This window comes from Xenopus tropicalis, chromosome 4, assembly GCF_000004195.4.
Source record: "Xenopus tropicalis strain Nigerian chromosome 4, UCB_Xtro_10.0, whole genome shotgun sequence".
Taxonomy (NCBI): Eukaryota; Metazoa; Chordata; class Amphibia; order Anura; family Pipidae; genus Xenopus; species Xenopus tropicalis.
In genome coordinates, this window is record NC_030680.2 from 151,930,743 (window position 1) to 152,002,831 (window position 72,089).

A 72,089-nucleotide genomic window follows, 5' to 3' on the forward strand; every position below is an offset into this window, starting at 1 on the left:
ATGGCCCCCAGTAAGGCTTTTGGGGGGCAACTCACCCCCTTTCCAAAGCATTAAAGGGCAAGTAACGGAAAGGGCGGGGTGTCACTCGACTCTACCATGGGAAGTTGGAGGGGTCGGATATGTTGCGGTGGGACCCCTATGAATCAGAAGATCCCCCTCTTCATATCTCCCAGTTGCCCGAGCCAGAAATCACTCAATTGCCCTCTTGGCCATGTTGCCACCACCCCCCAGAATGTCCCCCCCAGTGGCACCCCACTTTGGCCGTGCCCCTGATACCCTGGGTCAGACTGAACCCATAAACTTACCAATAGGAGCCTCACCCACTGGGCTGCCCAACATTAGGGCGGGGGGGTGGGGCTGCCCAACATTAGGGCGGGGGGGTGGGGCTGCCCAACATTGGGCGGGGGGGTGGGGTTGCCCAACATTGGGCGGGGGGGTGGGGCTGCCCAACATTGGGCGGGGGGTGGGGCTGCCCAACATTGGGCTGGGAGGTGGGGCTGCCCAACATTGGGCGGGGAGGTGGGGCTGCCCAACATTGGGCGGGGGGGTGGGGCTGCCCAACATTGGGCGGGGAGGTGGGGCTGCCCAACATTGGGCGGGGAGGTGGGGCTGCCCAACATTGGGCGGGGGGGTGGGGCTGCCCAACATTGGGCGGGGGGGTGGGGCTGCCCAACATTGGGCGGGGGGATTGGGGCTGCCCCATAGGGAACAGGGTGGGTTTGTGTGCCGCAGGGGATCAGGATCTAAAGGGATCTATTCAGCATAAACCCAATTTCCTGAAAATTCTAGATTGGATTTAAGTTCATTAGTTTCACTGATCACTGTGGGGCCGATGTGGGGAGGGATCTCTGCTTGGGGGGGGCTCAGGGCTGGGGGGTAATTAATTGGCTTCCAGATAGGGGCTAATCCCACACAGCGCAGTGAGGGCACATTGTTATCTGCACAACCCCCCCCCCCATCTTTATCTGCCCCCCTACCCCCCTCCCTCTGTTTATGTGACTGTGTATTATGGTGTCATTGCCACTTCCTCCCAGATAAAGGCTTATTTATTACCCCCTAATGGGGAAAACTTGTTTATTTACCCCCCAGTCACTAGGTTACGGGTGACATTGGCCATTGGGGGGGAATAGGGGCAATATTGTCACCTGGTTATTGGTATAATTGCCCCCCTGAGAGCTCAGTCTGGAGCAGAAGATGTTTCATACAGTGGGACCCCTGGGGTATCAGTGGCCCCTGAACCCATATACTGGTATTACTGGGGCAATTGTAATTTGTACTGGAGAGAGTAGGACAATACAGAGGCATTAGGGCAATACAGAGGCATTAGGGCAATACAGAGGCATTAGGGCAATACAGAGGCATTAGGGCAATACGGAGGAATTAGGGCAATACAGAGGCATTAGGGCAATACAGAGGCATTAGGGCAATACGGAGGAATTAGGGCAATACAGAGGCAGTAGGGCAATACAGAGGCATTAGGGCAATACGGAGGCATTAGGGCAATAAAGAGGCATTAGGGCAATACGGAGGCATTAGGGCAATACAGAGGCAGTAGGGCAATACAGAGGCATTAGGGCAATACGGAGGCATTAGGGCAATACAGAGGCATTAGGGCAATACGGAGGCATTAGGGCAATACGGAGGCATTAGGGCAATAAAGAGGCATTAGGGCAATACAGAGGCATTAGGGCAATACGGAGGCATTAGGGCAATAAAGAGGCATTAGGGCAATACAGAGGCATTAGGGCAATACGGAGGCATTAGGGCAATACAGAGGCATTAGGGCAATACGGAGGCATTACGGCAATACGGAGGCATTAGGGCAATACGGAGGCATTAGGGCAATACAGAGGCATTAGGGCAATACAGAGGCATTAGGGCAATACAGAGGCATTAGGGCAATACGGAGGAATTAGGGCAATACGGAGGCATTAGGGCAATACAGAGGCAGTAGGGCAATACGGAGGCATTACGGCAATACGGAGGCATTAGGGCAATACGGAGGCATTAGGGCAATACGGAGGCATTAGGGCAATACGGAGGCATTAGGGCAATACAGAGGCATTAGGGCAATACAGAGGCATTAGGGCAATACGGAGGAATTAGGGCAATACGGAGGCATTAGGGCAATACAGAGGCAGTAGGGCAATACAGAGGCATTACGGCAATACGGAGGCATTAGGGCAATACAGAGGCATTAGGGCAATACGGAGGCATTAGGGCAATACAGGGCCAGTAGCGCAGCTCAGGGCTGTGATGGGCAGTCCTGCCCTGCTTTATGGCTGAGATTCTAGCTATCTGTATAACAGAGCATTTTGTCACAGTGGCACAGATCCTATCTGATCCCCCCATTGTAAGCAGCAGTCCTGCCCTGCTTTATGGCTGAGATTCTAGCTATCTGTATAACAGAGCATTCTGTCACAGTGGCACAGATCCTATCTGATCCCCCCATTGTAAGCAGCAGTCCTGCCCTGCTTTATGGCTGAGATTCTAGCTATCTGTATAACAGAGCATTCTGTCACAGTGGCACAGATCCTATCTGATCCCTCCCATTGTAAGCAGCAGTCCTGCCCTGCTTTATGGCTGAGATTCTAGCTATCTGTATAACAGAGCATTCTGTCACAGTGGCACAGATCCTATCTGATCCCCCCCCATTGTAAGCAGCAGTCCTGCCCTGCTTTATGGCTGACATTCTAGCTATCTGTATAACAGAGCACGGGGGAGGAATAATATTTAGGAGAAGGGGAAAGTAAATGGAATAAATACCCCTGTGGGGCAGTAGATGGGACTTTGGGTTCTGGGGCAGCTCGGCCGGAGTGAGTGACATTAGTCAAAACAATAGGAAATGTGTATCTTCCCTCAATCATTCCCCCCGTGTCGCACAAATCCCAAATAATTTGTTCTTTTTACAAAGCGCTGATGGATTTGCTTCCATTAGTGCCAGACTTCAAAACATTCCAGGAACTCCCAGATAAAATAGCACTAAAATGTTATTGCAAACGGCAAATTAATCATATCCGTCGGCGGGGAAGTACTTGCGCCCATTATGTATCCTGGCGTTGTGTGTATAATAAAGGGATAAATAATGTAATCCCCAAACGGCTCGGCTCTGTGCTGCGGGGATATTGTGGGTCCCGGGTGCGTGTGATTGTTTATCTCTGAATTCCCTGCTTCTACGGAATGTTCTGCCTCCTCTAATGCACTTACTGTATAGCCTGCCGACCCCCCCCCATAGGGATCTGACCCCCCCCAATATCCTCTGTCATAGGGATCTGCCCCCCCCCAATATCCTCTGTCATAGGGATCTGCCCCCCCAATATCCTCTGTCATAGGGATCTGCCCCCCCCAATATCCTCTGTCATAGGGATCTGCCCCCCCAATATCCTCTGTCATAGGGATCTGCCCCCCAATATCCTCTGTCATAGGGATCTGCCCCCCCCAATATCCTCTGTCATAGGGATCTGCCCCCCCCAATATCCTCTGTCATAGGGATCTGCCCCCTCCAATATCCTCTGTCATAGGGATCTGCCCCCCCCCAATATCCTCTGTCATAGGGATCTGCCCCCTCCAATATCCTCTGTCATAGGGATCTGCCCCCCCAATATCCTCTGTCATAGGGATCTGCCCCCTCCAATATCCTCTGTCATAGGGATCTGCCCCCCCAATATCCTCTGTCATACGGATCTGCCCCCCCCAATATCCTCTGTCATAGGGATCTGCCCCCCCCAATATCCTCTGTCATAGGGATCTGCCCCCCCCAATATCCTCTGTCATACGGATCTGCCCCCCCCAATATCCTCTGTCATAGGGATCTGCCCCCTCCAATATCCTCTGTCACAGGGATCTGCCCCCCCCCCAATATCCTCTGTCATAGGGATCTTCCCCCCCAATATCCTCTGTCATAGGAATCTGCCCCCCCCAATATCCTCTGTCATAGGGATCTGCCCCCCCCCCAATATCCTCTGTCATAGGGATCTGCCCCCCCAATATCCTCTGTCATAGGGATCTGCCCCCCCCCAATATCCTCTGCCATAGGGATCTGCCCTCCAATTTCCTTTGTCATACGGATCTGCCCCCCCCAATATCCTCTGTCACAGGGATCTGCCCCCCCCCAATTTCCTTTGTCATACGGATCTGCCCCCCCCCCCCCGAATATCCTCTGTCATAGGGATCTCAGTCACTGAGGGGTTCTGTGCCCCCCATATAAAGGCACAAGGCTGCAGGCTGAGTTATACAGGGAACTCTGAGTATCACTCATGTATTATAAGGGATAATGTACCCCCTACTGTAAATGATAAGGATATTAGCAGTCACTGAGGGGTTCTGTGCCCCCCATATAAAGGCACAAGGCTGCAGGCTGAGTTATACAGGGAACTCTGAGTATCACTCATGTATTATAAGGGATAATGTACCCCCTACTGTAAATGATAAGGATATTAGCAGTCACTGAGGGGTTCTGTGCCCCCCATATAAAGGCACAAGGCTGCAGGCTGAGTTATACAGGGAACTCTGAGTATCACTCATGTAGTATAAGGGATAATGTACCCCCTACTGTAAATGATAAGGATATTAGCAGTCACTGAGGGGTTCTGTGCCCCCCATATAAAGGCACAAGGCTGCAGGCTGAGTTATACAGGGAACTCTGAGTATCACTCATGTATTATAAGGGATAATGTACCCCCTACTGTAAATGATAAGGATATTAGCAGTCACTGAGGGGTTCTGTGCCCCCCATATAAAGGCACAAGGCTGCAGGCTGAGTTATACAGGAACTCTGAGTATCACTCATGTATTATAAGGGATAATGTACCCCCTACTGTAAATGATAAGGATATTAGCAGTCACTGAGGGGTTCTGTGCCCCCCATATAAAGGCACAAGGCTGCAGGCTGAGTTATACAGGGAACTCTGAGTATCACTCATGTATTATAAGGGATAATGTACCCCCTACTGTAAATGATAAGGATATTAGCAGTCACTGAGGGGTTCTGTGCCCCCCATATAAAGGCACAAGGCTGCAGGCTGAGTTATACAGGGAACTCTGAGTATTCCAATATCCTTATCATATGCAGTGGGGGGTACATAATCACGTGCTTGATACCCAGCATGCCCCTGGCCTGATTACACAGTGTGTGGGACCCCGAGAGCTGCTGGTTGGGGGGTGGAACATATGATAACAATTGGGGGGGTGACGGAAGGCAGATGTGGGTGGGGGCCCCTCGCACACTCGCTGATTCAGTGAATACACAGACAGGGGCAGCGGCTCTGCTATTTATCAACTGCTAATTAACTGTTAATTTGCTGGTCTTTAACTCAAAGTGCCCTGTCATCTATCACTGTGTCAGAACTGTGAAATCCTACGGAGAAATAGAACCCTCTGTGGGGATTTCCTTGGGTTTTAGCAGGTTTATAGTAAATATATGTGAGTGTAAATCTGAGTGAGTGTAAATCTGAGTGAGTGTGTGTGTGAGTGTAAATCTGAGTGAATGTGTGTGTGTAGGTGAGTATGTGAGCGTAGGTGAGTGAGTGTAGGTGAGTGAGTGTAGGTGAGTGTGTGTAGGTGAGTGTGTGTAGGTAAGTGTGTAGGTGAGTGTGTGTAGGTGAGTGTGTGTAGGTGAGTGTGTGTAGGTGAGTGTGTAGGTGAGTGTGTGTAGGTGAGTGAGTGTAGGTGAGTGTGTGTAGGTGAGTGAGTGTAGGTGAGTGTGTGTAGGTGAGTGTGTGTAGGTGAGTGAGTGTAGGTGAGTGTGTGTAGGTGAGTGTGTAGGTGAGTGTGTGTAGGTGAGTGTAGGTGAGTGAGTGTAGGTGAGTGTGTAGGTGAGTGAGTGTAGGTGAGTGTGTAGGTGAGTGTGTAGGTGAGTGTGTGTAGGTGAGTGTGAGTGAGTGTAGGTGAGTGTGAGTGAGTGTGTAGGTGAGTGTGTGTGTGTGTGTGTGTAGGTGAGTGTGAGTGAGTGTGTAGGTGAGTGTGAGTGAGTGTGTGTAGGTGAGTGTGTGTAGGTGAGTGTGAGTGAGTGTGTAGGTGAGTGTGTGTAGGTGAGTGTGAGTGTGTAGGTGAGTGTGAGTGCGTGTGTAGGTGAGTGTGTAGGTGAGTGTGAGTGAGTGTAGGTGAGTGTGAGTTTGTAGGTGAGTGTGAGTGCGTGTGTAGGTGAGTATGAGTGAGTGTAGGTGAGTGTGTGTAGGTGAGTGTGTGTAGGTGAGTGTGTAGGTGAGTGTGAGTGTGTAGGTGAGTGTGTAGGTGAGTGTGAGTGTGTGTAGGTGAGTGTGAGTGTGTAGGTGAGTGTGTAGGTGAGTGTGTAGGTGAGTGTGTAGGTGAGTGTGAGTGTGTGTAGGTGAGTGTGTAGGTGAGTGTGAGTGTGTAGGTGAGTGTGTAGGTGAGTGTGTAGGTGAGTGTGAGTGTGTGTAGGTGAGTGTGAGTGTGTAGGTGAGTGTGTAGGTGAGTGTGTAGGTGAGTGTGAGTGTGTGAGTGTGTAGGTGAGTGTGAGTGTGTAGGTGAGTGTGTAGGTGAGTGAGTGTGTAGGTGAGTGTGTAGGTGAGTGTGTAGGTGAGTGTGAGTGTGTGTAGGTGAGTGTGTAGGTGAGTGTGAGTGTGTAGGTGAGTGTGTAGGTGAGTGTGTAGGTGAGTGTGAGTGTGTGTAGGTGAGTGTGTAGGTGAGTGTGAGTGTGTAGGTGAGTGTGTAGGTGAGTGTGTAGGTGAGTGTGAGTGTGTAGGTGAGTGTGTAGGTGAGTGTGTAGGTGAGTGTGCAGGTGAGTGTGTAGGTGAGTGTGAGTGTGTAGGTGAGTGTGAGTGAGAGAGGGAATGGCAGATATAGGGAGACAGATAGTTACAATGGAAGAAGGAGTCGCTGCGCTGATTCTGCACCTCCCAACCTGTAGCAGATTGGGGGGGGGGGGGGGGGGGGGTAATTGCGGCCGTTCTGCCCCAGGTAATTGTCTGAAAGTTATAGGAAAGCTCAATAGTTTCAAGATGTAACTGCCCCCCCCCCCCCATCCTGCCCCCCCCCCCCATCCCCTCATTGCGGCGTCTGAACCTCCAATATGAAAGGAAAACTTTACTTCCAGTTTCTATGGGAACCGGGACCTGATTATTAATTGTGATTTAACTTTCCATTTGATCAGGTTTATTATTCTCCCTGTGTGTGTGCTATACATAGGGATTCCCTGTACTAAGCACAATTCAGCAGGAACAGCCCCCTAAGTTTGCCCATAGCCTGTACAGAGAGATACCATAAAACTATGGCACATAGGGATTCCCCTGTACTAAGCACAATTCAGCAGGAACAGCCCCCTAAGTTTGCCCATAGCCTGTACAGAGAGATACCATAAAACTATGGCACATAGGGATTCCCCTGTACTAAGCACAATTCAGCAGGAACAGCCCCCTAAGTTTGCTCATAGCCTGTACAGAGAGATACCATAAAACTATGACATAGGGATTCCCCTGTACTAAGCACAATTCAGCAGGAACAGCCCCCTATGTTTGCCCATAGCCTGTACAGAGAGATAGATTATACAGAACCAGTGCAGGGATTGGCTACAATGTATCATTAATATGTTTATTACAGTTTTTACGCCGTTAGTAGTTCTGGTTCTTCATCATAATTCGCCGCCTATAATTAGCATTTAATCCAAAACACAAATATAGATCTGTAAATAAATCCCATGGGAATAACCCCTGCACTAATGAACTCAAATATAACATTGCCACAAAGGGTTAAGGGGCGGGGGGCAGCACTTTGTATGTTTCCCAAACAGAACCAGCGACCCATTCAGCCGGTCCCGGTGCCACTCCCACGCCATTAGCCTGGAATGTACTCTTTCTGTGGCCCCTCCCACTGCTCCCAGGGGCCCCGCCCACAATACAATGATCTATTAGCACTTTAGTCTGTGTTTCTATAAACCTCACTCATCCCTAAGTGACTTTCCTTCCCCTCATAATGTGCTCCCAGCATGCTCTCTGGCAGCTGTCAGTGGGGAGGGGTCAGGGATCACTGGGGGGGGGGGGGGGTTGCACTTGGCTATAAAGCACCTGCCCCAAGAAGGATCCATTTAGGGTGAGTTATGGCTTTTTGGATGCAACGGAGACACAATGTTCATTTATTGGCTGATAAGAACCAGGTGATAAAGTGGCGCTGGTTTCCTGTCATGTGATCCTTCCCTTGTATCCAGCGCTGCCCCTCCCCCTTCTACTGGCATATCCAATCGGCCACTAACGCTCAGGGCTCAATGGGCAGATATGGGGGTACAGGTATGGGATCCCTTATCCGGAAACCCGTTATCCAGAAAGCTCCGAATTACAGAAAGGCCATCTCCCATAGACTCCATTATAATCAAATAATTCAGAATTTTAAACTGATTTCTTTTTCCTCTGTAATAATAAAACAGTACCTGTACTTGATCCCAACTAAGATATAATTACCCCTTATTGGGGGCAGAACAGCCCTATTGGGTTTATTTCATGGTTAAATGATTCCCTTTTCTCTGTAATAATAAAACAGTACCTGTACTTGATCCCAACTAAGATATAATTACCCCTTATTGGGGCAGAACAGCCCTATTGGGTTTATTTCATGGTTAAATGATTCCCTTTTCTCTGTAATAATAAAACAGTACCTGTACTTGATCCCAACTAAGATATAATTACCCCTTATTGGGGGCAGAACAGCCCTATTGGGTTTATTTAATGGTTAAATGATTCCCTTTTCTCTGTAATAATAAAACAGTACCTGTACTTGATCCCAACTAAGATATAATTACCCCTTATTGGGGCAGAACAGCCCTATTGGGTTTATTAATGGTTAAATGATTCCCTTTTCTCTGTAATAATAAAACAGTACCTGTACTTGATCCCAACTAAGATATAATTACCCCTTATTGGGGCAGAACAGCCCTATTGGGTTTATTAATGGTTAAATGATTCCCTTTTCTCTGTAATAATAAAACAGTACCTGTACTTGATCCCAACTAAGATATAATTACCCCTTATTGGGGCAGAACAGCCCTATTGGGTTTATTTCATGGTTAAATGATTCCCTTTTCTCTGTAATAATAAAACAGTATCTGTACTTGATCCCAACTAAGATATAATTACCCCTTATTGGGGCAGAACAGCCCTATTGGGTTTATTAATGGTTAAATGATTCCTTTTTCTCTGTAATAATAAAACAGTACCTGTACTTGATCCCAACTAAGATATAATTACCCCTTATTGGGGGCAGAACAGCCCTATTGGGTTTATTTAATGGTTAAATGATTCCCTTTTCTCTGTAATAATAAAACAGTACCTGTACTTGATCCCAACTAAGATATAATTACCCCTTATTGGGGCAGAACAGCCCTATTGGGTTTATTTCATGGTTAAATGATTCCCTTTTCTCTGTAATAATAAAACAGTACCTGTACTTGATCCCAACTAAGATATAATTACCCCTTATTGGGGCAGAACAGCCCTATTGGGTTTATTTAATGGTTAAATGATTCCCTTTTCTCTGTAATAATAAAACAGTACCTGTACTTGATCCCAACTAAGATATAATTATCCCTTATTGGGGCAGAACAGCCCTATTGGGTTTATTTAATGGTTAAATGATTCCCTTTTCTCTGTAATAATAAAACAGTACCTGTACTTGATCCCAACTAAGATATAATTATCCCTTATTGGGGCAGAACAGCCCTATTGGGTTTATTTAATGGTTAAATGATTCCCTTTTCTCTGTAATAATAAAACAGTACCTGTACTTGATCCCAACTAAGATATAATTATCCCTTATTGGGGCAGAACAGCCCTATTGGGTTTATTTAATGGTTAAATGATTCCCTTTTCTCTGTAATAATAAAACAGTACCTGTACTTGATCCCAACTAAGATATAATTACCCCTTATTGGGGCAGAACAGCCCTATTGGCTTTAATTAATGCTTTTTTGATTTTTTAGTAGACTTAAGGTACAGAGATCTAAATTACGGAAGGATCCCTTATGCCGATTCAGCCCTGACGGCAGATTTTGCTCAGGCTCCATCTATGGCGCCCAATCAAAATCTTTTAACCCACCCGATCGACTCGCTGGCTTTAAAGTCCGAGGAACAGTGGGTACTGAGTGCTCACACTCATACTCATACTCATACTCATCCTCGCACTCATCCTCACACTCATCCTCGCAATCATCCTCAAACTCATACTCACACTCATACTCATACTCATCCTCGCACTCATCCTCACACTCATCCTCGCAATCATCCTCAAACTCATACTCACACTCATACTCATACTCATCCTCGCACTCATCCTCACACTCATCCTCGCAATCATCCTCAAACTCATACTCACACTCATACTCATACTCATCCTCGCACTCATCCTCACACTCATCCTCAAACTCATCCTCACACTCATCCTCAAACTCATACTCGCACTCATACTCGCACTCATCCTCGCACTCATCCTCGCACTCATACTCCCACTCATACTCACACTCACCCTCACACTCATCTTCACACTCATCCTCAAACTCATACTCACACTCATCCTCACACTCATCCTCACACTCATCCTCAAACTCATCCTCACACTCATCCTCACACTCATCCTCACACTCATACTCACACTCATACTCACACTCATACTCACACTCATCCTCACACTCATCCTCGCACTCATCCTCGCACTCATACTCACACTCATACTCACACTCATCCTCATACTCACACTCATACTCACACTCATACTCACACATCCTCGCACTCATCCTCACACTCATCCTTGCACTCATCCTCGCACTCATACTCACACTTATCCTCATACTCATACTCACACTCATACTCACACATACTCGGGGGTGAGCCCGGGACCCCCATGATGTGCCGGAGGCTTTGCCTGTAACTGTATCAGTGGATTCAGGGAGTGATCGCTGCCCAACTGTAACTCCCTGCTGCCCCTTTGTTATATCAATCAGCTAAAATTGCTCCTATTTCACCTACTGAGTCAGAACTCAGACTAAATGAGCCCCGGGGGCGGGGAACGTCGGTGCATTTACTGCGGATTAGGATGATGTCACAATAATTACGCCGCAATTGATCTCAATAGGGCGCAACTCCTGCGCGGCTGCCTCACTCGCATCCTACCCAATGGGAATTGCAGTCGTCACTCGGGGGCAGTGGGAGGCAGAAATGCTGAGGGAACTGATATACCTCAAAGTGGTACCAACCCCCCCGAGACCCTCATTGGGTGGCCCCGGCCCCCCTCTTTCTCCTCTATTAGGCAGCTGGAAAATGTTATCCGAAATTAAATAGCAGCACTTAAGCCATAAAATTAGGGGGGGTTTAAAATGCTCCGTCAGCGTCCGTGTGTTACTCAGTGCTGCACTCATTAGGCCACTTGGGGGGGGGATCCACTTCTGTAATAGGCAAATACAAAGTAACGCACTGAGAATTGTTTCCATAATAAGTAATGATTTAATTCCTCCCATCTGTATATTCTGCTCCCTCTCCTTATACCCAACGAGATCAAACCTATCAAATCAGTTCCCTACCGAGAGAGGGGGAATGGGTGATACATTGGGGGTGGGGAGGAAAGGGGATCTCACCATCAGCATAGGAAGGGGTTCCTTACTGTAAGGGCAGTCAGGTTATGGGGTTCCCTACCAAGAGAGGGGGAATGAGTGATACATTGGGGGGTGGGGAGGAAAGGGGATCTCACCATCAGCATAGGAAGGGGTTCCTTACTGTAAGGGCAGTCAGGTTATGGGGTTCCCTACCCAGAGAGGGGGAATGAGTGATACATTGGGGGTTGGGGAGGAAAGGGGATCTCACCATCAGCACAGGAAGGGGTTCCTTACTGTAAGGGCAGTCAGGTTATGGGGTTCCCTACCAAGAGAAAGGGAATGAGTGATACATTGGGGGTGGGGAGGAAAGGGGATCTCACCATCAGCATAGGAAGGGGTTCCTTACTGTAAGGGCAGTCAGGTTATGGGGTTCCTACCAAGAGAGGGGGAATGAGTGATACATTGGGGGTGGGGAGGAAGGGGATCTCACCATCAGCATAGGAAGGGGTTCCTTACTGTAAGGGCAGTCAGGTTATGGGGTTCCCTACCCAGAGAGGGGGAATGAGTGATACATTGGGGGTGGGGAGGAAAGGGGATCTCACCATCAGCATAGGAAGGGGTTCCTTACTGTAAGGGCAGTCAGGTTATGGGGTTCCCTACCAAGAGAGGGGGAATGAGTGATACATTGGGGGTGGGGGGGAAAGGGGATCTCACCATCAGCATAGGAAGGGGTACCTTACTGTAAGGGCAGTCAGGTTATGGGGTTCCCTACCCAGAGAGGGGGAATGAGTGATACATTGGGGGTGGGGAAGAAAGGGGATCTCACCATCAGCATAGGAAGGGGTTCCTTACTGTAAGGGCAGTCAGGTTATGGGATTCCCTACCAAGAGAGGGGGAATGAGTGATACATTGGGGGTGGGGAGGAAAGGGGATCTCACCATCAGCATAGGAAGGGGTTCCTTACTGTAAGGGCAGTCAGGTTATGGATTCCCTACCCAGAGAGGGGGAATGAGTGATACATTGGGGGTGGGGAGGAAAGGGGATCTCACCATCAGCATAGGAAGGGGTTCCTTACTATAAGGGCAGTCAGGTTATGGGGTTCCCTACCAGAGAGGGGGAATGAGTGATACATTGGGGGTCTGGAGGAAAGGGGATCTCACCATCAGCATAGGAAGGGGTTCCTTACTATAAGGGCAGTCAGGTTATGGGGTTCCCTACCAAGAGAGGGGGAATGAGTGATACATTGGGGGTGGGGAGGAAAGGGGATCTCACCATCAGCATAGGATTGGTTCCTTACTGTAAGGGCAGTCAGGTTATGGGGTTCCCTACCCAGAGAGGGGGAATGAGTGATACATTGGGGGTGAGGAGGAAAGGGGATCTCACCATCAGCATAGGAAGGGGTTCCTTACTGTAAGGGCAGTCAGGTTATGGGGTTCCCTACCCAGAGAGGGGGAATGAGTGATTCATTGGGGGTGGGGAGGAAAGGGGATCTCACCATCAGCATAGGAAGGGGTTCCTTACTGTAAGGGCAGTCAGGTTATGGGGTTCCCTACCCAGAGAGGGGGAATGAGTGATACATTGGGGGTGGGGAGGAAAGGGGATCTCACCATCAGCATAGGAAGGGGTTCCTTACTGTAAGGGCAGTCAGGTTATGGGGTTCCCTACCCAGAGAGGGGGAATGAGTGATACATTGGGGGTGGGGAGGAAAGGGGATCTCACCATCAGCATAGGGAGGGGTTCCTTACTGTAAGGGCAGTCAGGTTATGGGGTTCCCTACCCAGAGAGGGGGAATGAGTGATACATTGCGGGTGGGGAGGAAAGGGGATCTCACCATCAGCATAGGAAGGGGTTCCTTACTATAAGGGCAGTCAGGTTATGGGGTTCCCTACCCAGAGAGGGGGAATGAGGGATTAAGTTTTTATTTCTCCCTTTAGTGAATAAGCCCAGTAAATGGCGGGTATTTACCCCCGGCAGTTACACTATTTTGCCGCTGTTTATGGGAAAACAAAATGGCAGTTGCATCGGGGGCAGAACAGTTGAACGTTATGTTGGGAATACAGATTCATGGAACAGCCCTGCCCCTTTCCCACAATGCCCGGCGCTAATGCCCCTCACTGACAGTGACGCTCCCGGGGCCCATAACTCATTTGGCTGACGGGCGCCATGATGTCAGCGAGTGGCCAACCCCGGGCAGTTGGTGACAGTCGGCAGTTGGCAGGGAGGCTGGGGGGCCCCTCCCGCTCGGTATCTGCTTCTAATCCAGTCGCTGATTGTATAACTGTCCCGCGCCTCGACTTTTCCATACGCTCAGCCCGACCCGCCGGCCTCGTAACTGGGCAGCAGGGATTGGGCAGCGTAACCACAACGACCGACAGGAACACATGGACCAATCGGAGCGGCGGGGATTTCATCTCATGTATAAAATGTAATTCATGAAATAAACCCCCGGTGCCCAGTTTCCATGATCTACGTCTGTAGCCTCCGCGGCATCTGGACTCTGTCATGGAGCCCCCGTAGCCCCCCGTAACTCCCTGTCCGACTGTACAGCTTATTGTGTGCCCAGAACATTCCTTCTCTGTATATTTGTATTTATACATATGGGTAGGGGGTGCCATAGTGTTTCCCTTAGACAGTACAGTATGGGGGTACAGCTTATTGTGTGCCCAGAACATTCCCTCTCTGTATATTTGTATTTATACATATGGGTAGGAGGTGCCATAGTGTTTCCCTTAGACAGTACAGTATGGGGGTACAGCTTATTGTGTGCCCAGAACATTCCTTCTCTGTATATTTGTATTTATACATATGGGTAGGGGGTGCCATAGTGTTTCCCTTAGACAGTACAGTATGGGGGTACAGCTTATTGTGTGCCCAGAACATTCCTTCTCTGTATATTTGTATTTATACATATGGGTAGGGGGTGCCATAGTGTTTCCCTTAGACAGTACAGTATGGGGGTACAGCTTATTGTGTGCCCAGAACATTCCTTCTCTGTATATTTGTATTTATACATATGGGTAGGGGGTGCCATAGTGTTTCCCTTAGACAGTACAGTATGGGGGTACAGCTTATTGTGTGCCCAGAACATTCCTTCTCTGTATATTTGTATTTATACATATGGGTAGGGGGTGCCATAGTGTTTCCCTTAGACAGTACAGTATGGGGGTACAGCTTATTGTGTGCCCAGAACATTCCTTCTCTGTATATTTGTATTTATACATATGGGTAGGAGGTGCCATAGTGTTTCCCTTAGACAGTACAGTATGGGGGTACAGCTTATTGTGTGCCCAGAACATTCCCTCTCTGTATATTTGTATTTATACATATGGGTAGGGGGTGCCATAGTGTTTCCCTTAGACAGTACAGTATGGGGGTACAGCTTATTGTGTGCCCAGAACATTCCTTCTCTGTATATTTGTATTTATACATATGGGAGGGAGGTGCCATAGTGTTTCCCTTAGACAGTACAGTATGGGGGTACAGCTTATTGTGTGCCCAGAACATTCCCTCTCTGTATATTTGTATTTATACATATGGGTAGGAGGTGCCATAGTGTTTCCCTTAGACAGTACAGTATGGGGGTACAGCTTATTGTGTGCCCAGAACATTCCTTCTCTGTATATTTGTATTTATACATATGGGTAGGGGGTGCCATAGTGTTTCCCTTAGACAGTACAGTATGGGGGTACAGCTTATTGTGTGCCCAGAACATTCCCTCTCTGTATATTTGTATTTATACATATGGGTAGGGGGTGCCATAGTGTTTCCCTTAGACAGTACAGTATGGGGGTACAGCTTATTGTGTGCCTAGAACATTCCCTCTCTGTATATTTGTATTTATACATATGGGTAGGAGCTGCCATAGAGTGTGAGTCAGTTATTAGGGGACAGGTTACGGCAGAAGGAAAGTGTGAGCTCACAAGCGCGAGGCCGTTGGACCGGTATCTGATTAAAATACCATCACTCGTTTCTTTCTGCATTTGGACCTGGTTCTGCGAGGGATTCGGGCCAAGCTGAACTCACACAAAATGCACTTTTTTAGAAATATCGTAGCTCCTCCCAGCTGACTCCCTCCCAGGAACACACAGTGCAGCTATGTGGCAGCTCCTCAGGGTCCAACTGGGGGTGCAGAGTTACTGGGGCTCCTGCCTCCAGGGGACCCCACCATGACCCCACCCCAGGGGCCCCTGCCATTGGCCCAACTCCCCCGAGCGTGTGCTTAATTCTTACCTTAGGCACATCGGGGGAGGCGGAGTCCCGGCAGAGATCGGTTCTGGGCTAGTGGCCCACTGGGTTTTTCCCACTGCCCCACCAGCCCAGTCCAACCCTGAAGCCATTGGGCCGAGCAACGTATTAATGAGCTGATACCGTCACTGATCCAATCAGCGCCTATCAGCCAGATATCGCTCAGGGAGGCCTGTCGGGGGGCCCCTAGGTCTCACCTAGGGAACCCCATGCTGCCCCCCTTCAGTAGAGCTTAGAACTGCAATGCTGAGGCCACTGTGCCATATATTGCTGGGGTCACTGTGCCATATATTGCTGGGGTCACTGTGCCATATATTGCTGGGGTCGCTGTGCCATATATTGCTGGGGTCGCTGTGCCATATATTGCTGGGGTCGCTGTGCCATATATTGCTGGGGTCGCTGTGCCATATATTGCTGGGGTCACTGTGCCATATATTGCTGGGTCACTGTGCCACAAATTGCTGGGGTCACTGTGCCATATATTGCTGGGGTCACTGTGCCATATATTGCTGGGGTCACTGTGCCACAAATTGCTGGGGTCACTGTGCCATATATTGCTGGGGTCACTGTGCCATATATTGCTGGGGTCGCTGTGCCATATATTGCTGGGGTCGCTGTGCCCTATATTGCTGGGGCCGCTGTGCCCTATATTGCTGGGGCCGCTGTGCCCTATATTGCTGGGGCCGCTGTGCCCTATATTGCTGGGGTCGCTGTGCCATATATTGCTGGGGCCGCTGTGCCATATATTGCTGGGGCCGCTGTGCCATATATTGCTGGGGTCGCTGTGCCATATATTGCTGGGGCCGCTGTGCCATATATTGCTGGGGCCGCTGTGCCATATATTGCTGGGGTCGCTGTGCCATATATTGCTGGGGCCGCTGTGCCATATATTGCTGGGGTCGCTGTGCCATATATTGCTGGGGCCGCTGTGCCATATATTGCTGGGGTCGCTGTGCCATATATTGCTGGGGTCGCTGTGGCCATATATTGCTGGGGCCGCTGTGCCATATTGCTGGGGTCGCTGTGCCATATATTGCTGGGGTCGCTGTGCCATATATTGCTGGGGTCGCTGTGCCATATATTGCTGGGCGTCGCTGTGCCATATATTGCTGGGGCGCGTCCAGACTGTGCCCATATATTGCTGGGGTCGCTGTGCCATATATTGCTGGGGTCGCTGTGCATATATTGCTGGGGTCGCTGTGCCATATATTGCTGGGGTCGCTGTGCCATATATTGCTGGGTCGCTGTGCCATATATTGCTGGGGTCGCTGTGCCACAAATTGCTGGGGTCGCTGTGCCATATATTGCTGGGGTCGCTGTGCCATATATTGCTGGGGTCGCTGTGCCATATATTGCTGGGGTCACTGTGCCATATATTGCTGGGGTCGCTGTGCCATATATTGCTGGGGTCGCTGTGCCATATATTGCTGGGGTCACTGTGCCATATATTGCTGGGGTCGCTGTGCCATATATTGCTGGGGTCGCTGTGCCATATATTGCTGGGGTCACTGTGCCCTATATTGCTGGGGTCACTGTGCCATATATTGGATGTAGTTTTGAAGTGGGGAGGGCAGAAATGAGTCTTCATGGCCCAACGTTGCCCCATTCTAATCCTTCTCCACAAGGTTCGTCTCTTGGACCCTTCATGGAGAAAGTCGGGTTCAGATCCCGCTACAAACCTGGCGATACGGTCCCGTATATTGCTAGGGTCCAAGTTACCTTAGCAACCAGGGAGCGGTTTGGATGAGAGACAGGTATATGAATAGGGGAGGGGCTGAATAGAGAGATAAGGAATAAAAAGTAACAATAACAATAAAACTGGAGCCTCACAGAGCAATAGGGTTTGGCTGCCGGGGTCAGTGACCCCCATTTGAAAGCTGCAAAGAAACAGAAGATGAAGGGAAATAATTCAAGAGATATAACAAATAAATAATGAAGACCAATTGGAAAGTTGCTAGGAATTGGCCATTCTATAACATACTAAGAGTTAACTAAAGGTAAACCCCCCCCCCTTTAAGGTTGGTTTGGGCAGCGCCAGCCTCTCGGGCCCCAGCAGAACCGGCGGCGCGGGGGGAGGGGCTCGGTTTCCTTTAATCAGGGCCGGAGTGACGGCGGCTCCACTCAAAGTGCTTTTCCCTTTCTCACACGCTCGGAATTCCTGCCAAATGGGTCACCTGGGGGGGGGGACTGACATAAAGCAGCCGCCTGGCAGGATACAATTGCCCCCTCGGCCGGGGGAAGTAATTACACTCAGGGTAATTAGACAAATCACTAAATACATTAAAAGAAACAATGATCTCAAAAAGGGATCAGGGGCATTATTCATATCTGCGCCCCCCATGGCTCCCCCCGTACCCCCCGTATGGCCCCCCCCGTATGGCTCCCCCCGTATAGCTCCCCCATATCCCCCCCCCGTATGGATCCCCCCATATGGCTCCCCCATATGGCTCTCCCCCCGTATGGCTCTCCCCCCATATGGCTCCCCCCGTATGGCTCTCCCCCCATATGGCTCTCCCCCCATATGGCTCCCCCGTACGGCTCCCCCCATATGGCTCCCCCGTACGGCTCCCCCCCATATGGCTCCCCCCGTATGGCTCCCCCCCATATGGCTCTCCCCCCGTATGGCTCTCCCCCCGTATGGCTCCCCCCCATATGGCTCTCCCCCCGTATGGCTCTCCCCCCGTATGGCTCCCCCGTATATGGCTCTCCCCCATATGGCTCTCCCCCCATATGGCTCTCCCCCATATGGCTCCCCCCCATATGGCTCTCCCCCCCCCCCCCGGGGCTCTTCCCCGGAGAACCTACCGGATCAGAGCTGCCGGGGAACCTACCGGTAGGAAAGGGTTAATTCTGTCGCCCCATGCTGTGGCACCGGGGGCACCTCTGGGTGCAAGGGGGACTCCCTGTCAGTGTTTCCTCCTGGGTTTGCAGTGAGTCTCTCAGCTTATCACCCCATGTAGGGGCAACAACGACTGACCTGCCCCACCGATATCTGCCCTGAAATCGCCCAGATACAGATCCGACGGGTTCAAATATTCAGTCAGATCAGCACCGCGTCGTCTCCCGAACCAACCGTACGATATTGCCCACCCGGCCTCCCTCTCCTTTCTCTAACTCTCGCCCTCCCTCTCCCACTCTCGGCCCCATCCTCCCTCTCTAACTCTGCGGCCCCTCCTCTCCTCTCTAACTCTCGGCCCCTCCTCCCCTCTCTCTAACTCTCGGCCCTCCCTCTCCCTCTCTAACTCTCGGCCCCTCCCCTCCCCTCTCTCTAACTCTCGGCCCCCTCCCTCCCCTCTCTAACTCTCGGCCCTCCCTCCCCTCTCTCTAACTCTCGGCCCCTCCCTCCCCTCTCTAACTCTCGGCCCCTCCCTCCCCTCTCTAACTCTCGGCCCCTCCTCTCTACTCTCGGCCCCTCTCCTCTCTAACTCTCGGCCCCTCCTCTCCTCTCTCTAACTCTCGGCCCTCCCTCCCCTCTCTCTAACTCTCGGCCCCTCCCTCCCCTCTCTAACTCTCGGCCCCTCCCTCCTCCTCTCTAACTCTCGGCCCCCTCCCTCCCTTCTCTCTAACTCTCGCCCCTCCCCCTCCCCCCTCTCTCTAACTCTCGGCCCTCCCTCCCCTCTCTCTAACTCTCGGCCCCTCCCTACCCTCTCTCTAACTCTCGGCCCCTCCCTCCCCTCTCTAACTCCCGGCCCTCCCTCCCTTTCTCTAACTCTCGGCCCTCCCTCCCCTTTCTCTAACTCCCGGCCCCTCCCTCCCCTTTCTCTAACTCTCGGCCCCTCCCTCCCTTTCTCTAACTCTCGGCCCCCTCCCTTCCTACCTCCCCCTCCTTCTCTAACTCCCGGCCCCTCCCTCTCCTTCTCTAACACACTCACCCCACACTCACCCCACACTCACCCCACACTCATCCCACACTCATCCCACACTCATCCCACACTCATCCCACACTCATCCCACACTCATCCCACACTCATCCCACACTCATCCACACTCATCCCACACTCACCCTACACTCACCCCACACTCATCCCACACTCATCCCACACTCATCCCACACTCATCCCACACTCATCCCACACTCATCCCACACTCATCCCACACTCACCCTACACTCACCCTACACTCACCCTACACTCACACTAAACTCATACTACACTCATCCCACGCTCACCCCACGCTCACCCCACGCTCACCCCACACTCACCGCTCTATAATAGCTGTGTCGGTGATGAAATCCAATATGTGACCACTGGGAGTCATAAACCAACCAACTGCCGCCATCTTGGATTTGAAGATCCTCCCCCCCAACACGGGGCCGCAATTGGCCCATTGGTCCCCTGGGCAGAGACCCCACTTACAGGCAGAATAGGGCCCAAGGGAACAAAACGCCACACATGACTAAATCTCTGATCCACCCAAGCCACACAGACTCCACCCATAATCCACACAACCCCGCCCCCTGCCCTTCACACTCCTATGGCTGCTGTAACCCCTTAGTGTCTGAAACTAAAAACAGTGAATTTATGTTCTGGTACCAAATGTGACTGCACAGAAATCCCCTCTGTGTTCCCACTGTGACTCCGCACGTGCGCAAATGGCGGAACCGGTTCCAGTTGGACCGACTGCGGCCCAGAGATTCCTATTGGTTCACTCAGTTTGAATTTGAGGATTTCTTGCAGGAGAAAAAGATTTCCTGCCCCCGGGGCCCAGTGATACAGTGCGACTGTCTAACACTCTCCTGTTTCATGCGCAGTCTCGCACCTGTCAAGCACTCACACTCCCAGCGAGCGGCGGCACAGTCACTGCTTTATCCCAACGCAGACCCACCGGATAGAGGGGTTACTTACCCAGCATGCAGTGCAACTGCCCCGCCGGGGGAATCAGCACCTCCTCTGCTGATGGTGAGATCCCCTTTCCTCCCCCCCCAATGTATCACTCATTCCCCCTCTCTGGGTAGGGAACCCCATAACCTGACTGCCCTTACAGTAAGGAACCCCTTCCTATGCTGATGGTGAGATCCCCTTTCCTCCCCACCCCCAATGAATCACTCATTCCCCCTCTCTGGGTAGGGAACCCCATAACCTGACTGCCCTTACAGTAAGGAACCCCTTCCTATGCGGATGGTGAGATCCCCTTTCCTCCCCACCCCCAATGTATCACTCATTCCCCCTCTCTGGGTAGGGAACCCCATAACCTGACTGCCCTTACAGTAAGGAACCCCTTCCTATGCTGATGGTGAGATCTCCTTTCCTCCCCACCCCCAATGTATCACTCATTCCCCCTCTCTTGGTAGGGAATCCCATAACCTGACTGCCCTTACAGTAAGGAACCCCTTCCTATGCTGATGGTGAGATCCCCTTTCCTCCCCACCCCCAATGTATCACTCATTCCCCCTCTCTTGGTAGGGAACCCCATAACCTGACTGCCCTTACAGTAAGGAACCCCTTCCTATGCTGATGGTGAGATCTCCTTTCCCCCCCACCCCCAATGTATCACTCATTCCCCCTCTCTTGGTAGGGAACCCCATAACCTGACTGCCCTTACAGTAAGGAACTCCTTCCTATGCTGATGGTGAGATCCCCTTTCCTCCCCACCCCCCAATGTATCACTCATTCCCCCTCTCTTGGTAGGGAATCCCATAACCTGACTGCCCTTACAGTAAGGAACCCCTTCCTATGCTGATGGTGAGATCCCCTTTCCTCCCCCTCCCCCAATGTATCACTTATTCCCCCTCTCTTGGTAGGGAACCCCATAACCTGACTGCCCTTACAGTAAGGAACCCCTTCCTCTGCTGATGGTGAGATCCCCTTTCCTCCCCACCCCAAACAGAGTCCTGGATCCACATCCCCAGTAGAAATGCACTAATGAGGCAGAACGTTGGCAATGTGCTATTTGTCCTCCGGTTATGTCCCCCCCCCCCATTATGTTGTTGCCCCCTGCCGTGAGGGATCAGAGAGGAACGCTTTGGTCGCTGGCGCAGATACCAATCAGTATTGAGTTTCACACTGACAGAAGGAAACTGCAACGAGCTCAGCGCAACTAAATCCCAAATGATTTTCCCAGTTTAACCTCCCTGATCCCTGTGCCTCGGAGGTACCTGCCCCTCCCGGGGGCACCTGTGCGCCACATGCAGCCGTTTCCTCTCTGTGACCTCTGAACCTGTTTAATGGCCCCCAGACTGCGAGACATGGGCCCCGGGGGGGGGGGGGGCAGAATCGATGGAGAGAAAATGCCAAACTGAACATCAAATATCTGAAATCATTTAACCATTAAATAAACCCAATAGGGCTGTTCTGCCCCCAATAAGGGGTAATTATATCTTAGTTGGGATCAAGTACAGGTACTGTTTTATTATTACAGAGAAAAGGGAATCATTTAACCATGAAATAAACCCAATAGGGCTGTTCTGCCCCCAATAAGGGGTAATTATATCTTAGTTGGGATCAAGTACAGGTACTGTTTTATTATTACAGAGAAAAGGGAATCATTTAACCATGAAATAAACCCAATAGGGCTGTTCTGCCCCCAATAAGGGGTAATTATATCTTAGTTGGGATCAAGTACAGGTACTGTTTTATTATTACAGAGAAAAGGGAATCATTTAACCATTAAATAAACCCAATAGGACTGTTCTGCCCCAATAAGGGGTAATTATATCTTAGTTGGGATCAAGTACAGGTACTGTTTTATTATTACAGAGAAAAGGGAATCATTTAACCATGAAATAAACCCAATAGGGCTGTTCTGCCCCCAATAAGGGGTAATTATATCTTAGTTGGGATCAAGTACAGGTACTGTTTTATTATTACAGAGAAAAGGGAATCATTTAACCATTAAATAAACCCAATAGGGCTGTTCTGCCCCAATAAGGGGTAATTATATCTTAGTTGGGATCAAGTACAGGTACTGTTTTATTATTACAGAGAAAAGGGAATCATTTAACCATTAAATAAACCCAATAGGGCTGTTCTGCCCCAATAAGGGGTAATTATATCTTAGTTGGGATCAAGTACAGGTACTGTTTTATTATTACAGAGAAAAGGGAATCATTTAACCATTAAATAAACCCAATAGGGCTGTTCTGCCCCAATAAGGGGTAATTATATCTTAGTTGGGATCAAGTACAGGTACTGTTTTATTATTACAGAGAAAAGGGAATCATTTAACCATTAAATAAGCCCAATAGGGCTGTTCTGCCCCAATAAGGGGTAATTATATCTTAGTTGGGATCAAGTACAGGTACTGTTTTATTATTACAGAGAAAAGGGAATCATTTAACCATGAAATAAACCCAATAGGGCTGTTCTGCCCCAATAAGGGGTAATTATATCTTAGTTGGGATCAAGTACAGGTACTGTTTTATTATTACAGAGAAAAGGGAATCATTTAACCATGAAATAAACCCAATAGGGCTGTTCTGCCCCAATAAGGGGTAATTATATCTTAGTTGGGATCAAGTACAGGTACTGTTTTATTATTACAGAGAAAAGGGAATCATTGTTTGAAATCTGAATTATTTCCTTATAATGGAGTCTATAGGAGACGGCCTTCCCATAATTCAGAGCTTTTTGCCTGTGGACTGGGGGGAAGAAGGAGGCTCAGCCTATTGCTGGTACTGCTGGCAGTGGTTCTGGGGTTCTACAGGTACCGGTACCTCCTCTCTGATGCGACCGAGACGCTGCGAAATTCCACATTTCGCCATTAGCAATTTTTTTCCTGAAATTGCAGCTAAAATTTGCGGCAATAATAATTTGCAGAGTGAGGAACAAGTTGCGGTCGCGTCAAATGAAAAAAAAAAATTGGAGAAAAATTTGCGAAACTGCTGAAAAATTTGCGAATTACGGCAGCCGTGATGTGACTGTCACAATTTTCCGGCAGGACGGATTCGCTCAACGCTATTCCCTGTATGTTACAGCCGGACAGTGAAGCTGCCATAATAATGGCCCCCACCACCTGTGACTCTTCCCCCTGCGCATTCCATGTCCCACGCCAGATTCCAACTTACAGCCTAGAACCGACTGCGTCTGCGACATCTGGAAATTAGCAGCGACCTATAGAGACCGGAACGGCCAATCAGCAGCAGCCGCTCCATCCAATCTGCGCCGAATAAATTGAGCTTTTTGTCATAAAAATATCCATTTAAAAACTGAAGCCCAATGTCACGTTATTCTGAGACAGAAGCAGCTGATTCGCCGGAAATAAAGAACTTCCAGATGTTACGTGACGTCTCGGGTTCCTGGCGCAGTTTGAGTGACGGCGTCTAAAGGCCCAGTAAACCCAAAACATGAAAACGATTCATTGGAACTGACACCCTGATTATTTCTCTCACTGCGTTTAACTGATTGAATGTATCGTGTGTGATGATTGGCTCCTCTACGGGTTACTGCCTGCCCTGCTCTCATTTCCCTACAGAAATAGGGGTTGGTAGCACTAGGTAGGTACCTAATATATAGGGGCAGAGACAGGGGAAAGTGTTGGAAGGGTTACTGCCTGCCCTGCTCTCATTTCCCTACAGAAATAGGGGTTGGTAGCACTAGGTAGGTACCTAATATATAGGGGCAGAGACAGGGGAAAGTGCTGGAAGGGTTACTGCCTGCCCTGCTCTCATTTCCCTACAGAAATAGGGGTTGGTAGCACTAGGTAGGTACCTAATATATAGGGGCAGAGACAGGGGAAAGTGCTGGAAGGGTTACTGCCTGCCCTGCTCTCATTTCCCTACAGAAATAGGGGTTGGTAGCACTAGGTAGGTACCTAATATATAGGAATTTTTTTTATTTATAATATCACTTTACAATGAATAATCAACATATCATACACATTTCACAGATCATGAAACAAACATAACAAAACAAACCCCACAAACCCACCATATCCCGCCAGCCCACAGAGTCCATCCGTCTGTCCATTGGCAACTCCCCACCAAACACACCAAATCAAAGGCTGGTTTGCAGAGTCCTGTGTTTGTCCATACGGCTTCCTTCCACCACCCCCAACCAACCCACCATCCCCAGAAAAGTCTTTCCTGGTCCAACCCACCAACCTCCATTTTCCATCCCCCAACAAAAAAAAAAAACCACAATCAATAGCATATAAGCAACACAATAACAGAATGATGCACATAACATATATATATCCACGCCGAGCAGATTGCCCCAGGCCACACAAAACCGCCCTCCAGCCTATAGAGAGAGGGAAGAGCAGTGTCAGTGCTGGGGGGCCATATACACACAGTAGGTACATACCTAGAGAAGAGGACATGTTTATGAAGAGGACAGAGTAAGGTGCACCCCTCGCCATAGTTTCTGATTGGAGGGTGACCTCTTTATCTCATTTCCCTTCAGGAAACTCAGCTGACCCAGAGCTGCCTTCACAATGTTGCCTGCGTTAGCCTCCAAATGGCCAAAGGATCTCCTGCACCTATGCTGCCAGATCTGGTACCGTATGCATGCAATGATCATATAGAGCAGTGCTGTCCAACTTCTACTGTGCCGAGGGCCAGAATTTCTCTAGCATACAAGGTGGAGGGCCGCTAATGGAAGCCAGTTTTGACCACTCCCCTTTTTGAAACCACACCCACTTCAAACCACACCTATTTTATCACAATGGTGGGAACACAGCAAAATCCCAAATGCTTGGTCCTTACTGTGGGAATATCAACCATCATTCATATGTGAAAGAATTATGTCATATTAAGATATACCCTTAAATTCCATATGCCTCCTCCTCCCCTGTGGATAGCAGAGCAACCCCCAGTACATAATTACACACCTTAGGGACCATTTAATGGCTATTTCCAACTGCTAACAAACTCCCACAACAAACCCCTGCCAGGTTCACCTCCCACAAGCAGCATAGGGCAAGCAGAGTATGGCACACACAGGCAGCACTCTGCCTGTCCTACCCTCCCTGTGTGTGCCATAATCTGCCTTCTCTATGCTGCCTCTGTGTACCATACTCTGCCTGCCCTACCCTGCCTGTGTGTGCCATACTCTGCCTGCCCTACCCTGCCTGTGTGTGCCATACTCTGCCTGCCCTACCCTGCCTGTGTGTGCCATACTCTGCCTGCCCTACCCTGACTGTGTGTGCCATACCCTCCCTGACCTATGCTGCCTGTGTGTGCCATACTCTACCTGCCCTATGCTGGCTGTATGTGCCATACTCTGCCTACAGTACCTATGTCTGAGGTGTGAAGAAGTGAACAATGGGAGTGATTACAGTCTGAGCCTGAGGTGTGAACACTGCAGGGGGGGAACAATGCAGAGATTAAAAGGTGTGAAAAACACAGGGGATTACATTTTTAAACAATACAGAGGGATTACAGCCTGAATCTGAGGTGAGAACCATGCAGGGGGGCCAGTTAATCTCAGTACTGATACCATTTAATGCTTACTCAAAGGTAAGCCATCAAAGCAGCCAGACAGGTGGGGGGCCACACAGAGGGGGGTCGCGGGCCGCATGCGGCCCGCGGGCCGCCAGTTGGACAGCACTGATATAGAGTGTCTCACGGTCCAGTGGGTGGTACCTAGCGGGAACCCCATAGGCTGAGCCTGCATAGTTCAGGTGGTTCAATACTGGGACCCTAAGGGCGGCCGCCATCTGACCATACACATCCTTGGTCACTGGGCAACTGACAAGAAAGTGCTCCTGGGTCTCCTCCTCCCCACACTCCCAGGGGCAATCCCTGCTGTCAATGTTAAGGTATGTCAGGTTGCCACGGACATAAAGTTTCCCCTGAAGTGAAAGCCAACTGATATCAAAGAACTTAGGGGGGCACCTCCTGCCATTAAGATAGCGAAGGCTTTCCTCAAGGGTGTTCCCCACACAGTCTCTCAGAGCGAGAGGAACAGCAAAGTAGGCCCTGATCACCCTGTGGTACAACTGCCTTCGGGAACATGTGGCCAACTCACCCACCCCGACATTCCACCTCTTCAGAATCTTCAGAGCGAGAAGAAGGTATGATGGGAGGGATCCCTGTCCTGCCCGAACTCTCTTCATGCTACCGCCTTGTAGCCATGTCCCTACAAAAGGCGATACCCAGTTCCTGATACAAACTTCCCACAGGGAATCATTTCCTTGGGCCAAACCCCCAAAGTTAAACTTCAGGAAAAGTGACCCAAAGAAAGCCACAGGACACAGCATGTCCAGCCCTCCCTCCTTCCGCTGCAGGTACGTTATCCCCCTTTTGACTGGATTCAGCTTGTGTCCCCAGAGCAACTGGAAAAACAGGCTGTGGACCCTGGCGTAGAGAGATTCTGGCAATGGGTACACGTACGCTACAAACAAAAACAGAGGGACCAGGTAGGCCTTGATAAGCTTCACCCTTTCCCTGTAGGCCAGCCTCCATCCCTTCCATCGCTGGACCTTTGCTGTTCCGGCATTCAGTTTCTCATCCCAATTTAGCCTGCAATTGTCTTCCCTCCCAAACTTTATCCCCAGGATCTTTATGTGGGATGGGGCAGTTGAAAATTCAGGGAGCTGGAAGTCAGGCTCACCATTCAACGTCCAAAAAGCCTCCAACTTGTCATAGTTAATCATTGACCCAGAGGCCTCAGAGTAGCTTCCGATGGCTTCGTTAAGCAGCCTCCTGTCCCCTGGACTGGACACTACCACTGTGACATCGTCCGCGTAGGCGAGGGATGCCAATGTCTGGCATCTGGGGATTGACATACCCCTCAAGCCACAACTCTCCAGACTCCGCAGAAAGGGGTCTATGGCAAATACATACAAGAGTGGGCTTAAGGGGCAACCCTGTCGCACACCAGACTCTACATTGAAATCATCTCCCCTCCAACCATTGACAAGTGGGAAGCTTACGGCCCCTTCATACAAAACTGCCAGCCATTGGATAAATTTGCCCGGGATGCCGTACTTACCCAAAGTAGACCACAGGTACTCGTGATTCACCCGGTCAAAAGCCTTGGCCTGGTCCAAAGAGACAATGTAGCAGCCCTTGCTCTGAGCTTTGCATACCTCTAATGTCTCCCTGATAGTAAGGAGAGCACCAAAGATGCTCCGCCCTTTCACCGTGCCGAATTGAAAGCCTGACAATAATGTGCCTGAGAACTGAATAAGTCTATCAAAAAATACCCTTGCGAGGATCTTTCTATCGTTATTGAGAAGGGCAATAGGCCTCCAGTTCTCAATACGCTCTGAGTCCTTACCCTTTGAAAGCAGGATCAAAGAGGAAACCCTCATGGAGGGGGGCAAGATGCCCTCCGCCAGGCAGTCTCTAAAGACCTCCACGAGGACCGGGGCCAACTCATCTTTGAAAGTCTTATAAAACTCGGCCGTTAAGCCATCTGGGCCTGGCGCCTTCTTTTTATGAAGGGTGTCAATGGCTGCTCTTACCTCGGCCTCCGTGATCTCTGCTTCCAGAGGGGAAAAGTCCACATTGGAAGTATCAGGCCCTGGGGTCGCCTCCAAGTAGTCAGTCAGCCAGTCCCTATCCAAAGCCTTGTTCTGGAAAAGGTCGGCATAGTATGACCTCACAACACCCAGAATACCCTCCCTGTTAGTCTGCAACTTACCCTGGGTGTCCATGAGGCCGGTCACTAACTTCCTGGCCACAGAATCTCGGTAATTCTGAAAAGGGTCCGGTGAGTGAAAACTCCCATAGTCCCTTTCCAGAACCAGAGATCTGTACCGGCTGTACTGATGCCGCCTGATCTCAGCCTTCAGCTGGTTCAGCTTTGACCCATCCACCCCGTCCGAAATACTGGCCTCTAACTTCTTTCGTAGGGACAGGTACCTTTTGTATTTCTCCCCCTCCCTGCGTACAGATAGCCTCCTGAAGTGAGTTCGGAAGGTCTCCTTGGCCTCCTCCCACCACAATGACACAGAGTCATAAAAGTCAACCCTATCAATCTCGCACTCAAGAAGCATCTTGAAGGACCGCTGAGCTGACTGCCCCACTAGGGAATTGGCATTAAGCCGCCAAAGGCCCCTCCCTCTGACTGGAACAGAAGAAGCCCCCCACAAAAAAGAGACTGCCAAGTGATTGGAGTATTCCACAGCCTGCTCCCGTACATCTGTGAAAGTCTCCCCTGCCCCAACAAAGGCCATATCCAGACGACTGGATCGCCCCGCACAGTGGTAAGTATGCCGCCCAGTACGGCCATTCTTGGTAGCAACATCAACCAGGCCTGCCTGCTGGATGATATTATTAAGGAAATACCCTTCTGTTCTGTAGCCTTTTGTCCCTGTTCTATCTTGTGGCCTTAAAACCTGGTTGAAATCACCAGCAAGAACCACTGGGAGGGAAGTGTGGAGGTACTGCCTCATGTCCGACAGCAGTGCATTTCTTCCTTGGCAAGACAGTGGCCCATAGATATTAATAAGGCGCATCTTCCTGCCTCTGGCTGTGATGTCAAGAAGGAGACACCTGCCTACCTGGATTTCCACAAGTCGATGTACAACAACATTCAATTCAGATCTAAACAGCACCCCCACACCACCACATGGCTCAGCTGCTATTGACCAGAATGAAGGCCCATGGTGCCACTCTGAAGCTGCCCTCTGAAGGTCAGCCCTTGTAGTCAGTCGAGTCTCCTGAAGGAAAAATATGTCTCCATCAGATGACGAGAGACTAGAAAAAGTTAGAAATCTGACCTTTGGTGAACGTATGCTACACACATTAGATGTGTAAATTCTGATTGGTTGTGTAGCCATTATGATGTTTTCTGTTTGGCCTTCTTCCCTTCACTTTCACCATCACATATCCCTTCTCCAAATCTTTTTACCTGGACCCCTGCAGGTATAGGATCCTCATCTCCAAGGTGGACTGTCTCTTCATCTATGGTCAGGTCTACATTAGAAATAAGCCCAGCACTATCTGGTTTGTCAGCCAAAGAGGCTGAAGTGGGCTCAACCACAGAGATGCCTCCACTACCTTTGGGGGTTATCTCCTGGTCCCTAGTGTCTGACTGCTGTACCTCCATCTGTTCCAGAGAGATCTCACGATCTATTCTCTGGAGTTCTTCCCTCTCCATCTTTGACCCCCAAGAGTCATCCTCATCAGCTTCAACTTCTGGGGTGAGCCCTAAAGCTTCAACTTCTGGGGTGAGCCCTAAAGCTTCAACTTCTGGGGTGGACCCTAGAGCTCTATCTTCTGGGGTGAGCCCTAAAGCTTCAACTTCTGGGGTGGACCCTAGAGCTCTATCTTCTGGGGTGGGCCCTAAAGCTTCAACTTCTGGGGTAGACCCTAAAGCATCAGGAAGGTTCTGGGAGAGAAGGAGATTCTTCCCTGCCGGTGAAGGGCCCTCCTTTGGTGGTCAGGCATTCCGTAGGAAAAACTGTGTCAAGTTGATGTGGGAAGGGAACAAAGAGGATGCCCCAAACAGAACCTACATTATTAGGAGACTGCTAGAAGGCTCCGCAAAATTCAAAGCTAGTACTGACCTGGAGGCCTGTATTGTTCAGTCACCTACAGAGTGGGATGTGAGCTTCAAAATTCCACAGGGGTTAGATGCTTTTTGGTGGCTCTTTGAGACCCTAAAAACACAGCCTGAATGGCAGAATTTTGAGGCCATGCCAATATCTAAGCCAGAGATAAAGAACATCACCATCATTGTTAAAAATGAAGGGGTCCCTGTGGATGATGTGCTCATGTGGTTGAAGCGTCAGTGCCCAGTCCTCTCCCCGTTAGTCCGTGTACTTGAAGATGATGTGTGGACGGGGGGCTGGAAAACTGAGGTCAAGCTTACGGTGGTTAATAATGTCCCCCAACATCTGCCTAACACTTTTTTCATAGGCAAAGAAAAGTGCATTTGCTTCTATGCTGGCCAGGCCAAAAGATGCTTTAAATGTGGGTCACTAAATCACCTGGCCAGTTCCTGTGCTGTAGAGAAGTGTATCCTCTGTGGGAAAATAGGCCATACAAAGAAGTTCTGAAAGGACATTAAGTGTAACCTGTGTGGTAATATGGGGCATCCTCATCGCTTGTGCCCTATGGCCTCTCATAATAAAAATAAGAATATTCTTGTAGTGGGAAATCAATTACTGCAGGAAGAAGACCAACTATTGATAGAGGCTGTTCATGAGATAGAAAACCAACAGAGAGAGGAACAACAGCAAAGGCACGAGGGCACAACACCCAACCAACCCCAACAGAGAGAGACAGGAGAGGATCAGGATGGTATAGGAAGGAAGGTACAACATCAGAGAGGGCAGACTCATACTCACAGGGAGGTAGATCAGAGATCATCACCACAACCATGCCCATCAAGTGCCACAAAAGGCCTCTCACAAACTGTGATAGACCCCATAATCTCCCCAGAGCCCAACCCGCAGACACACCCTCCAGATACAGTAATTCCTGAATCTACCCAACATAACCGTGAGACACCTGTATCCATCTGTCTGGGGCCACTGATGTGACTTGGGGCCACTGATGTAACTTGGGGCCACTGATGTAACTTGGGGCCACTGATGTGACTTGGGGCCACTGATGTGACTTGGGGCCACTGATGTGACTTGGGGCCACTGATGTAACTTGGGGCCATTGATGTAACTTGGGGCCACTGATGTAACTTGGGGGCGCTGTTTCATTCCCTCTCTCTTCTTTCCCTGTTTTGGGACATCCTTCAAATCAAACGCCATATGCTGCCAGTTGATGGTCTCACTTCCTTGGCCTTTGGGTGGCGCTCTCCTCGAACTCCTGCTTGGGGCTTCAGGCTTTTTAAATTCCCCTTCTGTATCAGATGAGGTGGAACAGCTGGTAGTGCTGGGCTTCCGGGTGCGATAGGGAACCTGCCCTTTCAGAGACTTTTGCATCTTTTCAAATCTCTCCATGTTTTCAAAACGCTCCCTCCAGGGCCCCGCTTTAGTCAGTAACCTCTCAATGGAAACTTCCACCTCAAAGAGCTCCCCTTTAGGGCTCTGGCACACGAGGAGATTTGTCGCCGGCGATTTTTAAAAGAGCGATTTGGCGACAAGACGAGCGACAACACGCCAATGCTAAATCAATGGAAATCGCCAGCGTCAAAACATACGAGGCTACTTCAAATCGCACACAGACCCTTTTCTGAGCGACTTGAGTAAACATGAGGGGGGGGTAACTGTTGAGTGTACCATGGGTAGCAGATCGCCTGGAGCTCAACTCGCATGAAATCTCTTCATGGGTATTGTTGTGCCACAACTTCTGCTCTTTCTTCTTTTTGTCACTGTAGGCCTGTGTCAGCTGCTTAATGATAGTTGGAATATCCTCAGGACAGGGCACCGGGGGACTCTCTGCAGTAGGGGGCTTGGGCTGCTTAATGATAGTTGGAATATCCTCAGGGCAGGGCACCGGGGGGCTCTCTGCAGTAGGGGGCTTGGGCTGCTTAATGATAGTTGGAATATCCTCAGGGCAGGGCACCGGGGGACTCTCTGCAGTAGGGGGCTTGGGCTGCTTAATGATAGTTGGAATATCCTCAGGGCAGGGCACCGGGGGACTCTCTGCAGTAGGGGGCCTGGGCTGCTTAATGATAGTTGGAATATCCTCGGGACAGGGCACCGGGGGGCTCCCTGCAGTAGGGGGCTGGGGCTGCTTAATGATAGTTGGAATATCCTCAGGACAGGGCACCGGGGGGCTCCCTGCAGTAGGGGGCTGGGGCTGCTGGTCTGCACGTACCCCAAGAGCTGCCCCTGAGGCAGAAGCCGATTCACAGGAAAACTGGGATAAATCATCATTATCAGACATGTCAGTGCTACAGGCAGTATCAGGTGCAGGTTTGGCAAGTACAGGGTTAATTGCAGGACTGGGTGCAGGTGTCTGGGTAACTGCTGAATCCTGAGGTTTGGCCGCCCCAGTAAGAGAAAGCTCAGCAGCAGCAGCCGCCATGATCCTGCCAGTGTGACTTACAGCAGCACCTTCTCCCTTCCCAAATACACTTTCCCTCGCTGCACAGACATCATGGGGAGTTTCTGGCACAACATCACCAGTGGCTGGAATAGTCTGGCTGTCAGATGGAAGGCTTACAGGGGATGCTGGGAAACCTGGATCAGCTTGCACTTTATTCACAGGTGAGTCACACACAGCTTTAACCCCAACATTGCCATCACACTCAGTGGGGGGAACTTGCCTACCAGAAGCAGGGCTTACAGGGGATGCTGGGAAACCTGGATCATGTTGCAGTTTATTTACAGGTGAGTCACACACAGTATTAACATCAGTGTTTCCATCAGACTCAGTGGGAGGCCTTTGGCTTACAGGGGATGCTGGGAAATGTAGTTTAGTCACAGGGGATTGTGACCCAGCTTTACCCCCACCTTGCTTTCTCCCACACAATGTGCCTTTCCCAGTCCCTTCTCCCCTCACTGCAGTGCCATCAGGTAAAGCCCCCACAGGGGCAGAACGCTGGGGCTTCTTATTAGAAGAGGATTTGTTACTCACAGTTTTTGCAGCAGATCGTAAAGTGCGAGTGTCTCCCTTCTCCTCAGCTGCCCCAGGGGTAAGATTAACTGCCCCACTTTGTCTCTGCCTTGTCCTCTCACTCCTCCTCACTTCTGCACCGTCACTTCCAGCGTCAGATCCCCTGCGCCCCATGTTTCTCCCCAGGTCTGAGTTCTGCCAGGCAGGTTGCAGGGCCTGGGGCTCCATGTTGTTCTCACCTGCCTGGGCTTCTACTGGGGACTCCTCCATACTCACTGCCTGGGCTTCCACTGGGGACTCCCCCATACTCACTGCCTGGGCTTCCACTGGGGACTCCTCCGTACTCACTGCCTGGGCTTCCACTGGGGACTCCTCCATACTCACTGCCTGGGCTTCCACTGGGGACTCCTCCGTACTCACTGCCTGGGCTTCCACTGGGGACTCCTCCATACTCACTGCCTGGGCTTCCACTGGGGACTCCTCCATACTCACTGCCTGGGCTTCCACTGGGGACTCCTCCATACTCACTGCCTGGGCTTCCACTGGGGACTCCTCCATACTCACTGCCTGGGCTTCCACTGGGGACTCCTCCATACTCACTGCCTGGGCTTCCACTGGGGACTCCTCCATACTCACTGCCTGGGCTTCCACTGGGGACTCCTCCATACTCACTGCCTGGGCTTCCACTGGGGACTCCTCCATACTCACTGCCTGGGCTTCCACTGGGGACTCCTCCATACTCACTGCCTGGGCCTCCACTGGGGACTCCTCCGTACTCACTGCCTGGGCTTCCACTGGGGACTCCTCCATACTCACTGCCTGGGCTTCCACTGGGGACTCCTCCGTACTCACTGCCTGGGCTTCCACTGGGGACTCCTCCGTACTCACTGCCTGGGCTTCCACTGGGGACTCCTCCGTACTCACTGCCTGGGCTTCCACTGGGGACTCCTCCGTACTCACTGCCTGGGCTTCCACTGGGGACTCCTCCGTACTCACTGCCTGGGCTTCCACTGGGGACTCCTCCATACTCACTGCCTGGGCTTCCACTGGGGACTCCTCCATACTCACTGCCTGGGCTTCCACTGGGGACTCCTCCATACTCACTGCCTGGGCTTCCACTGGGGACTCCTCCATACTCACTGCCTGGGCTTCCACTGGGGACTCCTCCATACTCACTGCCTGGGAAGCTCCCCCCGCAGCTGACACTTGCTCCACAGATACAAACTCCAATGGCTCAGAGTTTAAATCCAAACTTTCCTCCAGGCTAGGCCCTAAAGCCTGGGCCTGGAGTACTGAAGGTGGTGGCTCAGAGCCACAAGATCCTGGGCTTCTGCTGGTCATGCAGAGAGATCAAATTACATGTCTGCCCTGCTCTCATTTCCCTATAGAAATAGGGGTTGGTAGCACTAGGTAGGTACCTAATATATAGGGGCAGAGACAGGGGAAAGTGTTGGAAGGGTTACTGCCTGCCCTGCTCTCATTTCCCTACAGAAATAGGGGTTGGTAGCACTAGGTAGGTACCTAATATATAGGGGCAGAGACAGGGGAAAGTGTTGGAAGGGTTACTGCCTGCCCTGCTCTCATTTCCCTACAGAAATAGGGGTTGGTAGCACTAGGTAGGTACCTAATATATAGGGGCAGAGACAGGGGAAAGTGTTGGAAGGGTTACTGCCTGCCCTGCTCTCATTTCCCTACAGAAATAGGGGTTGGTAGCACTAGGTAGGTACCTAATATATAGGGGCAGAGACAGGGGAAAGTGTTGGAAGGGTTACTGCCTGCCCTGCTCTCATTTCCCTACAGAAATAGGGGTTGGTAGCACTAGGTAGGTACCTAATATATAGGGGCAGAGACAGGGGAAAGTGTTGGAAGGGTTACTGCCTGCCCTGCTCTCATTTCCCTACAGAAATAGGGGTTGGTAGCACTAGGTAGGTACCTAATATATAGGGGCAGAGACAGGGGAAAGTGTTGGAAGGGTTACTGCCTGCCCTGCTCTCATTTCCCTACAGAAATAGGGGTCGGTAGCACTAGGTAGGTACCTAATATATAGGGGCAGAGACAGGGGAAAGTGTTGGAAGGGTTACTGCCTGCCCTGCTCTCATTTCCCTACAGAAATAGGGGTTGGTAGCACTAGGTAGGTACCTAATATATAGGGGCAGAGACAGGGGAAAGTGTTGGAAGGGGTTCCTTACTGTAAGGGCAGTCAGGTTATGGGGTTCCCTACCAAGAGAGGGGGAATGAGTGATTCATTGGGGGTGGGGAGGGGATCTCACCATCAGCATAGGAAGGGGTTCCTTACTGTAAGGGCAGTCAGGTTATGGGATTCCCTACCCAGAGAGGGGGTATGAGTGATACATTGGGGGTGGGGAGGAAAGGGGATCTCACCATCAGCATAGGAAGGGGTTCCTTACTGTAAGGGCAGTCAGGTTATGGGATGAATAGGGTGTGGCTTAGTTTCACCCCGGGGACTGTACCTTTACCTTTGACAAATGGGCCCAGTGATTCCTTTGTTTGTTTTCTCACCTTTTTTCCAAACATGGAGGTTTTTATATCTCAGTTTCCCTGGGACGCGGCTCCTTTCATGCAGAGATGAAGTCATTTCCCCCCGGTCCCTTTGTCTCACTAAATCCTCCCCTGACTCACTCTGTGCCCCGATACTCCCCATGGTGTGCGTCGTAAGGCAAATCCACATAAGTTTGCCCATAGCCTGTACAGAGAGATACCATAAAACTATGGCACATAGGGATTCCCCTGTACTAAGCACAATTCAGCAGGAACAGCCCCCTATGTTTGCCCATAGCCTGTACAGAGAGATACCATAAAACTATGGCACATAGGGATTCCCCTGTACTAAGCACAATTCAGCAGGAACAGCCCCCTAAGTTTGCCCATAGCCTGTACAGAGAGATACCATAAAACTATGGCACATAGGGATTCCCCTGTACTAAGCACAATTCAGCAGGAACAGCCCCCTATGTTTGCCCATAGCCTGTACAGAGAGATACCATAAAACTATGGCACATAGGGATTCCCCTGTACTAAGCACAATTCAGCAGGAACAGCCCCCTAAGTTTGCCCATAGCCTGTACAGAGAGATACCATAAAACTATGGCACATAGGGATTCCCCTGTACTAAGCACAATTAAGCAGGAACAGCCCCCTAAGTTTGCTCATAGCCTGTACAGAGAGATACCATAAAACTATGGCAGCATAGGGATTCCCCTGTACTAAGCACAATTAAGCAGGAACAGCCCCCTAAGTTTGCCCATAGCCTGTACAGAGAGATACCATAAAACTATGGCACATAGGGATTCCCCTGTACTAAGCACAATTCAGCAGGAACAGCCCCCTAAGTTTGCTCATAGCCTGTACAGAGAGATACCATAACACTGTGGCACATAGGGATTCCCCTGTACTAAGCACAATTCAGCAGGAACAGCCCCCTAAGTTTGCTCATAGCCTGTACAGAGAGATACCATAACACTATGGCACATAGGGATTCCCCCTGTACTAAGCACAATTCAGCAGGAACAGCCCCCTAAGTTTGTCCATAGCCTGTACAGAGAGATACCATAAAACTATGGCACATAGGGATTCCCCTGTACTAAGCACAATTAAGCAGGAACAGCCCCCTAAGTTTGCTCATAGCCTGTACAGAGAGATACCATAAAACTATGGCACATAGGGATTCCCCTGTACTAAGCACAATTCAGCAGGAACAGCCCCCTAAGTTTGCTCATAGCCTGTACAGAGAGATACCATAAAACTATGGCACATAGGGATTCCCCTGTACTAAGCACAATTCAGCAGGAACAGCACTGTTGCATGATGGGTTTAAATGTTCTGACTTTTTATAATTGCCTAAATATCAAGAGTTAGTTTACCCTTTAGGTTCCCAGCAGGACTTGTGCCCAATTGGACCTGCCCAGAGAAACACTTGCTGTGGGAATAAGAGGGAACTGATAAATGGGGCAGATTCATAAAATCAGTTCAGAATATCCGCAAAAGCTTAGTAAATGTGAAAAAATTACCCCCCCGGCCCCAGGAGCGACAGTTGGAAAGGGAACCAATCAGGGACCCGAGTGACCCAACAAATACATAGAGTTGCCCTTGAATTCCTATTGGCTGGCCAACTTGCCCCTGGGGTGCAATCAAAGTGGGTCGTGGGGCGGCCGCTCCGGCACCGGAACTCGGGGCCCAAGGTCAGGCCTGGAATTCACTTTCTATTGATTTGTTTATTTACCAAGAAAGTATTAAAGGGTAAGTTTCTACCGTCTCAAATATCTCTCCGTTTGATGTCGTGTTGCTGGGAATGCTGGGAGTGACAGGGTTAATGGCGGCTAATTGGGGGGGTTATTATTATTGTAACCGAATGTAATGATCACTAACAGGTTAATGTGGGCCGTTCCTGCTGCGCATCAGAATGTAACGATCACTAACAGGTTAATGTGGGCCGTTCCTGCTGCGCATCAGAATGTAACGATCACTAACAGGTTAATGTGGGCCGTTCCTGCTGCGCATCAGAATGTAACGATCACTAACAGGTTAATGTGGGCCGTTCCTGCTGCGCATCAGAATGTAACGATCACTAACAGGTTAATGTGGGCCGTTCCTGCTGCGCATCAGAATGTAACGATCACTAACAGGTTAATGTGGGCCGTTCCTGCTGCGCATCAGAATGTAACGATCACTAACAGGTTAATGTGGGCCGTTCCTGCTGCGCATCAGAATGTAACGATCACTAACAGGTTAATGTGGGCCGTTCCTGCTGCGCATCAGAATGTAACGATCACTAACAGGTTAATGTGGGCCGTTCCTGCTGCGCATCAGAATGTAACGATCACTAAGTTATGGGCGTCCTGCCATCAGAATGTAACGATCACTAACAGGTTAATGTGGGCCGTTCCTGCTGCGCATCAGAATGTAACGATCACTAACAGGTTAATGTGGGCCGTTCCTGCTGCGCATCAGAATGTAACGATCACTAACAGGTTAATGTGGGCCGTTCCTGCTGCGCATCAGAATGTAACGATCACTAACAGGTTAATGTGGGCCGTTCCTGCTGCGCATCAGAATGTAACGATCACTAACAGGTTAATGTGGGCCGTTCCTGCTGCGCATCAGAATGTAACGATCACTAACAGGTTAATGTGGGCCGTTCCTGCTGCGCATCAGAATGTAATGATCACTAACAGGTTAATGTGGGCCGTTCCTGCTGCGCATCAGGGACCCCTTAACTGTGACTAAATGGAACTGGGGGGCCTTGTCTGCTACTGGGGGGCCCCGGGCTGTACTGAGTCGCAACGCTCCGTGATAATTGCCGTGATGAATTCAGAAGATGTTGAACAAAAATGCTTTAATATTTGGCATTTGTTTCTATAATTCATATTTCTATGTCGGTGGCAAGAGCCCCCCCCCCCCCCCCCCCCAGTAATTGTCAGCTCCGGGGTCAAATTGGCAGAAAGAAGGAAAAGGGGGGAAAAAAGGAGAAAACAGAGAGGGGCATGGGATTTTATTAGCAGCTCCGCCCCCTGCGCACTTTTTGTAACAGGCACCAATCAGGATGCAGGGATTCATCACATGGTCTTGAATTTTAGCAGATACTTCCCCATCTGTAATAACGGGGCCCCGTACTGCTTAGTTAGTGGGGGGCCCAGTCAGCTAAGGACAAAGGGTCCCGGTTTCAAATAAATGCTCTAGTGAAGCAGTTTGGGGCCCCACAGTTGCCGGGGCAGTAATATGGGGGTGTCGCCTGGGAAAGAACTAAGGTAACTTGGACCCTAGCAACCAGAGAGCTGCTAAAGTACCAAATGGAGAGTTAAAATAACCATAAAAAATGAAGACCAATTGCAAATTGTCTCAGAATATGAATGTCTATAGCATTGGAGTTGTATCCCTGCGCTGGTGCTGGTCCAGTGGGCCGGCCATCCTTACTGTATGGGTTGGGGGTTCTGCCACTGCACCAACCCAATAACTCCGCTACCTGTTGCTAAGGACTCAGGCCCAGATACCCATCAGTCATGGGTTTTACCCTCAGGTGGGGCATTTAGGGCAATACTTGGCGCAGGGCAGTTTTCTATTCCACTTTTGGTCAGGGGCAGTTACCTGTTTTACCCCCAGCAAAGGGCAATAATTAAATCTACCCCTGGCTCAGGGCAATCATCCTGGATTTGTTGCGGGACTGCGACTCCCATGAACCTGTGTGGGGCAGCAGGGAGTGGTAGTTGAGCCCCAGCTGGAGAGCTGCAGGTTGGAATGACCCATTATCGGGGGCTTCTATCCGGGAGAGCAATCATTTAGCTAAACATTCCCAGACCTGCCGGTCGCTCCTTCTCTCCGGCTCATTTTTCTCTCGAACAACAATTGGTTTGGACACCCCCCCCCCCCCCCCGGCTCCTGTTCCCCATTAGCCCCATTTAACTTCATTCCTTCCCCTCCCCCATGTTTATCAACTGCCCCCCCCTCCCAACTCATCACTTCCTTACTCCAACCTGCATCCCATCAGCCCCTCTGATCCATCCCATCAGCCCCTCTGATCCATCCCATCAGCCTCTCTGATCCATCCCATCAGCCCCCCTGATCCATCCCATCAGCCTCTCTGATCCTCTGATCCATCCCATCAGCCTCTCTGATCCATCCCATCAGCCCCTCTGATCCATCCCATCAGCCTCTCTGATCCATCCCATCAGCCTCTCTGATCCATCCCATCAGCCCCTCTGATCCATCCCATCAGCCTCTCTGATCCATCCCATCAGCCTCTCTGATCCATCCCATCAGCCCCTCTGATCCATCCCATCAGCCTCTCTGATCCATCCCAACAGCCTCTCTGATCCATCCCATCAGCCCCTCTGATCCATCCCATCAGCCCCTCTGATCCATCCCATCAGCCTCTCTGATCCATCCCATCAGCCTCTCTGATCCATCCCATCAGCCCCCCTGATCCATCCCATCAGCCCCCCTGATCCATCCCATCAGCCCCCCTGATCCATCCCATCAGCCTCTCTGATCCATCCCATCAGCCTCTCTGATCCATCCCATCAGCCTCTCTGATCCATCCCATCAGCCCCCCTGATCCATCCCATCAGCCCCCCTGATCCATCCCATCAGCCCCCTGATCCATCCCATCAGCCTCTCTGATCCATCCCATCAGCCTCTCTGATCCATCCCATCAGCCTCTCTGATCCATCCCATCAGCCCCTCTGATCCATCCCATCAGCCCCTCTGATCCATCCCATCAGCCTCTCTGATCCATCCCATCAGCCCCTCTGATCCATCCCATCAGCCCCTCTGATCCATCCCATCAGCCCCTCTGATCCATCCCATCAGCCTCTCTGATCCATCTCATCAGCCCCCCTGATCCATCCCATCAGCCTCTCTGATCCATCCCATCAGCCTCTCTGATCCATCCCATCAGCCTCTCTGATCCATCCCATCAGCCCCTCTGATCCATCCCATCAGCCCCTCTGATCCATCCCATCAGCCCCTCTGATCCATCCCATCAGCCTCTCTGATCCATCCCATCAGCCCCCCTGATCCATCCCACCAGCCCCCCTGATCCATCCCATCAGCCTCTCTGATCCATCCCATCAGCCCCTCTGATTTATCCCATCAGCCCCTCTGATCCATCTCATCAGCCCCCCTGATCCATCCCATCAGCCCCCCTGATCCATCCCATCAGCCCCTCTGATCCATCCCATCAGCCCCCCTGATCCATCCCATCAGCCCCTCTGATCCATCCCATCAGCCCCTCTGATCCATCCCATCAGCCCCTCTGATCCATCCCATCAGCCCCCCTGATCCATCCCATCAGCCCCCCTGATCCATCCCATCAGCCCCCCTGATCCATCCCATCAGCCCCCCTGATCCATCCCATCAGCCCCTCTGATCCATCCCATCAGCCTCTCTGATCCATCCCATCAGCCCCCCTGATCCATCCCATCAGCCCCTCTGATCCATCCCATCAGCCTCTCTGATCCATCCCATCAGCCTCTCTGATCCATCCCATCAGCCCCCCTGATCCATCCCATCAGCCCCTCTGATCCATCCCATCAGCCCCCCTGATCCATCCCATCAGCCCCTCTGATCCATCCCATCAGCCCCTCTGATCCATCCCATCAGCCCCCCTGATCCATCCCATCAGCAATTGGTGTCAGTTTATCTCTCTGCGTTGCTATGGAAATGGTTTGTATCTCACTGTTGCTATGGAATGGTTACCCCATTGCCCCCCCCCCCCCACGTGGGGCTCATTAGTGAGTTATTTTAGACGTAATAGGGACAAATTGACTAAATATGCAAAATTCCTAAATCCAAAAGAACCGTTTTCTTTTCTCTCGGACTTTTCTGCGATTGTTTCATTTCTGGGAGGTTTTTGGAAAGAAACTGAACTGTTCGTCTCCCCTCGGAGCAGAAATAATCAGCCATCTGGGTCTCACGTTACTGATGGACCAGCGCCAGAACCTTCGGCCTTGAACTCCGCAACTCCCCCCCTGTAGGAACCCGGATTGGATTCTTCCTGGGAGTCTGGGGGGGGGGGTAACGGGGCAACTCCCCCCCCTGTAGGAACCCAGATTGGATTCTTCCTGGGAGTCTGGGGGGGGGGTAACGGGGCAACTCCCCCCCCTGTAGGAACCCAGATTGGATTCTTCCTGGGAGTCTGGGGGGGGGGGGGTAACGGGGCAACTCCCCCCCCTGTAGGAACCCAGATTGGATTCTTCCTGGGAGTCTGGGGGGGGGGGGGGGTAACGGGGCAACTCCCCCCCCTGTAGGAACCCAGATTGGATTCTTCCTGGGAGTCTGGGGGGGGGGTAACGGGGCAACTCCCCCCCTGTAGGAACCCGGATTGGATTCTTCCTGGGAATCTGGGGGGGGTAACGGGGCAACTCCCCCCTCTGTAGGAACCCAGATTGGATTCTTCCTGGGAGTCTGGGGGGGGGGGGGTAACGGGGCAACTCCCCCCTCTGTAGGAACCCAGATTGGATTCTTCCTGGGAGTCTGGGGGGGGGGGGTAACGGGGCAACTCCCCCCTCTGTAGGAACCCAGATTGGATTCTTCCTGGGAGTCTGGGGGGGGGTAACGGGGCAACTCCCCCCTCTGTAGGAACCCAGATTGGATTCTTCCTGGGAGTCTGGGGGGGGCTAACGGGGCAACTCCCCCCTCTGTAGGAACCCAGATTGGATTCTTCCTGGGAGTCTGGGGGGGGGTAACGGGGCAACTCCCCCCTCTGTAGGAACCCAGATTGGATTCTTCCTGGGAGTCTGGGGGGGGGGGGGGTAACGGGGCAACTCCCCCCTCTGTAGGAACCCAGATTGGATTCTTCCTGGGAGTCTGGGGGGGGGGGGGGTAACGGGGCAACTCCCCCTCTGTAGGAACCCAGATTGGATTCTTCCTGGGAGTCTGGGGGGGGGTAACGGGGCAACTCCCCCCTCTGTAGGAACCCAGATTGGATTCTTCCTGGGAGTCTGGGGGGGGGGGGGTAACGGGGCAACTCCCCCCTCTGTAGGAACCCAGATTGGATTCTTCCTGGGAGTCTGGGGGGGGGGGGGTAACGGGGCAACTCCCCCCTCTGTAGGAACCCAGATTGGATTCTTCCTGGGAGTCTGGGGGGGGGTAACGGGGCAACTCCCCCCTCTGTAGGAACCCAGATTGGATTCTTCCTGGGAGTCTGGGGGGGGAGTAACGGGGCAACTCCCCCCTCTGTAGGAACCCAGATTGGATTCTTCCTGGGAGTCTGGGGGGGGTAACGGGGCAACTCCCCCCCCTCTGTAGGAACCCAGATTGGATTCTTCCTGGGAGTCTGGGGGGGGGGTAACGGGGCAACTCCCCCCTCTGTAGGAACCCAGATTGGATTCTTCCTGGGAGTCTGGGGGGGGGGGTAACGGGGCAACTCCCCCCTCTGTAGGAACCCAGATTGGATTCTTCCTGGGAGTCTGGGGGGGGTAACGGGGCAACTCCCCCCCCTCTGTAGGAACCCGGATTGGATTCTTCCTGGGAGTCTGAGGGGGGGTAACGGGGCAACTCCCCCCCCTCTGTAGGAACCCAGATTGGATTCTTCCCGGCAGTCTGGGGGGGGTAACGGGGCAACTCCCCCCCCTCTGTAGGAACCCGGATTGGATTCTTCCCGGCAGTCTGGGGGGGGTAACGGGGCAACTCCCCCCCCTCTGTAGGAACCCGGATTGGATTCTTCCTGGGAGTCTGAGGGGGGGTAACGGGGCAACTCCCCCCCCTCTGTAGGAACCCGGATTGGATTCTTCCCGGCAGTCTGGGGGGGGTAACGGGGCAACTTCACCCACCGCCTGCCCAGCGCTCGGCACAGAACCACTGGGTTCTAACTGGTGGGACCTGCCGGTACCGGTTCTGTAGGGAAATAACCTCCCGTTTATCCGGATAGGAGCCTCCCTAACAATAAATGGGGGATTTCGCCAGATTTGACGCCGTTATTTCACGTCGGTTCCGATGGAAGAAACAAACCCAGTTGGACACTTATTATTGGGGACACTCACCAGGGAACCCCAAATTCTGCCCCATTTGCTGCACAGAAATAAATAATTGCGACCAATCGTTCCATTCCGGGGCCGGAGGGGAGTGAGGCCGAGACTCTCAGTAATGGTTCTGTCCAATCAAATCCCTAATTTCCGCCACTTCCTACGGAACATGAACAGCGCAGAACATTTCCCACATTTCCTTCTGGCTCCCTGCCCCCCCCCCCCAACCTGCACCACCTTGCTCCTCCCTCCCCACCTGTGTGCCACCTTGCTCCTCCCACCCCACCTGTGTGCCACCTTGCTCCTCCCTCCCCACCTGTGTGCCACCTTGCTCCTCCCACCCCACCTGTGCGCCACCTTGCTCCTCCCTCCCCACCTGTGTACCACCTTGCTCCTCCCACCCCACCTGTGTGCCACCTTGCTCCTCCCTCCCCACCTGTGTGCCACCTTGCTCCTCCCACCCCACCTGTGTGCCACCTTGCTTCTCCCTCCCCACCTGTGCGCCACCTTGCTCCTCCCACCCCACCTGTGCGCCACCTTGCTCCTCCCACCCCACCTGTGCGCCATCTTGCTCCTCCCTCCCCACCTGTGCGACACCTTGCTCCTCCCTCCCCACCTGTGTGCCATCTTGCTCCTCCCTCCCCACCTGTGTGCCATCTTGCTCCTCCCTCCCCACCTGTGTGCCACCTTGCTCCTCCCCCCCACCTGTGGGCCACCTTGCTCCTCCCACCCCACCTGTGGGCCACCTTGCTCCTCCCACCCCACCTGTGGGCCACCTTGCTCCTCCCACCCCACCTGTGGGCCACCTTGCTCCTCCCACCTGTGGGCCACCTTGCTCCTCCCACCTGTGGCCCACCTTGCTCCTCCCACCTGTGGGTCACCTTGCTCCTCCCACCCCACCTGTGGGCAAGATGGAGACAGTAGGACAAGATGGAGACAGTAGGACAAGATGGGGACAGTAGGGCAAGATGGGGACAGTAGGACAAGATGGGGACAGTAGGGCAAGATGGAGACAGTAGGGCAAGATGGAGACAGTAGGGCAAGATGGGGACAGTAGGGCAAGATGGGGACAGTAGGGCAAGATGGAGACAGTAGGGCAAGATGGGGACAGTAGGGCAAAATAGTAACAGTAACACTTTGTGTGGGGGGGGGGGGCTTGGAAAATTGGCTCAGGCTGAAGGGCAGTTGGGGGATTTGGGGTGAATGTGCTTACAGTTGGGGTGGGGGGTGGAACAGACTAATCTCCAAGCTGATTTACCTGTCAGTCACACACAGATGTAAGTGTTTGGGATTCGCACAAGAATGAATACAGTTCTTTGGGGATGGATAATAAGGATTATGATTGGCTATTTGGCAGCCCCATGTCGCCTGATTGGCTGATGGAGGTTCTGACTGGAGTAAAACACTTGCCCCCCCCCCCAGCCAGAAATGTAAAAATGGCCCCTGTATTGAGGCCACTGGGAGCGACACTGGTTATTGGGGCTGATTGGTGCGCGGGGGGTCCCTGACCAATTGGCTGGATCTGCAGTCTGGGCCTCACTGTCTCCGGCACAGGCAGCGGCACATGAACAGTAAATAAGGATAATTGCCCCAGGGCCACAGAATGGGCACATTTATTAGAGCAGGGGGGGTGTAGGGTGGGGTCCGGGGGCTTATGGGAAATCAATCAGTGGGGGGGCTAACGAGGCTGGAGATAATATGAAAATGAGGTGAAAATGCCCCAAATCGTTATCAATCATCGTTTGCTTTGTGGGTTAATGAGGATCTGCTAAAGGGCAAGTAATGAAACGGGATCTCATTAGGGGCAATTACCCCCCCCCCCGCTCTCATTACCCCCCCCCCCCCCCCCGCTCTCATTAAGAGATTAGCGAGTTGGATGAATGTGAGGTATTTCCTTGCGTCGCTAATTACCCGGCGCTCGTTTACTTCAATATTTGCTTTGTGCGAGCGACTCGGGGGCACAATGGGCCCATTCAGCGCCAACCGACCCAGTTACCCGGCACTTTGTTTCTTTTGGGCTTTTGTGTGTTTGGTTTGTCTTTCCCTCTGTCTCTTCCCCCCGCGGGGGGATCCGGGGGGCAACGTTCCACCAGCGGGGAATTCCCAGGGGCCTCCCAGTGTTTGGGCAGCGCCGCCAATGGGCTCTGGGCAGAACTTTCCTATTGCCCAGAACCTGCCTACTCAGTTATACCCAGGGGCCTCCCAGTGTTTGGGCAGCGCCGCCAATGGGCTCTGGGCAGAACTTTCCTATTGCCCAGAACCTGCCTACTCAGTTATACCCAGGGGCCTCCCAGTGTTTGGGCAGCGCCGCCAATGGGCTCTGGGCAGAACTTTCCTATTGCCCAGAACCTGCCTACTCAGTTATACCCAGGGGCCTCCCAGTGTTTGGGCAGCGCCGCCAATGGGCTCTGGGCAGAACTTTCCTATTGCCCAGAACCTGCCTACTCAGTTATACCCAGGGGCCTCCCAGTGTTTGGGCAGCGCCGCCAATGGGCTCTGGGCAGAACTTTCCTATTGCCCAGAACCTGCCTACTCAGTTATACCCAGGGGCCTCCCAGTGTTTGGGCAGTGCCGCCAATGGGCTCTGGGCAGAACTTTCCTATTGCCCAGAACCTGCCTACTCAGTTATACCCAGGGGCCTCCCAGTGTTTGGGCAGCGCCGCCAATGGGCTCTGGGCAGAACTTTCCTATTGCCCAGAACCTGCCTACTCAGTTATACCCAGGGGCCTCCCAGTGTTTGGGCAGCGCCGCCAATGGGCTCTGGGCAGAACTTTCCTATTGCCCAGAACCTGCCTACTCAGTTATACCCAGGGGCCTCCCAGTGTTTGGGCAGCACCGCCAATGGGCTCTGGGCAGAACTTTCCTATTGCCCAGAACCTGCCTACTCAGTTATACCCAGGGGCCTCCCAGTGTTTGGGCAGCGCCGCCAATGGGCTCTGGGCAGAACTTTCCTATTGCCCAGAACCTGCCTACTCAGTTATACCCAGGGGCCTCCCAGTGTTTGGGCAGTGCCGCCAATGGGCTCTGGGCAGAACTTTCCTATTGCCCAGAACCTGCCTACTCAGTTATACCCAGGGGCCTCCCAGTGTTTGGGCAGCGCCGCCAATGGGCTCTGGGCAGAACTTTCCTATTGCCCAGAACCTGCCTACTCAGTTATACCCCAGGGGCCTCCCAGTGTTTGGGCAGCGCCGCGGGGGGCGGGGGAACAAACGGCACCAACAATGGGCCCCCCTTTTGGATCAAAGTTGGGAAGGTTGAACTTTATGGCCCTGAAGTATTATTGAGTAGGCGGGGGGGGCACAAGTGTCTCTAATGAAATACCAAGTTTACCCCATTTATGGTGTTGGACCAGCCCATTGGTTGGCTGTTGCCCAGTATAAGGTCGGGGGATCCAATCACATCCACCCCCAATGGGGCTCAGTTATGACTTGCAATGCAGCGTGGGAAGTGGATTTGGACACAAATTGACATTTTTTACCCACAATGCATTCCTGTAATGGGGGTTGGGTGGGTTTGGCCCAATACCTGCACCTCAAAAGGGGGTCGCGGGCCTTTTGCCTCCTCCCCACCTGTGACTTAAAGGGGCCCCACTTCCGGCTTCATCCCTCCTGGCCCCGCCCCCTCTGTGAGGTTATAGGTGGGGCAGGTCGGGTTCGGGCCTATAAATATAGGGGGAACCATGGGTCGGTTGGGGTGCTGGTTTAGGAGGGGGGGGGTTAGGGGCTGGTTTAGGAGGGGGGGTTAGAGGTAGGAGGGGGGGTTAGAGGTAGGAGGGGGGGTTAGAGGTAGGAGGGGGGGTTAGAGGTAGGAGGTTACAGCCCCCAGGTTGGAATTGAACCCATGACACCAGAGATTTAAGGCAGCGCCAGTAATGCCCTGGCCAGTGCCCAACCCTCTCCTGCCCTATTCCCACTGCCCTGTCATTGCCTTATACCAGCTCCGCCTCTCTCTCTGATGTCACCAAAGTGGGCAGGGCCATTAGGTTTCGGACCGGCTGGCACAGCCCCAATGCCAACCCTGTGCCAAGTCTATTGGCTGGGCCCCCCCCCGGGATATTGCCAGTCCCTTCCTCCCTCCCCATTGAATGTTTTAGTTCAACACCAGCCGAAGAGCTGTGATTGGCTGTTTCTGCCCCACAGTTGCTGCTCAGGAGATAATTGGCCCTTTGTTTTGCAGCAGTAATTAAAGGCAAAGTAAAGACTAAAATATTGACTTTGCTCCCAACATGAAGCTTCTTGTGCTCGGAAATTCCCTCATAGAGTCGGGAGGGAACCCCACCTTGTGCCCCGGGGCCCCCACCTTGTGCCCCGGGGCCCCCACAGGGCTGAGGCTTTTCTGCTTGGCTGGAAGCCGTGAATACTCGGAGCCGGGGCTTCTGTGCTGCAACGTCAGCCCCCAGCGCAACCCCCGCAGCCTCTCATTGGCTCCATAGCAACCGGCGCAACCTGGGATCCCCCGCAGCCTCTCATTGGCTCCATAGCAACCGGCGCAACCTGGAATCCCCCGCAGCCTCTCATTGGCTCCATAGCAACCGGCGCAACCTGGAATCCCCCGCAGCCTCTCATTGGCTCCATAGCAACCGGCGCAACCTGGAATCCCCCCAAGCCTCTCATTGGCTCCATAGCAACCGACGCAACCTGGAATCCCCCCAAGCCTCTCATTGGCTCCATAGCAACCGGCGCAACCTGGAATCCCCCCAAGCCTCTCATTGGCTCCATAGCAACCGGCGCAACCTGGAATCCCCCCAAGCCTCTCATTGGCTCCATAGCAACCGGCGCAACCTGGAATCGCCCCAAGCCTCTCATTGGCTCCATAGCAACCGGCGCAACCTGGAATCCCCCCAAGCCTCTCATTGGCTCCATAGCAACCGGCGCAACCTGGAATCCCCCGCAGCCTCTCATTGGCTCCATAGCAACCGGCGCAACCTGGAATCCCCCGCAGCCTCTCATTGGCTCCATAGCAACCGGCGCAACCTGGACAAGAAGCTTCATGTTGGGAGCAAAGTCAAGCCTCCAAAGTCAAAGCCTCTCATTGGCTCCATAGCAACCGGCGCAACCTGGAATCCCCCGCAGCCTCTCATTGGCTCCATAGCAACCGGCGCAACCTGGAATCCCCCGCAGCCTCTCATTCATGGCTCCATAGCAACCGGCGCAACCTGGAATCCCCCGCAGCCTCTCATTGGCTCCATAGCAACCGGCGCAACCTGGAATCCCCCGCAGCCTCTCATTGGCTCCATAGCAACCGGCGCAACCTGGAATCCCCCGCAGCCTCTCATTGGCTCCATAGCAACCGGCGCAACCTGGAATCCCCCGCAGCCTCTCATTGGCTCCATAGCAACCGGCGCAACCTGGAATCCCCTGCAGCCTCTCATTGGCTCCATAGCAACCGGCGCAACCTGGAATCCCCCGCAGCCTCTCATTGGCTCCATAGCAACCAGCGCAACCTGGAATCCCCCCAAGCCTCTCATTGGCTCCATAGCAACCGGCGCAACCTGGAATCCCCCGCAGCCTCTCATTGGCTCCATAGCAACCGGCGCAACCTGGAATCCCCCCAAGCCTCTCATTGGCTCCATAGCAACCGGCGCAACCTGGAATCCCCCGCAGCCTCTCATTGGCTCCATAGCAACCGGCGCAACCTGGAATCCCCCCAAGCCTCTCATTGGCTCCATAGCAACAGGCGCAACCTGGAATCCCCCCAAGCCTCTCATTGGCTCCATAGCAACCGACGCAACCTGGAATCCCCCGCAGCCTCTCATTGGCTCCATAGCAACCGGTGCAACCTGGAATCCCCCGCAGCCTCTCATTGGCTCCATAGCAACCGGCGCAACCTGGAATCCCCCGCAGCCTCTCATTGGCTCCATAGCAACCGGCGCAACCTGGAATCCCCCCAAGCCTCTCATTGGCTCCATAGCAACCGGTGCAACCTGGAATCCCCCGCAGCCTCTCATTGGCTCCATAGCAACCGGCGCAACCTGAAATCCCCTGCAGCCTCTCATTGGCTCCATAGCAACCGGCGCAACCTGGAATCCCCCGCAGCCTCTCATTAGCTCCATAGCAACCGGCGCAACCTGGAATCCCCCGCAGCCTCTCATTGGCTCCATAGCAACCGGCGCAACCTGAAATCCCCTGCAGCCTCTCATTAGCTCCATAGCAACCGGCGCAACCTGGACAAGAAGCTTCATGTTGGGAGCAAAGTCAAGCCTCCAAAGTCAAAGCCTCTCATTGGCTCCATAGCAACCGGCGCAACCTGGAATCCCCCGCAGCCTCTCATTGGCTCCATAGCAACCGGCGCAACCTGGAATCCCCCGCAGCCTCTCATTGGCTCCATAGCAACCGGCGCAACCTGGAATCCCCCGCAGCCTCTCATTGGCTCCATAGCAACCGGCGCAACCTGGAATCCCCCGCAGCCTCTCATTGGCTCCATAGCAACCGGCGCAACCTGGATTCCCCCGCAGCCTCTCATTGGCTCCATAGCAACCGGCGCAACCTGGAATCCCCCAAAGCCTCTCACTGGCTCCTTAGCAACCGGCCCTTTTCTTTACGGAGCTTTATGTAACAATGTGATCAGTGAAGCCTGAAACATTCACTTACTGCAGTTGGGGGGCCACTGTCTGAACATTTGGGGGCCACTGCTTGGTGCCCCAAAGTGGGAGCTAGACTCTTTGCAGCTTTCAAATGGGGGTCACTGACCCCGGCAGCCAAACCCTATTGCTCTGTGAGGCTCCAGTTTTATTGTTATTGTTACTTTTTATTCCTTATCTTTCTATTCAGCCCCTCTCCTATTCATATATCAGTTTTTCATTCCAACCACACCCTGGTTGCTACGGTAATTTGGACCCTAGCAACCAGATAGCTGCTGAACAAAAATTTAAATAATTTTCAATTTTACTTTTTTGACACAAATGTTTTTTTTGGGTGAATTTTTGTTGCAGCAAATTTTGGGGGATTTTTCCAGTCAGTAACAAAACTGCCCCGGGGGCAATGCTCCTTTGTTCTTGTTTTGATGGAAACAAATTGCCCCTGTGCCCGGTGGCATCTCGGTGCTACAAGGTTGCCAAGTGGATCTGGGTCCAATTTAGCCCCTCCCCCAAATCCGGCGGATCTAATATTTATACTTCTGTCTCTCTTTTAAACCACTGCCTGGTTGCTAGGTTATATTGGGACCCTAGCAACCAAATAGCTGCTGAAATTCCAAACTGGAGAGTTGCTGACAAAAAACTAAATAATTTAACTGCAAATAATAAAAAATGAAGACCAATTGCAAATTGTCTCAGAATATCACTCTCTACGTCCTACTAAAGGTTAATTTGAATTATTACGGCACCCAGAAATTTACCCCTGAGCTGCTGAGCTGCACTAACTGACAGGCAGAATTGCCCCAACATGGGGCCAGTTGTAACATCTCCAGTTTGGGGTCCCCTGACAAGGAGAGAAGGGCCCCCCGGCACCCAGCGCTGGGAACATGTGACTCCACTCTGTAAAGTCGAGGGGCTCATCCCCACCGACGCGCACCCCTTCTTATTCTCCTCGTATCCCACTGATTAATGTTTATTTACTGAAGGAAAAGGGAGTGAGGGGTTCCAGCCAATCCCGGGCCCCAGAGCTGGCGCTTCGTTAGGATCAGACACAGAAATTCTCCCCGCAAATTGCACGACTCGTGTTTATTATTTCTCCCATCAGTTCTGTGTAACGCAACATGTGTGTGTAATTGAGCCCTGACCCCCAGCACTGCAGGGGTTAACTCCACTTGGGACCCGGGGGCTTCAGGCAATTTCCATTCAGCTCCAATCTCTGTTGTCTCTGCACTATATGTACCCCATTATACTGTATGTACCCCATTATACTGTATGCGCCCCATTATACTGTATGTGCCCCATTATACTGTATGCGCCCCATTATACTGTATGTGCCCCATTATACTGTATGCGCCCCATTATACTGTATGTACCCCATTACACTGTATGTGCCCCATTATACTGTATGTGCCCCATTATACTGTATGTACCCCATTATACTGTATGTACCCCATTATACTGTATGTACCCCATTATACTGTATGCGCCCCACTGTTATACTGTATGTACCCCATTATACTGTATGTGCCCCATTACACTGTATGTGCCCCATTATACTGTATGTACCCCATTATACTGTATGTACCCCATTATACTGTATGCGCCCCATTATACTGTATGTACCCCATTATACTGTATGCGCCCCACTGTTATACTGTATGTACCCCATTATACTGTATGTGCCCCATTACACTTTATGCACCCCATTATACTGTATGTACCCCATTATACTGTATGTACCCCATTATACTGTATGGGCCCCATTATACTGTATGCACCCTATTATACTGTATGCACCCCATTATACTGTATGTACCCCACTGTTATACTGTATGTACCCCATTATACTGTATGCGCCCACCCCATTATACTGTATGCACCCCATTATACTGTATGCACCCACCCCATTATACTGTATGCACCCCTTTATATTGTATGCGCCCCACTGTTATACTCTATGTACCCCATTATACTGTATGCACCCCATTATACTGTATGCACCCCTTTATATTGTATGCGCCCCACTGTTATACTCTATGTACCCCATTATACTGTATGTACCCCATTATACTGTATGCACCCCATTATACTGTATGCGCCCCATTATACTGTATGTGCCCCATTACACTGTATACACCCCATTACACTGTATGTACCCCATTATACTGTATGCGCCCCATTACACTGTATACACCCCTTTATATTGTATGTGCCCCACTGTTATACTGTATGTACCCCATTATACTGTATGTACCCCATTATACTGTATGTACCACATTATACTGTATGCGCCCCATTATACTGTATGCACCCCATTATACTGTATGTACCCCATTATACTGTATGCTGTATGCACCCCATTATACTGTATGCGCCCCATTATACTGTATGCGCCCCATTATACTGTATGCACCCCATTATACTGTATGCGTCCCATTATACTGTATGTACCCCATTATACTGTATGTACCCCACTATACTGTATGCGCCCCATTATACTGTATGCACCCCATTATACTGTATGTACCCCATTATACTGTATGCTGTATGCACCCCATTATACTGTATGTACCCCATTATACTGTATGCGCCCCATTACACTGTATGTACCCCATTATACTGTATGCACCCCATTATACTGTATGTACCCCACTGTTATACTGTATGTACCCCACTGTTATACTGTATGTACCCCATTATACTGTATGTACCCCACTGTTATACTGTATGTACCCCACTGTTATACTGTATGTACCCCATTATACTGTATGCACCCCATTACACTGTATGCACCCCATTATACTGTATGCGCCCCACTGTTATACTGTATGTACCCCATTATACTGTATGTGCCCCATTACACTTTATGCACCCCATTATACTGTATGTACCCCATTATACTGTATGCACCCCATTATACTGTATGTGCCCCATTATACTGTATGCACCCTATTATACTGTATGCACCCCATTATACTGTATGTACCCCAGTGTTATACTGTATGTACCCCATTATACTGTATGCGCCCACCCCATTATACTGTATGCACCCCATTATACTGTATGCACCCCTTTATATTGTATGCGCCCCACTGTTATACTCTATGTACCCCATTATACTGTATGTACCCCATTATACTGTATGTACCCCATTATACTGTATGCGCCCCATTATACTGTATACGCCCCATTACACTGTATGCACCCCATTACACTGTACCCCATTATACTGTATGCACCCCATTATACTGTATGCACCCCTTTATATTGTATGCGCCCCATTATACTGTATGCACCCCATTATACTGTATGCACCCCTTTATATTGTATGTACCCCACTGTTATACTGTATGTACCCCATTATACTGTATGTACCCCATTATACTGTATGTACCCCATTATACTGTATGTACCACATTATACTGTATGCGCCCCATTATACTGTATGCGCTCCATTACACTGTATGCACCCCATTATACTGTATGTACCCCATTATACTGTATGCTGTATGCACCCCATTATACTGTATGCGCCCCATTATACTGTATGCGCCCCATTACACTGTATGCACCCCATTATACTGTATGCGTCCCATTATACTGTATGTACCCCATTATACTGTATGTACCCCATTATACTGTATGCGCCCCATTATACTGTATGCACCCAATTATACTGTATGTACCCCATTATACTGTATGCTGTATGCACCCCATTATACTGTATGCGCCCCATTACACTGTATGCACCCCATTATACTGTATGCGCCCCATTACACTGTATGTACCCCATTATACTGTATGCACCCCATTATACTGTATGTACCCCACTGTTATACTGTATGTACCCCACTGTTATACTGTATGTACCCCATTATACTGTATGTACCCCACTGTTATACTGTATGTACCCCACTGTTATACTGTATGTGCCCCATTATACTGTATGTACCCCACTGTTATACTGTATGTACCCCATTATACTGTATGTACCCCATTATACTGTATGCACCCCATTACACTGTATGCACCCCATTATACTGTATGCACCCCATTATACTGTATGCACCCCATTATACTGTATGCACCCCACTGTTATACTGTATGCACCCCACTGTTATACTATATGTAACCCATTATACTGTATGTACCCCACTGTTATACTGTATGTACCCCATTATATTGTATGTGCCCCATTATACTGTATGTACCCCACTGTTATACTGTATGTACCCAATTATACTGTATGTGCCCCACTGTTATACTGTATGTACCCCACTGTTATACTGTATGTACCCCACTGTTATACTGTATGTACCCAATTATACTGTATGTGCCCCACTGTTATACTGTATGTACCCCATTATACTGTATGTACCCCACTGTTATACTGTATGTACCCCATTATACTGTATGTACCCCACTGTTATACTGTATGTACCCCACTGTTATACTGTATGTGCCCCATTATACTGTATGTACCCCATTATACTGTATGCACCCCATTACACTGTATGCACCCCATTATACTGTATGCACCCCATTATACTGTATGCACCCCATTATACTGTATGCACCCCACTGTTATACTGTATGCACCCCACTGTTATACTATATGTACCCCATTATACTGTATGTACCCCACTGTTATACTGTATGTACCCCACTGTTATACTGTATGTACCCCATTATACTGTATGTGCCCCATTATACTGTATGTACCCCACTGTTATACTGTATGTACCCAATTATACTGTATGTGCCCCACTGTTATACTGTATGTACCCCATTATACTGTATGTACCCCACTGTTATACTGTATGTACCCAATTATACTGTATGTGCCCCACTGTTATACTGTATGTACCCCATTATACTGTATGTACCCCACTGTTATACTGTATGTACCCCATTATACTGTATGTACCCCACTGTTATACTGTATGTACCCAATTATACTGTATGTGCCCCACTGTTATACTGTATGTACCCCATTATACTGTATGTACCCCACTGTTATACTGTATGTACCCCATTATACTGTATGTACCCCACTGTTATACTGTATGTACCCCACTGTTATACTGTATGTACCCCATTATACTGTATGTGCCCCATTATACTGTATGTACCCCACTGTTATACTGTATGTACCCAATTATACTGTATGTACCCCACTGTTATACTGTATGTACCCAATTATACTGTATGTGCCCCACTGTTATACTGTATGTACCCCATTATACTGTATGTACCCCACTGTTATACTGTATGTACCCCATTATACTGTATGTACCCCACTGTTATACTGTATGTACCCCATTATACTGTATGCACCCCATTACACTGTATGCACCCCATTATACTGTATGCACCCCATTATACTATATGTACCCCATTATACTGTATGTACCCCACTGTTATACTGTATGTACCCAATTATACTGTATGTGCCCCACTGTTATACTGTATGTACCCCATTATACTGTATGTACCCCACTGTTATACTGTATGTACCACACTGTTATACTTTATATACCCAATTACTGTATCCCCCCATGTCTCCTCTAGGGGCTCCTTGAGCTCCCCCCATGTCTCCTCTAGGGGCTCCCTGAGCTCCCCCTATGTCTCCTCTAGGGGCTCCTTGAGCTCCCCCCATGTCTCCTCTAGGGGCTCCTTGAGCTCCTCCCATGTCTCCTCTAGGGGCTCCTTGAGCTCCCCCACTGCCTGCAGGGATGTTCCTACCTCCCTATTTACCCCCTAGGGGGCACTAAGCCCAAGGGTAACTCATTCTACATTAGGATTTAAAGGGGAAACAAACTTTACCATAAAAAATAATTGATTCAATGAGACCCAAGGGACTGGTTCCCAGTATGGACATTGACTGGAGCTTCCTCCCCTCTGGGTACTGGGCAGACCCACTCCTGAGCCCCTGATAGGGGGTCGTAGCCCCCCCATTCTGGCTGGGGGTCAGGGGGTGCAGAAGAGACAGGATGGTATATATATTAGTATATAGTTTTATACTCAATCAGTGAAAGAAAAATGCAATAGAAATAAATGACACTGGGCGTCTGGGAAATATTTCTCCATTCAGTGGAACAGAACTGTATCTGTTGCCCAAACGGCCCGAGCCCCACGCTGCATTCTGTGCCCCCCCCCCCCCCCCGACTTGAACTTATTCCAATGTTTATTCCAGATAAGAACCAAATAACAAGCAGGTGTCTCAGCCCAGAGAGTGCGGGGTCTGTGGTACCGAGTCCAGTACATCTGGTTCCCATGTATCCTGCACCCACCGTGCCGAATCCACACCGACACCCGATTAGTTCAACTTTGTTTCCCCCCTCCCCCGAGCCAGAGACACACAGACTGTATCATACGCACCCCAAATCCCCCCCTAACTGGCCTTCAGGCTGGGCCCCCTTAGCCCATAACAAGGTTACAGATATATAGAAACATTGGGGTAACAGTCACCCTGCTATAGTTCCAGGGGTACCCAGGGCACAAATAAGCACTCACCCCAAATCCCCCCCTAACTGGCCTTCAGGCTGGGCCCCCTTAGCCCATAACAAGGTTACAGATATATAGAAACATTGGGGTAACAGTCACCCCGCTATAGTTCCAGGGGTACCCAGGGCACAAATAAGCACTCACCCCAAATCCCCCCCTAACTGACCTTCAGGCTGGGCCCCCTTAGCCCATAACAAGGTTACAGATATATAGAAACATTGGGGTAACAGTCACCCCGCTATAGTTCCAGGGGTACCCAGGGCACAAATAAGCACTCACCCCAAATCCCCCCCTAACTGGCCTTCAGGCTGGGCCCCCTTAGCCCATAACAAGGTTACAGATATATAGAAACATTGGGGTAACAGTCACCCCGCTATAGTTGCAGGGGTACCCAGGGCACAAATAAGCACTCACCCCAAATCCCCCCCTAACTGGCCTTCAGGCTGGGCCCCCTTAGCCCATAACAAGGTTACAGATATATAGAAACATTGGGGTAACAGTCACCCCGCTATAGTTCCAGGGGTACCCAGGGCACAAATAAGCACTCACCCCAAATCCCCCCCTAACTGGCCTTCAGGCTGGGCCCCCTTAGCCCATAACAAGGTTACAGATATATAGAAACATTGGGGTAACAGTCACCCCGCTATAGTTCCAGGGGTACCCAGGGCACAAATAAGCACTCACCCCAAATCCCCCCCTAACTGGCCTTCAGGCTGGGCCCCCTTAGCCCATAACAAGGTTACAGATATATAGAAACATTGGGGTAACAGTCACCCCGCTATAGTTCCAGGGGTACCCAGGGCACAAATAAGCACTCACCCCAAATCCCCCCCTAACTGGCCTTCAGGCTGGGCCCCCTTAGCCCATAACAAGGTTACAGATATATAGAAACATTGGGGTAACAGTCACCCTGCTATAGTTCCAGGGGTACCCAGGGCACAAATAAGCACTCACCCCAAATCCCCCCCTAACTGGCCTTCAGGCTGGGCCCCCTTAGCCCATAACAAGGTTACAGATATATAGAAACATTGGGGTAACAGTCAGATATAAAAGCTCATATAAAGGCAGAGTTCCCCTTTAAACTTGATGATGATGAGGATTATTGGGGGGAGGGGAGTAAACTTGGGGTGCTGATGTACAAGTCACTAAGACAAATCCCCATTGTTCCCCCCGTGTTTAGAGAAGAGAGAAAATCCCGCTCAGGTGATCCCTTAATCCGCTAAGGACATAAGCGCTCGGCCACAGAGCTGACAAGGTGGGAGTGGGAGGGGCGGTTCCCATGCCGACACCTGGGGACACAAAGTGCAGAAGATTTGGGAGGGACCCCCGGTTCTTAGCGACGCTCCCTAATGCCCCCGTGTGACAGCTCTGATCCGCCCCATTCAGCGGAATTATTTGCACAGATTACAGGGCCCTTAGAATTCCTGCCGCTGAATGAGCCCTAATGGCGCTTGTGGGCTGAACCCAACCCCAAACAGCTTTGCCTTTAAGCCTTTAATCTGTGTATAAAGGGAGATGCTTTCCCTTCCCAGCGCTCTCGCCCTGGCATCTCCTTACTGGGCGGGGCCCGCGACTGTGAGAAATGGCTCTTTGCTTTTCATTAATAGCCCCCCCGGCAGGTACGGGGCAAACAGAACAGCAATAGGGCAGGGAGAAGCAGAGGGACTTGCCCCATCAGGAAAGGTTAAAGTGGCTTTTTGCCTCCCCTGGTAACTTGTGAGGTGCTGCCCCCCTGAGGTGACCCTCTCAACTGCCCCCCATGGCAGTAATGCCCCAGTCCCTACTAGGTTTTGCCCAACTTGGACTCGGGGGGGCCCTCGCTGTAGGACTAACCAGTCACCCACAAAGATAATACCCCATAATACCCGATAATACCCGATAATACCCGGGTCTTGATGAAACATCAGTTTTTGGGGCACTGTACCCGCACAGGGCACCCAATAGGCACAGAATTTCATGGAGGGCGGTGAGACTCCTCCTCCCTGGTGGTCTTTAGAGACCCTCTCAGCTGTGGGGCCAATGAGGCTTGAGGGTTTGTGTAAGGGAAGCTGATTGGTCAACTTTTTAACCTCATTCCCTTTGATGTGAACCACCAAGTACCCAGGGTTCCCTCCATGCAGAACCTCGGCCAGTTAGGGGGGGATTTGGGGTGAGTGCTTATTTGTGCCCTGGGTACCCCTGGAACTATAGCGGGGTGACTGTTACCCCAATGTTTCTATATATCTGTAACCTTGTTATGGGCTAAGGGGGCCCAGCCTGAAGGCCAGTTAGGGGGGGATTTGGGGTGAGTGCTTATTTGTGCCCTGGGTACCCCTGGAACTATAGCGGGGTGACTGTTACCCCAATGTTTCTATATATCTGTAACCTTGTTATGGGCTAAGGGGGCCCAGCCTGAAGGCCAGTTAGGGGGGGATTTGGGGTGAGTGCTTATTTGTGCCCTGGGTACCCCTGGAACTATAGCGGGGTGACTGTTACCCCAATGTTTCTATATATCTGTAACCTTGTTATGGGCTAAGGGGGCCCAGCCTGAAGGCCAGTTAGGGGGGGGATTTGGGGTGAGTGCTTATTTGTGCCCTGGGTACCCCTGGAACTATAGCGGGGTGACTGTTACCCCAATGTTTCTATATATCTGTAACCTTGTTATGGGCTAAGGGGGCCCAGCCTGAAGGCCAGTTAGGGGGGGATTTGGGGTGAGTGCTTATTTGTGCCCTGGGTACCCCTGGAACTATAGCGGGGTGACTGTTACCCCAATGTTTCTATATATCTGTAACCTTGTTATGGGCTAAGGGGGCCCAGCCTGAAGGCCAGTTAGGGGGGGATTTGGGGTGAGTGCTTATTTGTGCCCTGGGTACCCCTGGAACTATAGCGGGGTGACTGTTACCCCAATGTTTCTATATATCTGTAACCTTGTTATGGGCTAAGGGGGCCCAGCCTGAAGGCCAGTTAGGGGGGATTTGGGGTGAGTGCTTATTTGTGCCCTGGGTACCCCTGGAACTATAGCGGGGTGACTGTTACCCCAATGTTTCTATACCAAGTCCCAGTTAGTCTCTAGCCTCATGGTTGGGTAGTGGAACTAGTACTCCCTGCCGTGGGTAAGTCTATTGTTGGTGTCGGTGCCAATGAGCGGATCTCGGGGTTCAGAGGATTCGGGGTACCTTGCTATATTTATCCCCATAGAATCGTCTCTATGAGGCACAAGCAGCTCGGTGTGGGGGGAAGTCGCCGGGGGAGACGCGGTTAATGGAAATTCGCCGTAATGAGTAGAAATGACTTGGCCGCCATGATTAATGCCCGTCTGCGCCGCGCGGCCCCCGAGGGGATAAAACTTATGAAATTTTCAAGGGAAAACTTTAGAAATAATTACTTTGCCATTTTCTATACCCGCCCCCCCCCCCTGATTTCTTTATTCTCGGGGCGCGGGCGGCGGATGATTTAGGGGTCGGGGCTGAGAGCGAGAATGACGTCAGGGCGACAGCTGCAGCCTTGAAGCACAACAAAGCCGCCGGCCAATGGCGTCGCGCCGTGAAGGAGCGGAACATTCTAAGCTCCATGTCACGGGGGGGGGGGGGGGAGATTTATCACAAACTCGTTGCCGTTTGCAACAAAAAAGAAAAATACGGACGCGGTTTGTTTAACGATTTGTTATTTATACGGTGAAATACGGTTTCTGGCCCCCCCAGAACAGGAACCTGGGGAACTTTCTGTATGTATGGCAGAAAAATAAAAGCACTTTTTTTGCTCCCCCCTATATATATATATTTTCGACTGCAATAAAATTAAAGGGAAACTAAATCCCTAATAAGGGCCAGGCATTTACTGTACTGAGCTGTACAGACTGTTCCGCAGCTCCAGCGGCAAAGTTCCGCATTGGCAATAGATAGAAATAGACAGGCATAGATAGATAGATAGATAGATAGATAGATGATAGATAGATAGATAGACAGATAGACAGATAGATAGATAGATAGATAGATAGACAGATAGATAGATAGATAGATAGATAGATGATAGGTAGACAGACATATAGACAGATGAAATAGATAGACTGACAGATAGATAGATGATAGATAGATAGATTTATAGAGAGATGATGATGATAGATAGATAGATAGATAGATAGATGATAGATAGAGAGATAGATATAAATAGAAAGATATAGATAGATAGATAGATAGAAAGAAATAAAAAGAGATAGATAAAAGATAGATAGATATAAATAGAAAGATAGAAATAGATAGAAATAAATAAAAAGAGATAGATAGATAAAATATAGATAGAAATAGATAGATAGATAAAAGATAGATAGATAGATAGAGAGATGATGATGATAGATAGATGATAGATCGATAGAGAGATAGATAGATAGATAGATAGATAGATAGATAGATAGATACATGGATGTATGGACGGACGCATAGAGAGAGATAGATGATAGATAGATAGATAGATGATAGATAGATAGATAGATGATAGATATAAATAGAAAGAGATAGATAGATAGATAGAAATAGACAGAGATAAATGATACTATCTATATCTATCTGTGTCTGTATATTTGTTCCATACAATTCCCATTTTGGGAAGAATCAGATGAGTGTAAGTTTCTCACACAGAGAGGGATCAGTGTCTCTGGGTCGGGACTGACAAACACCATTGTTATGGATGGGGCTGGCGCCCCCTGCTGGGGGTGAGTGGAACCTCACACAGTAGCCCCTGCCCCTCACTCTCCCGTCGCTACCGGAACAGAAACTGATTTTATTTCTATACAAACGCGGAATCTCCCTGATCCTTATTGTCCCTCTCGCTCTGATTATTTCATTTCTGTAGAACATTCTACAAATTCTAATTTCGCTTTTGCCGCATTAAATATGAAAAAAAGAGACTTTCTCTCGTATTGCGCAGCCGAGACCTCGGAATGTTCCATCGGGCGAATTTATTTACGGGAAACGGTCGTTGGTTTGAGAAACTCAATCAGTTTCACATAAATTCTGCCCGAAATCATTTTTCTTTAATAAATTTCAAATTCACAAATAACATTTTCCCTTTTTTTTCATTTTTATTGCCCCCCGTTTCCCGGTCTCATCTACAGAAATGTCTTTTTTTCTTTTCAGATTTTCTTTATTGAACTTTAGTCCATCAGACTTTTCAGCCAATAATCTCGCAGTATCCGACAATGGGGGCAAATACACATTTTACATTAACAATAAGGGGCAGATTTACTAAATCTCATCATTTCTAATTTTTCTTTATTTTCAAAGTCGACTGAATTCATTTTCCCAAATGTCTGATATTTACTAAAAAAAAGTTGCACGGAAAAGTCGCTCTGAGAAATGTTGAGTTTTTCCAATTGTCGCTGTGAAAATCCCGGTTTATCAAATTGTTGCTGCGACAATTTTAAAAAAGTTATGATTTTCGGACAAAAACCCAGTGAAATCTGTAAAGTTTTGAAATAAAAGAAAGAAATTGAAGGAAAGGGGCGGGGCCTCTGCCGTCGGGGAATCGTCGATTGGGATTTTTTCATTTCACATTTATTCCTTTTTATTTTTATATATATTGTTATATCTTTATCATTTTCATTTCAATTGTTATTATTATTATTATTATCACATTTATTCATTTTTAATTTCACTTATTTGATTTATTATTTCTGTGGTTATTTTTATTTCAACATTTAGATACAATAATAATAATAATATTTCTAATAAAGTTTTCTTTTTGCTCTTTTTTTTTTTTCATCATTTTTCTGCCCGAGGGGAAAATATCAGATTGAATTATTGTTTCATTTCTTATTATTTTCCTACGAATTTGCGGAGTTTCCAGGCGACAGTTTCACAAACATTTTTAAAATTTATTTTTTTATCTGATTTTATTTCAGGTTAAAATAAGTCGATTTTGAAGTGGAGAATTTCAATGAAATATTCGGTTTAAATTATTTTCTTTAGAAATGAAAAAACTGTAAACGGCGAAACGGAATTGTTACTGAAACAGAAAGAATTTTAATCTGAATAAACGCTTTGGGGTAGGTGCCGGGGGGGGGGGTAGGTGCCGGGGGGGGGGGGTAGGTGCCGGGGGGGGGGGTAGGTGCCGGGGGGGTAGATTTGAGGGGTAAGTTTGGGTGGGGACTAAATGATTATGAGAATTTGGAATTTTAGGACAAAGCGTTTAATAAACTTTTATTTATCAAAACAAATGAATGTGACAGTGGATCATTTCCCGGGGGATTTGCACAGATTTGCCCCACTCGGGGCAGTTAACAGTTAAGGGGCAGATCTCTAACCCCCCTGAATCCATCAGCCCCAAAACTGCATGAAATGTAACATAATTGTGGGTTTATTTTCCATCTCTTTCGGTCCCCCAGTTGCAGACTAAGGCACAAAGGCTTTGGCGTAACCCCCCGTGTGTATGAAACATACGTGCAGGATAAAGGGGCAATTCCTGTATCTACTTCTCTTTATAATAAGCGGCTGAGACCATGAACCCCCAGCGGCCAATACACAGAGTGGGAGGAGCTTATCTGGTAACAACAGGTGCCCCCCCTGCCCCCCCCCCCGCCCCATAGTTCTACTTTATATTTAGCAACAACTTCCTCACCCCCAGGGAAACGCTAAGCTGGAGGGGCAGGGGGGGTCCTAATCCCCTAGGGGCAATAATAACATCACTGAGTCAGTAGCAGAAAATTACTTACCCCCCCCCCTGCCCTCTTGTTCTTTAAAATAGATGCCCAAAAACTTGGTCAAAACAATTGACCAATGAGAAAGCTGCTTCTTTATGCACAATGGCAGCCATCTTGCTTTTATCTTACATAGGAAGGTTATGATCTGACACTGGAATCAGACATATGGGGGGGGGCAGAATCCAGCAGGACCCATTAATGGCCCTTTCTGTGTTTGGGGCCCCCCCACGCTGAGACCTGGGGTAACTGTCCCTCTGTTATAGGAAATGTGATGTTTGAGAGATTCTGATTTGCTCAGTCTGTAACTGGGCCCCCAGTGCCCCCTAGTGGCCGTGCAGGATACATGTTCTGTAATGAAGCTGCTGATGGTCCAGTTGGAAAAAGTGCAAATTCATTACACCGGGGCATTTAGTCAATAGGGGCAGAGATGCCCAGCAGGGGGTAAGTAGGTCATTATTTGCCACTCACACAACTTCTGGCTCAGTGGGTGGGCAGCTAAACGCTTGCGATTGCCCTCTGGGGTGAAGGCAGTTGCCACTTATGCCAATGAAGGGGCAATTGGTCTGTGTGTTGGGGAGAAATACAGGGGCACCAATAGGAATTATAGGGGCACCAATAGGAATTATAGGGGCACCAATAGGAATTATAGGGGCAGAGATAGGAATTATAGGGGCACCGATAGGAATTATAGGGGCAGGGATAGGAATTATAGGGGCACCGATAGGAATTATAGGGGCAGCGATAGGAATTATAGGGGCACCAATAGGAATTATAGGGGCACCGATAGGAATTATAGGGGCAGAGATAGGAATTATAGGGGCACCGATAGGAATTATAGGGGCAGAGATAGGAATTATAGGGGCACCGATAGGAATTATAGGGGCACCGATAGGAATTATAGGGGCAGCGATAGGAATTATAGGGGCAGCGATAGGAATTATAGGGGCAGCGATAGGAATTATAGGGGCACCGATTAGGAATTATAGGGCAGCGGATTAGGAATTATAGGGGCACCAAGATAGGAATTATAGGGGCAGAGATAGGAATTATAGGGGCACGAATTATAGGGGCGATAGGAATTATAGGGGCGATAGGAATTATAGGGGGCAGAGATAGGAATTATAGGGGCAGAGATAGGAATTATAGGGGCAGATAGGAATTATAGGGGCACCAATAGGAATTATAGGGCAGAGATAGGGGGGCACCAATTATAGGGGCACAGATAGGAATTATAGGGGCAGAGATAGGAATTATAGGGGCAGAGATAGGAATTATAGGGGCAGAGATAGGAATTATAGGGGCAGAGATAGGAATTATAGGGGCACCGATAGGAATTATAGGGGCACCGATAGGAATTATAGGGGCAGAGATAGGAATTATAGGGGCACCAATAGGAATTATAGGGGCAGAGATAGGAATTATAGGGGCACCGATAGGAATTATAGGGGCAGAGATAGGAATTATAGGGGCAGAGATAGGAATTATAGGGGCACCGATAGGAATTATAGGGGCAGAGATAGGAATTATAGGGGCACCGATAGGAATTATAGGGGCAGAGATAGGAATTATAGGGGCACCGATAGGAATTATAGGGGCAGAGATAGGAATTATAGGGGCAGAGATAGGAATTATAGGGGCACCAATAGGAATTATAGGGGGCAAGGATAGGAATTATAGGGGCATGAGATAGGAATTATAGGGGCAGAGATAGGAATTATAGGGGCAGAGATAGGAATTATAGGGGCAGAGATAGGAATTATAGGGGCACCGATAGGAATTATAGGGGCAGAGATAGGAATTATAGGGGCAGAGATAGGAATTATAGGGGCAGAGATAGGAATTATAGGGGCACCAATAGGAATTATAGGGGCAGAGATAGGAATTATAGGGGCAGAGATAGGAATTATAGGGGCACCAATAGGAATTATAGGGGCAGAGATAGGAATTATGGGGCACAATAGGAATTATAGGGGCAGAGATAGGAATTATAGGGGCACCGATAGGAATTATAGGGGCAGAGATAGGAATTATAGGGGCACCGATAGGAATTATAGGGGCACCGATAGGAATTATAGGGGCAGAGATAGGAATTATAGGGGCACCAATAGGAATTATAGGGGCAGAGATAGGAATTATAGGGGGCACCATAGGAATTATAGGGGCAGAGATAGGAATTATAGGGGCACCAATAGGAATTATAGGGGCAGAGATAGGAATTATAGGGGCACCATAGGAATTATAGGGGCAGAGATAGGAATTATAGGGGCACCAATAGGAATTATAGGGGCAGAGATAGGAATTATAGGGGCACCAATAGGAATTATAGGGGCAGAGATAGGAATTATAGGGGCAGCGATAGGAATTATAGGGGCAGAGATAGGAATTATAGGGGCAGAGATAGGAATTATAGGGGCAGAGATAGGAATTATAGGGGCAGAGATAGGAATTATAGGGGCAGAGATAGGAATTATAGGGGCGATAGGAATTATAGGGGGCAGAGATAGGAATTATAGGGGAGAATTATTAGAATAGGGGCAGAGATAGGAATTATAGGGGCCAGATAGGAATTATAGGGGCAGAGATAGGAATTATAGGGGCACCAATAGGAATTATAGGGGCAGAGATAGGAATTATAGGGGCACCGTATAGGAATTATAGGGGCAGAGATAGGAATTATAGGGGCAGAGATAGGAATTATAGGGGCACCAATAGGAATTATAGGGGCAGAGATAGGAATTATAGGGGCACCGATAGGAATTATAGGGGCAGAGATAGGAATTATAGGGGCAGAGATAGGAATTATAGGGGCAGAGATAGGAATTATAGGGGCACACAAATAGGATTATAGGGGCAGAGATAGGAATTATAGGGGCACCGATAGGAATTATAGGGGCAGAGATAGGAATTATAGGGGCAGAGATAGGAATTATAGGGGCAGAGATAGGAATTATAGGGGCAGAGATAGGAATTATAGGGGCACCGATAGGAATTATAGGGGCAGAGATAGGAATTATAGGGGCAGAGATAGGAATTATAGGGGCACCAATAGGAATTATAGGGGCAGAGATAGGAATTATAGGGGCAGAGATAGGAATTATAGGGGCACCGATAGGAATTATAGGGGCACCAATGAAAGAGAATTGCCCCATGACTACATCCTCCCCCGACCACGCCCCATTATGCTGAAACCCCGCCCATTATCTGAACCCATTCGCTCTCCCGCAACCCTTGTGGCCCAATAATCGCTCATCTTTTGGCTTCGCTCCATGAAGGGAACACAGGTGTGCTGATAACTCATTCATTGCCCCTCCCCATTGTAAAACGCCACACCCCCTGGGTCAGTTGGCCACACCCCCTCTGACTGTCTGTAATGGGGGATTATAACACAATGGGAAGGCAATGAGAGCTGATACTGAAGGTTCTGTCTGACAATGGAGGGAAAATAAAGGGGAAATAAAGCAAAACAAGTCAATGAATCCCATGGAGGGACACTAAGGAGCACATTTACTAACCCACGAATCGTCCGACGGCGTCCGAATGCGTTTTTTTCGTAATGATCGGTACTTTCGGAAATTGTCGTGACTTTTTCGTAGCCATTACGATTGCTTCGCAAAATGTTGCAACTTTTTCGTAGCGTTATGACTTGCGCGAAAAGTTGCGGCTTTTTTGCAGCTTTCGCGCCGAGTACGAAAGTTTCGGATTCATTCAAGCTTCAGTATGGAGACTTTCCTTGGGCCGGGTTGGAGCTGCAGAGTGCCATTGAGCCCTATGGGAGACTTTCCTTGGGCCGGGTTGGAGCTGCCATTGAGCCCTATGGGAGACTTTCCTTGGGCCGGGTTGGAGCTGCAGAGTGCCATTGAGCCCTATGGGAGACTTTCCTTGGGCCGGGTTGGAGCTGCAGAGTGCCATTGAGCCCTATGGGAGACTTTCCTTGGGCCGGGTGGAGCTGCAAGTGCCATTGAGCCCTATGGGGAGGCTTTCCTTGGGCCGGGTTGGAGCTGCAGAGTGCCATTGAGTCCTATGGGAGACTTTCCTTGGGCCGGGTTGGAGCTGCAGAGTGCCATTGAGCCCTATGGGAGACTTTCCTTGGGCCGGGTTGGAGCTGCAGAGTGCCATTGAGCCCTATGGGAGACTTTCCTTGGGCCGGGTTGGAGCTGCAGAGTGCCATTGAGCCCTATGGGAGACTTTCCTTGGGCCGGGTTGGAGCTGCAGAGGGCCATTGAGCCCTATGGGAGACTTTCCTTGGGCCGGGTTGGAGCTGCAGAGTGCCATTGAGCCCTATGGGAGACTTTCCTTGGGCCGGGTTGGAGCTGCCATTGAGCCCTATGGGAGACTTTCCTTGGGCCGGGTTGGAGCTGCAGAGTGCCATTGAGCCCTATGGGAGACTTTCCTTGGGCGGGTTGGAGCTGCAGAGTGCCATTGAGCCCTATGGGAGACTTTCCTTGGGCCGGGTTGGAGCTGCAGAGGGCCATTGAGCCCTATGGGAGACTTTCCTTGGGCCGGGTTGGAGCTGCAGAGTGCCATTGAGCCCTATGGGAGACTTTCCTTGGGTCAGGTTGGAGCTGCAGAGTGCCATTGAGCCTATGGGAGACTTTCCTTGGCCGGGTTGGAGCTGCCATTGAGCCCTATGGGAGACTTTCCTTGGGCCGGGTTGGAGCTGCAGAGTGCCATTGAGCCCTATGGGAGACTTTCCTTGGGCCGGGTTGGAGCTGCAGAGTGCCATTGAGCCCTATGGGAGACTTTCCTTGGGCCGGGTTGGAGCTGCCATTGAGCCCTATGGGAGACTTTCCTTGGGCCAGGTTGGAGCTGCAGAGTGCCATTGAGCCCTATGGGAGACTATCCTTGGGCCGGGTTGGAGCTGCCATTGAGCCCTATGGGAGACTTTCCTTGGGCCGGGTTGGAGCTGCAGAGTGCCATTGAGCCCTATGGGAGACTTTCCTTGGCCGGGTTGGAGCTGCAGAGTGCCATTGAGCCCTATGGGAGACTTTTCTTGGGCCGGGGTTGGAGCTGCAGAGTGCCATTGAGCCCTATGGGAGACTTTCCTTGGGCGGGTTTGGAGCTGCAGAGTGCCATTGAGCCCTATGGGAGACTTTCCTTGGGCCGGGTTGGAGCTGCAGAGTGCCATTGAGCCCTATGGGAGACTTTCCTTGGGCCGGGTTGGAGCTGCCATTGAGCCCTATGGGAGACTTTCCTTGGGCCGGGTTGGAGCTGCCATTGAGCCCTATGGGAGACTTTCCTTGGGCCGGGTTGGAGCTGCAGAGTGCCATTGAGCCTATGGGAGACTTTCCTTGGGCCGGGTTGGAGTTGCAGAGTGCCATTGAGCCCTATGGGAGACTTTCCTTGGGCCGGGTTGGAGCTGCAGAGTGCCATTGAGCCCTATGGGAAGGACTTTCCTTGGGCCGGGTTGGAGCTGCAGAGTGCCATTGAGCCCTATGGGAGACTTTCCTTGGGCCGGGTTGGAGCTGCAGAGTGCCATTGAGCCCTATGGGAGACTTTCCTTGGGCCGGGTTGGAGCTGCCATTGAGCCCTATGGGAGACTTTCCTTGGCCGGGTTGGAAGCTGCCATTGAGCCCTATGGGAGACTTTCCTTGGGCCAGGTTGGAGCTGCAGAGTGCCGTTGAGGCCCTATGGGAGACTTTCCTTGGGCGGGTTGGAGCTGCAGAGTGCCATTGAGCCCTATGGGAGACTTTCCTTGGTCGGGTTGGAGCTGCAGAGTGCCATTGAGCCCTATGGGAGACTTTCCTTGGGCCGGGTTTTGGAGCTTGCATTGAGCCCTATGGGAGACTTTCCTTGGCCGGGTTGGAGCTGCAGAGTGCCATTGAGCCCTAATGGAGACTTTCCTTGGGCCAGGTGGAGCTGCAGAGTGCCATTGAGCCTATGGAGGCTTTCCTTGGGCCGGGTTGGAGCTGCAGAGTGCCATTGAGGGCCCTATGGGAGACTTTCCTTGGGCCGGGTTGGAGCTGCAGAGTGCATTGAGCCCTATGGGAGACTTTCCTTGGGCCGGGTTGGAGCCTGGCAAGAGTGGCCATTTGAAGCACCTATGGGAAGACTTTCCCCTTGGGTCGGGTTGGAGCTGCAGAGTGCATTGAGCCCTATGGGAGACTTTCTTGGACCGGGTTGGAGCTGCGGCATTGAGCCTAATGGGAGAACTTTCCTTGGGCCGGGTTGGAGCTGCAGAGTGCCAATTGAGCCCTATGGGAGACTTTCCTTGGCCAGGTTGGAGCTGCAGAGTGCCATTGAGGCCCTATGGGAGACTTTCCTTGGGCCGGGTTTGGAGGCTGCAGAGTGCATTGAGCCCTATGGGAGACTTTCCTGGGCCGGGGTTGGAGCGCCATTGAGCCCTATGGGAGAGGACTTTCCTTGGCCGGGTTGGAGGCTGCAGAGTGCCATTAGAGCCTATGGGAGATCTTTCCCTTGGGCCGGGTTGGAGCTGCAAGAAGTGCCATTGAGCCTATGGGAGACTTTCCCTTGGGCCGGGTTGGAGCTGCAGAGTGCCCATTGAGCCCTATGGGGAGGCTTCCCTTGGCCGCGGTTTTGGAGGCTGCAGAGTGCATTGAGCCTATGGGAGACTTTTCCTTGGGTCAGGTTTGGAGCTGCAGAGTGCATTGAGCCCTATGGGAAGACTTTCCTTGGGCCGGGGTTGGAGCTGCCCTTGAGCTATGGGAGACTTTCTTGGCCGGGTTGGAGCTGCAGAGTGGCCATTGAGCCCTAATGGGAGACTTTCTTGGGCCGGGTTTGGAGCTGCAGAGTGCCATTGAGCCTAATGGGAAGACTTCCTTGGGCCGGGTTTGGAGCTGCCATTGAGCCCTATGGGAGAACTTTCCTTGGGGCCGGGTTGGAGCTGCATTGAGCCTATGGGAGACTTTCTTGGGCCAGGTTGGAGCTGCATGAGTGCCATTGAGCCCTATGGGAGACTTTCCTTGGGCGGGTTGGAGGCTGCCATTGAGCCCTATGGGGAGAATTTCCTTGGGCCGGGTTGGAGCTGCCATTGGAAGCGCTATGGGAGTACTTTCCTTGGCCGGTGGAGCTGCCATTGAGCCCTATGGGCAGACTTTCCTTGGGGCCAGGTTGGAGTCTGCAGAGTGCCATTGAGCCGCTAAGGGAGCTTTCGCCTGGGCCGGGTTGGGAGCTGCAGAGTGCCCATTGAGCAATGGGAGACTTTCCTTGGGTCGGGTTGGAGCTTGCAGAAGTGCCATTGAGCCTATGGGAGACTTTCCTTGGGCCGGGTTGGAGCTGCAGAGTGCCATTGAGCCCTATGGGGAGACTTTCCTTGGGCCGGTTGGAGCTGCGCATTGAGTCCCTATGCGAGACTTTCCTTGAGGCCGGGTTGGAGCTGCCAATTGAGGGCCCTATGGGAGACTTTCCTTTGGGCCAGGTTGGAGCTGCCAGAGTGCCCATTGAGCCCTATGGGAGACTTTCCTTGGACCGGGTGGAGCTGCCATTGAGCCCTATGGGAGACTTTCCTTGGCCGGGTTGGAGCTGCCATTGAGCCCCTATGGGGAAGACTTTTCCTTGGGGGCCGGGTGGTAGCTGGCCATTGAGCCCTTGGGATGACTTTCCCTGGGCCGGGTTGGAGCTGCAGAGTGCCATTTGAGCCCTATGGGAGACTTTCCTTGGGCCGGGTTGGAGTGCAGAGTGCCATTGAGCCCTATGGGAGACTTTCCTTGGGCGGGGTTGGAGCTGCAGAGTGCCATTGAAGTCCCTATGGGAGGCTTTTCCTTGGGCCGGGTTGGAGCTGCAGAGTGCCTTGAGCCCTATGGGAGACTTTCCTTGGGTGCAAGGTGGAGCTGCAAGAGTGCCATTGAGCCCATGGGAGACTTTTCCTTGGGCCGGGTTGGGAGCTGCAGAAAGTGCCATTGAGCCTATGGGAGACTTTCTTGGGTCGGGGTTGGAGCTGCAGAGGTGCCATTGAGCTATGGGGAGACTTTCCTTGGGCCGGGTTTGAGAAGCTGCAAAGAGTGCCACTGAGAGCCCTATTGGGAGACTTCTCCTTGGGTCGGGTTGGAGCTGCCAGAGTGCCCATTGAGCGCCTAAATGGGAGACTTTCCTTGGGCCGGGTTGGAGCTGCACGAGTGCCATTGAGCCCTATGAGGAGACTTTCCTTGGGCCGGGTGGAGCTGCAGAGTGCCATTGAGCCTATGGGAGAACTTTCCCTTGGGCCGGGTTGGAGCTGCAGAGTGCCATGGAGGCCCTATGGGAGACTTTCCTGGGCCGGGTTGGAGGCTGCCATTCGAGCCTATGGGAGACTTTCCTTGGCCGGGTTGGAGCTGCCATTGAGCCCTATGGGAGACTTTTCCTTGGCCCAGTTGGAGGCTGCAGGAGTGCCATTGAGCCACTATGGGAGATTTCCTTGGGCCGGGTTGGAGCTGCATTGAGGGCCCTATGGAGACTTTCCTTGGGCCGGGTTGGAGCTGCCATTAGAGCCCTATGGGAGACTTTCCTGGGCCGGGTTGGAGCTTGCATTGAGCCCTAGTGGGAGCTTTCCTTGGCCAGGTTGGAGCTGCAGAGTTGCATTGAGCCCTATGGGAGACTTTCTTGGGCCGGGTTGGAGCTGGCGAGTGGCCAATTGAGCGCTATGGGAGACTTTCCTTGGGTCGGGTTGGAAGCTGCAGAGTGCCAATTGAGCCTATGGGAGACTTTTCCTGGGGCCGGGTTGGAGCCTGCCATTGAGCCCTAAATGGGAAGACTTCCCTTGGGCCGGGTTGGAGCTGCAGAGTGCCATTAGAGGCCTATGG